This window comes from Callithrix jacchus, chromosome 5 (assembly GCF_049354715.1).
Source record: "Callithrix jacchus isolate 240 chromosome 5, calJac240_pri, whole genome shotgun sequence".
Taxonomy (NCBI): Eukaryota; Metazoa; Chordata; class Mammalia; order Primates; family Cebidae; genus Callithrix; species Callithrix jacchus.
In genome coordinates, this window is record NC_133506.1 from 117,335,260 (window position 1) to 117,405,013 (window position 69,754).

General features: G+C 46.6%; 3 protein-coding genes and 2 non-coding genes across 7 annotated transcripts in view; 4 read left to right on the forward strand and 1 right to left on the reverse strand.

Moving 5' to 3' along the window:
- The window catches only part of GIP (gastric inhibitory polypeptide), an 8,529-nt gene extending 6,942 nt beyond the window's left edge, over positions 1-1,587 (forward strand). The window contains exon 6 of the mRNA XM_002806854.5: positions 1,466-1,587. Within this exon, the coding sequence (XP_002806900.2) occupies positions 1,466-1,475 (10 nt within the window). The 3' untranslated portion in view covers positions 1,476-1,587. The remainder of the gene's footprint in view (positions 1-1,465) is intronic.
- A 2,593-nt stretch (positions 1,588-4,180) lies between these two features.
- Positions 4,181-4,284, forward strand: LOC118154397 (small nucleolar RNA U13). Its single transcript, XR_004744260.1, has one exon. It is a non-coding gene; the product is annotated as a small nucleolar RNA U13 (small nucleolar RNA).
- Positions 4,285-7,789: 3,505 nt separating this feature from the next.
- LOC118154089 (U1 spliceosomal RNA) lies at positions 7,790-7,947 on the forward strand. The gene has a single exon (XR_004744016.1). It is a non-coding gene; the product is annotated as a U1 spliceosomal RNA (small nuclear RNA).
- Positions 7,948-23,391: 15,444 nt separating this feature from the next.
- SNF8 (SNF8 subunit of ESCRT-II) lies at positions 23,392-37,946 on the forward strand. 3 transcript variants are annotated; one of them, XM_035301310.3, is made up of 8 exons: positions 23,392-23,521; positions 23,907-23,957; positions 27,546-27,684; positions 30,791-30,895; positions 31,652-31,724; positions 34,837-34,978; positions 36,445-36,519; positions 37,712-37,946. In XM_035301310.3, the coding sequence occupies exons 1-8, from the start codon at positions 23,468-23,470 to the stop codon at positions 37,847-37,849; spliced, it is 777 nt and encodes a 258-aa protein (XP_035157201.1). In that variant the 5' UTR covers positions 23,392-23,467; the 3' UTR covers positions 37,850-37,946. The 3 variants fall into 3 exon arrangements, with proteins under 3 accessions (XP_035157201.1, XP_035157202.1, XP_054112273.1); XM_035301311.3 differs by lacking the exon at positions 36,445-36,519; XM_054256298.2 differs by lacking the exons at positions 23,392-23,521; positions 23,907-23,957; positions 27,546-27,684 and adding an exon at positions 30,983-31,061 and having other exon boundaries at positions 30,801-30,895.
- Positions 37,947-37,954: 8 nt separating this feature from the next.
- On the reverse strand, positions 37,955-59,408 carry UBE2Z (ubiquitin conjugating enzyme E2 Z). Its single transcript, XM_035301309.3, has 7 exons — positions 58,995-59,408; positions 56,938-57,010; positions 54,826-55,013; positions 51,697-51,808; positions 48,106-48,218; positions 45,780-45,870; positions 37,955-41,324 (listed from the first exon to the last, which is right to left on the reverse strand). Exons 1-7 carry the CDS (start codon positions 59,309-59,311, stop codon positions 41,154-41,156), a joined length of 1,065 nt encoding a protein of 354 aa, XP_035157200.1. The 5' UTR covers positions 59,312-59,408; the 3' UTR covers positions 37,955-41,153.
- Positions 59,409-69,754: the final 10,346 nt, after the last annotated feature.

Below are 69,754 nucleotides of genomic sequence, written 5' to 3' on the forward strand. Positions count from 1 at the left end.
TCTGATTACTATTTGTTCTTCCTCACTCTTCCAGGCGAGGTGCTGCGCTCTTCTCCCCTGCCTGTCCCTACCCACCGAGCTGAGCCCATTCTGTGTTCTGCCTGTCCCTACCCGCCAAGCTGAGGCCATCCTGTTCTCAGCTCTTTCTCTGTACTCTTGGGCCATGGCACCTTCCTGGTGGTGGGAACCTGCATGGTGGGAGCCATGTTGCCTTTCTCTGTAGCCACTGCTGGCTTCAGTGGTCTCTTGAATCTACCTCACCAGCTAGAAAATTCTTCAGTCCATTCCTTATGTCCCAGAATTGAGGGACTAAATGTTATGAAGAGACCTGTCCACCTAAAGGGTGAGACAGGAATCCCATGGTGCAGACAGGAGGCATGGAAGCCAAAACACTTTAGACTTTGATGCTGAGCAACTGGGGAGAGACTGAGGGAGAAAATCTGGGACAGGAACTTCAGGAAGGGAAGAAGGGACAGGAGTGTGAGCAGATCAATGGAGAAGAGGGTGTGCAAAAATCTCTGTAGGGAGGTGGATAACAGTCTCTGTACTTTTGTGAATTATTTTGATTACTTATCATTAAAATGGTGATTTGAGAGGGCAGAGATGGGAGCATTTGCTTGAGACCAGGAGTTCCAGACTGCAGTGATATATGATTTCACCTGTAAATAGTCACTGCACTCCAGCTTGGGCACCACAGTGAGACTGTCTCAAAACTGAGTAAACTGGCCGGGCGCGGTGGCTCACGCCTATAATCCCAGCACTTTGGGAGGCTGAAGTGGGCAGATCACCTGAGGTCAAGAGTTCAAGACCAGCCTGGCCAACATGGTGAAACCCCGTCTCTACTAAAAATGAAACAAAACAAAACAAAACAAAAAACCCAACAAAACAACAAAAAAAACCCTAAGTAAAATGATTAAAAATATATATATATATATATTTGAGACGGAGTGTCGCTGTTGTTACCCAGACTGGAGTGCAATGGCACGATCTCGGCTCACCGCAACCTCCACCTTCTGGGTTCAAGCAATTCTCCTGCCTCAGCTTCCCGAGTAGCTGGGACTACAAACACGCACCACCGTGCCCAGCTAATTTTTGTATTTTTCTTAGAGACGGGTTTCACCTTGTTGACCAGGATGGTCTCGATCTCTTAACCTCGTGATCCACCCGCCTTGGCCTCCCAAAGTGCTGGGATTATAGGTGTGAGCCACCGCGCCTGGCCTTAAAAAATGGTCAGGCTGGTCTTGAACTCCTGACCTCAGGTGATCCACCAGCCTTGGCCTCCGAAGTGCTTGGATTACAAGTGTGAGCCACCACGCCTGGCCCTTAAAAATAAAAAATTTTTAAAAGGTGATTTAAATGTAGGAGGGATTCAACAATGGCTGAGTCCCAGGAGAAATGTGCTTGGCCTACTGCAAGTCCCTAACAACCTTCCTCTCTACCACTTCTCCTTTTCCCACTGTCCCAGGTCTCGGTGACTCTGACCACACCCAGCTCAGGACTGGATTCAGCCCTTCACTTAGCTCCTGCCTCAGCCCCACTCTGGAGTAGAAAAGAAAAGCCAAACCAATAAAGTCTATGCTGAGATAAGTTGAGTCCATTGTGAAAATGTATTCAAATGACTACTGAGCACTAACAGGGCACGTTTGTCTTTGTGTATCTCTGTATGTGCTGGTACCACCCAATGGAAAAGAAATATGGTCTGGGCATGGTGGCATTTGCCCGTAATCCCAGTACTCTGGGAGACTGAGGCTGGAGGATTGCTTAACACCAGGGGTTTGAGACCAGCTGGGTAACATAGTGAGACCCTCGTCTTCTTTTTTTTTTTTGAAATGGAGTCTCATTCTGTTGTCCAGGCTGGAGTGCAATGGCATGATCTCAGGCATGAGCCATCGCGCTGGCCTGAGACTCTATTTTTAGAATAAAATAAAAAAAAGGAATGGGTTCGGTAGTGCAAGTCTGTCATACCAGTCTTTGGGAGGCCGAGGTGGGCGGATCACCTGAGGTCAGGAGTTTGAGACCAGCCTGGTCAACATGGCAAAATTCCATCTCTACTAAATGTACAGAAATTAGCTGGGCATGATGGCAGGCACTTGTTTGTAGTCCCAGCTACTCCAGAGGCTGAGGCAGAAGAACCACTTTGACCCAGGAGGCGTCACTTTGACCCAGGAAGTGGAGGTCTTAGTGAGCTGAGATTGTGCCACTGCACTCTAGCCTAGGTAACAGAGCAAGACTCTGTCAAAAAAGAAAAGAAAAAAGAAGTCCGGGCGTGGTGGCTCACACCTGTAATCCAAGCACTTTGGAGGCCAAGGCAGGCAGATCACCTGAGGTCAGGAGTTCAAGACCAGCCTGACCAACATGGTGAAACCCTGTCTTTATAAAAAAGAAAGAAAATAAAAGAAAAAATATGGCCGGGTGGGGTGACTCACCACCTGTAATCCCAGCACTTTGGAAAGCTGAGGTGGGTGGCTCATTTGAGGTCAGGAATTCAAGACCATCCTGGCCAATGTGGTGAAACCGTCTCTACTAAAAATACCTAAAAAAAGAAAAGAAAAAAAAAAAAAGAGTCAGGCAAGTTGGCACACACCTGTAGTCCCAGCTACTCAGCAGGCTGAAGCACCAGAATTGCTTGAACCCAGGAGGCAGAGGTTGCAGTGAGCCAGGATTGTGCCACTGTTATCCAGCCTGGTGACAGAGTGAGACTTTGTTTCCAAAAAAAAAGGAAACATGGTTTTTATTTGCATCTGTTAACTCATCTACTTACCCTACAAACAGTTATTGGAAAGTTAATATTGGCGGTGCTATGCTAAACACTGTATATTGAGCAATGAAGAAAATGGACACAATCTGCCAGTTAGAATGGTGATCATTAAAAAATTAGGAGACAATAGATGCTGGAGGGGATGTGGAGAAATAGGAACACTTTGTTGGTGGGAGTGTAAATTAGTTCAATCATTGTGGAAGACAGTGTGGCAATTCCTCAAGGATCTAGAACTAGAAACACCATTGGACCCAGCAACCCATTACTGGATATACACCCAAAGGATCATAAATTATTCTACTATAAAGACAAATGCACACATATGTTTATTGCAGCACTATTTACAACAGCAAAGACTTGGAAGCAACCCAAATGCCCATCAATTATAGACTGGATAAAGAAAATGTAGGCTGGGCGCGATGGCTCATGCCTGTAATCCCAGCACTTTGGGAGGCAGAGGCAGGGAGATCACAAGGTCAGGAGTTCGAGACCAGCCTGACCAACTTGGAGAAACCCCATCTCCACTAAAAATACCAAATTAGCTCGGCATGGTGGCACATGCCTGTAGTCCCAGCTACTAAGAAGGCTGAGGCAGGAGAATGGATTGAACCCGGAAGGTGGAGGTTGCAGTGAACCAAGCTTGTGCCACTGCAGCAGCACTCTAGCCTGGGTGACAGAGCAAGACTCCATCTCAAAAAAATAAAAAAAAGAAAATGTGGCACATATACACCATGGAATACTATACTATGCAGCCATAAAAAAGGATGAGTTCATGTCCTTTGTAGGGACATGAATAAAGCTGGAAACTATCATTCTCAGCAAACTGACACGAGAACAGAAAACCAAACACTGCATGTTCTCACTCATAAGTGGATGTTGAACAATGAGAACACATGACACAGGGAGGGTAACATCGCACATCGGGGCCTGTTAGGGTGGGGGGCTGGGGAGGAATAGCAGGGGGTGGGAGGATAGAGGAGGGATAGCATTAGAAACACCTAATGTAGATGATGGGGTGATGGATGCAGCAAACTACCAATGCACGTGTAAACCTATGTAACAGACTCGCACGTTCTGCACACGTTCCCCAGAACTGAAAGTATAATAAAAAGAAAGAAAGAAAGTAGACACAATCCTTGCCCCCAAAGAGCTTAAAGTCTGACAAAAGAGCTTAAAGTCTGACAAAGAAAGACTTCTAGTTTTTTTGTGATTTTGTTTGTTAGTTTTTCTAGGACAGAGTCTTGCTGTGTTCCCCATGCTGGAGTACAGTGCTGCAGTCATAACTCTGCAGCCCCGAGCTCCTGGGCTCAAGCAGTCTTGCCACTTCACCCTCCTGAGAAGCTGGGAGTAGTTGGGACGACAAGCATGTGCCACCACACCCAGCCAATTAAAAAACAAAATTGTGTGTAGAGAAAAGATCTGATCCTTTTGTAGTGCATGAGTGTGATGACTGGGTGTTCATGGGCATGTGTGAGATGTGCCACCCTTGAACCTTCTTACAATGTTGCTACATTACCATTCTGAGATGAAGAAAAAAAAAAAGAAAGAAAAAAGGTCTCAGCCAGGTGCAGTGGCTCATGCCTGTAATCCCAGCACTTTGGGAGGCCAAGGCAGGTGGATCAAACTCCTGAGGTCAGGAGTTTGAGACCAGCCTGGCCAACATGGTGAAACCCTGTCTCTACAAAAAAAAAAAAAAAAAAAAATTAGCCAGGCATGATGGCGGTTGCCTGTCATCCCAGCTACTCGGGAGGCTGAGGTGGGAGAATTGCTTGAATCTGGAAAGCAGAGGTTGCAGTGAGCTGAGATTGCGCCATTGTACTCCAGCCTGGGTGACAGAGCAAGACTCCCTCTCAAAAAAAAAAAAGAAAAAGAAAAAGAAAAAAAATCAGGGAGTGGGTTTCTTGCCCCCCCATCAGACCACGGTCCTGCTTCTTGTCCTCTGCTCTGGGAGGCCCAGAACTGTGCTGCAGCTTCTGTCACCCTGTGACCTGCATATACTGGGAGATCCATAGCTAAGACAACAGGACACCCCAGAAGCTGGGAAAGTAACACCTTGATGCCTTGTGTACTCTTCTCTAATCCACAGGATGGGCCATCAACCCACTAAAGACACAAGGTCCAGGACCAGCTGTAAAGCTCCTAAAGTCACTTGGCCAGGTTTCATTGTGTGTACTGTTGGTGTGGCCTCTGCTAACAGGTATAAAACAAATCAATGCAACCCGTCCTCCCATGCGGTGGGAATGACTGCAGCACTCCCTTCTCTCTAGGCTGAGGGAACACCGTGGAAGAGGTGCATGCATGAGATTGTATGAGCTGGATTAGATGAGTGGTGTGTGGTCCCAAGAGGGACTTTATTTTAAATCCTAATCTGAGCTGTAATTGCTGATTTACCCAGAAGTGCCTCCAAAATGTCTATCTGATGTACCACGCTTTCTGTAGGAACACTTACTCACTGTAAGTTTCCTCCAAAACAACCCTGGATGCTGTTGCAGAAATCAGGCGGTGAAGCTTGAAAACACCTACACATTCTTTCCAGAGCCGTTAGACTTTCCCCAACATAGAAGCCCTGAGTCCAGGGGGTTGTTGTGTGGAGAGCTACCCATCTTGAGGCCGCCTAAGACCACCCTTCTGTCTGTAAGTTATCCTACTAAATTACCTAAAACCAAAATTAATAAATCAAGTCAAATCAGGGAAAGAGTGGCAACCAGATGTGGAGAGTGTAAGACAATGGAGGGGTGGGACTGTGGCTCAGGGCATTCTACCAACCAAACAAAAGTCCTGTTTTTTGGGGGTGGTTATTTATTTATTTATTTATTTATTTATTTATTTATTATAGAGATGGGGTTTCTCCATGTTGGCCAAGCTGGTCTTGAATTCCTGACTTCAGGTGATCCACCCACCTCGGCCTCTCGAAGTGCTGGAATTACAGGTGTGAGCCACAGTGCCCGGCCTGGGGATTTTTTTTGAGGCAGAGTCTTGCCCTGTCACCCAGCCTATTTTAAATTTTCTTTAAAACAAAAAATTCGCTAGGCACAATGGCTCACGTCTGTAATCCCAGCACTTTGGGAGTCTGAGGCGGGTGGATCACCTGAGGTTGGGAGTTTGAGACCAGCCTGACCAACATGGAGAAACCCTGTCTCTATTAAAAATACAAAATGTTAGCCAGGCGTGATGGCGCATGCCTGTAATCCCAGCTACTTGGGAGGCTGAGACAGGAGAATCACTTGAACATGGGAGGTGGAGGTTGTAGTGAGCCAAGATCATGCCATTACACTCCAGTCTGGGCAACAAGAGCAAAACTCTGTCTCAAAACAAACAAAAAAAAAACAACTCAGTGGGGCGTGGGGGCTCATTCCTGTAATTTCAGCCATTTGGGAGGCCAAGGCAGTCAGATCACAAGGTCAGAAGTTTGAGACCAGCCTTACCAACATGGTGAAGCCCCGTCTCTACTAAAAACACAAAAATGAGCCGGGTGCGGTGGCTCATGCCTGTAATCCCAGCTACCAAAGAGGCTGAGGCAGGAGAATAGTTTGAATGTGGGAGGAGTAGGTTGCAGTGAGCCAAGATCATGCCATTGCACTCCAACCCGGGTGACAGAGTGAGTCTCCATCTAAAAAAAAAATTCAACTTTTATGTTAGATACAGATATTTATGTGCAGATTTGTTACACTGGAACATTGCATGATGCTGGGGTTTGGAGTACAGGTCCTGTCACCCTGATGGTGAGCATAGTACCTGATAGGTAGTTTTTTAGGCTTTTTTAGCCTTTCAATTTTCTACCTCATGAAAACAGTGAAGTGCATGGTTAATAGCAATTATTATATTATCATTATCTTAAAGGTTTATGATAAAGCTTTCAATGAGATCACCATGATGAAAAAAGGAAGATAATGTTTACAAAATGCCTAGCACAATGCCAAGCCCACAGTAAGAACATTGTACAAATGGGAAAAAGCTAATGTCTTTTTTTAGAGTTGGGGTTTCCCTCTGTTGCCTAGGCTACAAGTGCAGTGGTGTGATCATGGCTCAGAGCAGCCTCAAACTCCTGGGCTTGAAATCTTCCTGCCTAAGTACTCCACCCACTTCTGCTCTGTGGCTGGGATTATATTAATAGGTGTGAGTCACCATGTCCAGCTCAAAACTAACTCTTTTTGATTTCCTCCGAAGACATCCAAGACCCCAGAAATGTAGATTCAAATTTTTCCCCAAGACAATCAGTTCTATCATGGAGAATCACTAAAACCCACCCTCTGAACAAAGGCTTGCTCTATATTGTGTGTACAGACTCCAAGAGCTCCAGGAATTTAAAGGAATAGAAACCAAGGATGTCAGAACTGAAAGAAATCTTAGAAGTCAACTGGAGGCTGAGTGCCGAAGCTCACACCTGTAATCCCAGTACTAAGGGAGGCCAAAGTGAGAGGATCGCTTGAGCCCAGGAGATCAAGACCAGCCTGGGAAACAAAGCCAGACCTTGTCTCTATGATAATTAAAACAATCAGCCAGGGCCAGGCAAGGTGGCACACGCCTATAATCCCAGCACTTTGGGAGGCCGAGGCAGGTGGATCACGAGGTCAAGAGATCGAGACCATCCTGGTGAACATGGTGAAACCCCGTCTCTACTAAAAATACAAAAATTAGCTGGGCATGGCGGTGCGCGCCTGTAGTCCCAGCTACTCAGGAGGCCGAGGCAGGAGAATTGCTTGAACCCAGGAGGCGGAGGTTGCGGTGAGCTGAAATCGTGCCATTGCACTCCAGCCTGGGTAACAACAGCGAAACTCCGTCTCAAAAAAAAAAAAAAAAAAGAGGCTGGTCGAGGTGGCTCATGCCTGTAATCCCAGCACTTTGGGAGGCCGACATGGGTGGATCACCTGAGGTCCGGAGTTTGAGACCAGCCTGGCCAACAAGGTGAAACCTCATCTCTATTAAAAAAAAAAAAAAAAGAAATAGATTTGTCTTCAAATAACAGGAAAACAGAAAATAATAGGGGCTTTAATAAGACAGTACATTATTTCTCTTTCTCATAAACTCTCAATACTTTATGGCAGGAGGGATACCATGATCCTGAAGGTGGTTTTCTCAGGGCAAGGCTCATCCATTGCACTCTGGATTTGCTGACTCCTGTGATTTCCCCTAATGTGGGAAACTCAACTGCGTAGATTGTGGTAGTGGGGAACTGTTCGCATTCTATTGAAATAAAAATAATTTTAAAAAAAACAACACTCAGAGACTGGTGGCCTAGGGCTGGTATGACAGCTCTGCTCCATAAAATCCTTAGGGGCCGGGCGCGGTGGCTCAAACCTGTAATCCCAGCACTTTGGGAGGCCGAGGTGGGTGGATCATGAGGTCAAGAGATCGAGACCATCCTGGTCAACATGGTGAAACCCCGTCTCTACTAAAAATACAAAAAATTAGCTGGGCATGGTGGCGCGTGCCTGTAATCCCAGCTACTCAGGAGGCTGAGGCAGGAGAATTGCCTGAACCCAGGAGGTGGAGGTTGCAGTGAGCCGAGATCGCGCCATTGCACTCCAGCCTGGGTAACAAGAGCGAAACTCCGTCTCAAAAAAAAAAAAAATTCCTTAGGGATCCAGGCTCATTGGACTTACGGTTCCACCATTCCTCTATGGTCCAAAATGGCAGCCACATGTCCTGCCATCAATGCTCTCATCCTTTTCTCATCATTTTACTTGAAACCTTTCTAGTAAAATTCACATTCATGATTTCACTGTGTTGATTCCAAATCTGTAACTCAGTCCAGCTCTTTTTATTTTTATTTTTCTTGAAGCAGAGTCTTGCTATATTCTCCAGGTTGGTCTTGAACTCCTGGCCCCAAGAGATCCTCCCAGTCCAGCTCTTTTTTTTTTTTTTTGAGACGGAGTTTTGCACTTGTTGCCCAGGCTGGAGTGCAATGGCCATGGCATGATCTCGGCTCACTGCAACCTCTGCCTCCTGGGTTCAAGCAATTCTCCTGCCTCAGCCTCCTGAGTAGCTGGGACTACAGGTACATGCCACCATGCCCAGCTAATTTTTTTGTATTTTTAATAGAGACAGGTTTCACCATGTTGGCCAGGCTTGTCTCCAACTCCTGGCATCAAGTGACCCACCTGCCTCATCCTCCCAAAGTGCTGGAATTACAGGCAGGAGCCACTAGGCCTGGGCATTTTTTTTTTTTCTTTTTCTTTTTTGTTGTTGTTTGTTTGTTTGAAGACAGAGTTTCTGGCCGGGCGCGGTGGCTCACGCCTATAATCCCAGCACTTTGGGAGGCTGAGGCGGGTGGATCACTAGGTCAAGAGATCGAGACCATCCTGGTCAACATGGTGAAACCCCGTCTCTACTAAAAATACAAAAATTAGCTGGGCGTGGTGGCGCAGCCTATAGTCCCAGCTACTCGGGAGGCTGAGGTAGGAGAATTGCTTGAACCCAGGAGGCGGAGGTTGCGGTGAGCTGAGGTGGCGCCATTGCACTCCAGCCTGGGTAACAAGAGCAAAACTCCGTCTCAAAAAAAAAAAAAAAAAAAAAAAAAAGACAAGAGTTTCCATCTTCTTGCAGATTGGAGCGCAGTGGTGCCATGTCAGCTCACTGCAACCTCCACCTCCAGGTTCAAGTGATTCTTCCGCCTCAGCCTCCAGAGTAGCTGGTACTACAGGCATGCGCCACCGCGCCCTGCTAATGTTCGGATTTTTTAGTAGAGACGGGGTTTCACCATGTTGGTCAGGACGGCATGGCTATTTTTATAAAGTTCATAGTATGCTCTGGAAGTGAAAACCTGCATGTGGCGCCCACCGAAAGTCAGAGACATCTGATACTCTAAGATTGGACCCCACAGGAGGGCGCTCCAGGGGTCCTGCTGACCTCATCCTGCCCAAAGGGGACGCTCTCTGCAGAGGTTCTGAGATCTTAGTACTAAGCCCTTCTTAGAATTTTCTCTTGCTCTTGCAAAACTGTTTGGCCCCGACATTGTTTGGAATCTGGAGTTTGCTGTTGAATGGGAAAATGGAAAGGTCCTGCATGTACCCGGGCTTTTGTGCCGCAGCTATAACGCAGGGGGAGCCTGGCTAACGTGTGACACCCTCCTTTGGTAGTGTTTGGCCCCAGGGCTCTTTGGAGTATGGGGAGGTTTGGCCCTTTTTTCTTTTTCTTTTTGAGACAGTCTTGCTCTGTCGCCCAGGCTGGAGTGCAGTGGCACGATCTTGGCTCACTGCAACCTCTGCCTCCTGGATTCAAGCGATTCTCCTGCCTCAGCCTCCCAAGTAGCTGGGATTACAGGTGCCTGCCACCACCCACACTTGGCTAATTTTGTATTTTAGTAGAGTTGGGGTTTCACCATATTGGTCAGGCTGGTCTCCAACTCCTGACCTCAGGTGATCCACCTGCCTTGGCCTCCCAAAGTTCTGGGATTAAAGGCCTGAGCCACCACGCCTGGTCTGGGGTTTGGCCCTTAAAAAGCAAACTGCTGGCCGGGCCCGGTGTCTCATGCCTGTACTCCCAGCACTTTGGGAGGCCAATGACAAGGTGGGCTGATGACAAGTTCAGGAGTTCGAGACCAGCCTAGCCAACATAGTGAAACCCCCCATCTCTACTAGAAATACAAAAATCAGTCGGGTGTGGTGGCACACGTCTATAGTCCCAGCTACTTGGGAGGCTGAGGCAGGAGAATCTCTTGAACCTGGGGGCAGAGGTTGTAGTGAGCTGAGACTGTGCCATTGCCCGCCAGTGTGGGTGACACATTGAGACTCCGTCTCAAAAAAAAAAAAAAAAATCAAACTGCTGGCCAGCATGGTTGCTCATGCCCGTAATCCAGGTGGGCAGATCACCTGACATCAGGAGTTCAAGACCAGCGTGGGCAGCATGGTGAAACCCCATCTCTACTACAAATACAAAAATTAGCCAGACATGATGGTGCACACCTGTAGTCCCAGCTACTCTCGAGGCTGAGGCAGGAGAATTGATTGACCTGGGAAGCAGAGATTGCAGTGAGATGAGATAGCCTCACTATACTCCAGCCTGGGTGACAGAGTGAGACTTCGTCTAAAAAATAAAAAAGAAATGAAACTGCCATGGAGACTGCTTTACTCAAAATTTTGGTTCACAACCTTCATTGGATTACCTATTGGGCAAAGCAAAACTGGCAGACTTGTACTGCTACCTCATGGCTAAGGTTCCAAGCTGTTAGATCTTCGTTAATGTGTGTATACATGTCTAGATGTGTTTATTTATATGTGCGCTTATTGTTACATGTTGTACCAAAATTGGCTAGTAAGTAAAAGAGTGCTCATAAATTAAGTCTAAGCAATTTTCAAGTTCACGTGACTTAAAGTAAAACTTTACTAAACAAGCTAGCTTAAAAATTATTGGTAGAATAAATGGAAATGCCTTCAGAATTGTCAGATACATTTTGTCTGAATTTTATGTTTGTCTTCACTAGATTTTTTTTTTTTTGAGACTGAGTCTTGCTCTGTCACCCAGGCTGGAGTGCAGTGGCATGATCTCAAACTGCAACCTCCGCCTCCCGGGTTCAAGCGAGTCTCCTGTCTCAGCCAAGCAGCTGGGATTACAGGCATGCACCACACTTAGCTAACTTTTGTATTTTTAGTAGTAGTGGGGTTTCACCATGTTGGCCAAGCCGTTCTCGAACTCCTAACCTCAGGTGATCTGCCCGACCTGGCCTCCCAAAGTACCGGAATTACAGGTGTGAGCCACCTCACCCGCCTGGGCCTGCTAGATATTATTATTATTTGAGACGGAGTTTCGCTCTTGTTGCCCAGGCTGGAGTGCAGTGGTGTGATCTCAGCTCACCACAACCTCTGCCTCCCGGGTTCAAGCGATTCTCCTGCCTCAGCCTCACAAGTAGCTGGGATTACAAGAATGCACCACTATGCCTGGCTGATTTTGTGTTTTTAGTAGTTTTTGGTTTCTCCATGTTGGTCAGGCTAGTCTTGAACTCCAGACCGCAGGTGATCCACCTGCCTTAGCCTCCCAAAGTGCTGGGATTACAGGTGGGAGCTGCTGTGCCCTGCCCTGCTCTGCTAGATATTTTTAGTTGTCAGTGTTAATTCAAGCTGGGAGCTGTTTGAGGTGAGCCTGCCTCCCATTCTATTCAAAGTCTCACTGAGATAAATGCATATCTGATTGCTTCCTTCGGAAAGCCTAATAGGAAACTCAAAAGAATGCTATGGCCAGCCCTGTGGCTCAGGCTTGTAATCCCAGCACTTTTAGAGGCTGAGGTTTTAGTGAGCCAAGATAGCACCATTGCTCTCCAGACTGGAGATAGAGTGAGATTCTGTCCCCCCGCAAAAAAGAATGTAACCTCTTCTCACACCTACCTGTGACCTGGCAGCCCCAACCCCCATCCCTGCTTCCAGTTGGCCTGCCTTTCCTGACTAAGCAATGTTTGTTTTACATATGTTGATTGATATCTCATGTCTCCCCCTACATTTTTTTTTGATGTGGAGTTTAGTTCTGTCGCCAGGCTGGAGTGCAGTGGCACAATGTTGGCTCACTACAGCCTCTACCTCCAGGTTCAAGCAATTCTCCTGCCTCAGCATCCCAAGTAGCTGGGATTATAGGTGCCCACCATCACACCTGGCTAATTTTTGTATTTTTAGTAGAGACATGTTGTCCTGTCTGGTCTCGAACTCCTGACCTTGTGATCTGCCTGCCTCAGCCTCCCAAAGTGTTGGAATTACAGGTGTGAGCCACCGTGTCCAGCATGTCTCCCTTTTTATTTTTATTTATTTATTTTGAGGCGGAGTTTCACTCTTGTTAACCAGGTTGGAGTGCAATGGCGCGATCTCCGCTCACCACAACCTCCGCCTCCTGGGTTCAAGCAATTCTCCTGCCTCAGCCTCCTGAGTATTTGGGATTACAGGCACGCGCCACCATGCCCAGCTAATTTTTTGTATTTTTAGTAGAGATGGGGTTTCACCATGTTGACCGGGATGGTCTTAATCTCTTGACCTCGTGATCCACCTGCCTTGGCCTCCCAAAGTGCTGGGATTACAGGCGTGAGCCACTGCGCCCGGCCATGTCTCCCTTTTTAAAAGTAAAAAATTCAGTACCGTGAATGTAATAAATGTTTTAGGTAAACTTTTTGTGTAAATTAAAAGCTTAAAGTTAAAAAAAATGCTTTTAAATTATTTTACTTTTTTGGGGGGAGATGAATTCTTGCTCTGTCTCCCAAGCTGGAGTGCAGTGGGATGATCTCAGCTCACTGCATCCTCTGCCTTCAGTGTTCAAGCAATTCTGCTGCAGCCTCTTGAGTAGCTGGGATTACAGGCACGTGCCACCACGACCGGCTAATTTTTTAATTTTTAGTAGGGGTGTAGCCATGTTGTCCATTCTGGTCTTGAACTCACCTCAAGTGGCCCGCCCACTTTAGCCTCCCAAAGTGCTGGGATTACAAGCATGAGCCACAGCATCAGGCCTTAAAGTTATTTTTAATGCTCATTTAATATCTGGGTCAGTTCCAATTAAGAAAGGGTCATGGTGGCCGGGTGTGGTGGCTCACGCCTGTAATCCCAGAACTTTGGGAGGCCGAGGCAGGCAGATCACCTGAGGTTGGGAATTCAAGACCAGCCTGACCATGTGGAGAAACCCCATCTCTATATTAAAAAGAAAAGAAAAGAAAAGAAAAGAAAAAAAAAGGTTATGGTCAGGCACAGTGGCTCACACCTCTAATCCCAGCACTTCGGGAGGCCGAGGTGGGAGTATCACCTGAGGTCTGGAGTTCTAAACCACCCTGGCCAATATGTCGAAATCTGATCTCTAGTAAAAATACAAAAAATTAGCCAGGTATGGTGGCACGTGCCTGTAGTCCACCCCGTACTTGGGAGGCTGAGGCAGAAGAATTGCTGGAACCTGGGAGGTGGAGGTTGCAGTGAGCCTAGATTGCGCCACTGCACTCCAGCCTGGAGGACAGAGGAAGATTCCTTATCAAAAGAAAAAAGAAAAAGAAAAAAAAAAAGAACGTGTTGTAATATGGGAAAGTATGTTTCTAAAATTGTGAAGTTGTTCTTATCTATAAGTGCCCATATCTAATGGGCAGGAATTCTTGCTGTTTAGGGTTTCACAATTTAGTAACCTAAATTTTAGGTTACTATGGATAAAACTCTAGTTAACATGTAATTTCATATACAAAATGTGACAGAAGACCAGGCTCGGTGGCTCATGCATGTAATCCCAGCACTTTGGGAGACCGAGATCGGGAGTTCAAGACCAGCCTGACCAACATGGAGAAACCCCGTCTCTACTAAAAATACAAAAAATTAGCTGAGTGTGGTGGCGCATGCCTGTAGTCCCAGCTACTTGTGAGGCTGAGGCAGGAGAATTGCTTGAACTCAGGAGGCAGAGATTGCGGTGAGCTGAGAACATGCCACTGCACTTCAGCCTGGGCAATGAGAGTGAAAATCCCGTCTCAAAAAAAAAAAAAAAGTGACAGAAAGGGTTATGTTATTAGTGGAAAATATAATTTTTTCCTTTTTTCTTTTCTTTTTTTTTTTTTTTTTGAGATGGAGTTTCACTCTTGTTACCCAGGCTGGAGTGCAATGGCGCTATCTCGGCTCACCGCAACCTCCGCCTCCTGGGTTCAAGCAATTCTCCTGCCTCAGCCTCCTGAGTAGCTGGGATTACAGGCGTGCGCCACCATGCCCAGCTAATTTTTTCTGTTTTTAGTAGAGATGGGGTTTCACCATGTTAACCAGGATGCTCTCAATCTCTTGACCTCATGATCCCCCCACCTCGTCCTCCCAAAGTGCTGGGATTACAGGCGTAAGCCACTGCTCTTGGCCCCTAAAAATAATTTTTTTCGAATTCAGAGGTTATCTAAAAGTTCAAATTACAGAATGGAAAAGGTTATTTATGAAACAATTTAATAAGGAGTTATTAAGTAGGGGAGGATGATATGGGAAAAGTTTAAATAATAAAACATTCTTTAAAACCTGATAAAGGCCGTGTGTGGTCGCTTGTGCCTGTAATCCAAGCACTTTGGAGGCCAAGGCGGGCGGATCACTTGAGGTCGGGAGTTCAAGACCAGCCTGACCAACATGGTGAAACCCTGTCTTTTTAAAATTAAAAATAGGCCGGGCGCGGTGGCTCACGCTTGTAATCCCAGTACTTTGGGAGGCCGAGGCAGGTGGATCACCAGGTCAAAAGATCGAGACCATCCTGGTCAACAAGATGAAACCCCGTCTCTACAAAAAATACAAAAATTAGCTGGGCATGGTGGTGCCTGCCTGTAGTCCCAGCTACTCGGGAGGCTGAGGCAGGAGAATTGCTTGAACCCAGAAGGCGGAGGTTTCGGTGAGCCGACATGGGGCCATTGCACACAAGTCTGGGTAACAACAGCGAAACTCCGTTTCAAAAAATAAAATTAAATTAAAAATAAGTATTTAAAATTTTTTAAAAATAAAGGGCCGGCTGCGGTGGCTCACGGCTGTAATCCCAGCAGTTTGGGAGGCCGAGGCGAGTGGATCACGAGGTCAAGAGATCGAGAACATCCAGGTCAACATGGTGAAACCTCGTCTCTACTAAAAATACAAAAAATTAGCTGGGCATGGTGGCGTACGCCTGTAATCCCAGCTACTCAGGAGGCTGAGGCAGGAGACTTGCTTGAACCCAGGAGGCGGAGGTTGCAGTGAGCCGAGTTAGCGCCATTGCACTCCAGCCTGGTTAACAAGAGCGAAACTCCGTCTCAAAACAAAACAAAACAAAAACCATTTTCATAGTTAAAGCTCTTAAAGTAAAAAAAGAAGTATTGTAAAAAATGCATCCGAAGTTTAGCAATTAGCAATTTTTTTTTTTTTTTTTTAAAGGAGTTTTGCTCTTGTTGCCCAGGCTGGAAGGCATTGTCGCGACCTCGGCTCACCGCAACCTCTGCCTCCCGAGTTTAAGCAATTCCCATGCTTTAGCCTCCCAAGTAGCTCGGCTTACAGGCATGCGCCACCACGCCCGGCTAATTTTGTATTTTTTTTATTTTTTAAGAGACTGGGGTCTCAGTATGTTGCCCAGGCTGGAGCGCAGTGGCTATTCACAGTCGTGATCCCACTACTGATCAGCATAGGAGTTTTGATCTGCTCAGTTTCCGACCTGGGCTGGTTTACCCCTCCTTAGGCAACCTGTGGTCCCCCACTCCCGAGAGGCCACCATATTGATGCCGAACTTAGTACGGACACCCAAGCGGCAAGCGATTACTCCAGCCTCAGTCTCCCAGTAGCTGGGACTACAGGAAGGCACCACCTCGCCGGGCTAATTTTGTATTTTTAACAGAGATGGGGTTTCTCCACGTTGATCAGGCCGGTTTGGAACTCCTGACCTCAGGTGATCTGCCTGCCTAGGCCTCCCAGAGTACTAGGATTACATACGTGAGCCACCGCACCTGGCCCAATTATTTTTTTAAATTTAGTTAAGCATTAAGCTGGATTTAGTGTAAAGCCAGATTTCACATACATACATCGATTCACGCTAGGTTTACTGTTTTGCATGGATAGTGCTAGCGTACTTATTGACATGTGCCTAAAGTGAATTCCGTTTTCTTTTTCTTTCTTTCTTTTTTTTTTTTTTTTGAGACGGAGTTTCGCACTTGTTACTCAGGCTGGAGTGCAATGGCGTGATCTCGGCTCACCGCAACCTCCGCCTCCTGGGTTCAGGCAATTCTCCTGCCTCAGCCTCCTGAGTAGCTGGGATTACAGGAACGTGCCACCATGCCCAGCTAATTTTTTGTATTTTTAGTAGAGACAGGATTTCACCATGTTGACCAAGATGGTCTCGATCTCTTGACCTCGTGATCCACCCGCCTCGGCCTCCCAAAGTGCTGGGATTACAGGCTTGAGCCACCGCACCCGGCCAAAGTGAATTTATTAATTTCACAAATATTGGTGATTTAAGAATATTGAATTGTGTATTAGGGATAAAAGCTTTTTTTTTTTTTTTTTCTGAGATGGAATTTTGCTTTGTCACCCAGGCTGGAATGCAGTGGCGCCATCTTGGTTCACTGCAACCTCCACCTCTGGGTTCAAGCAATTCTCCTGCCTCAGCCTCCTGAGTAGCTGGGATTACAGGCATGCACCACCATGTCCGATTAATTGTGTTGTATGTTTAGTAGAGAGGGGATTTCACCATATTGGCCAGGCTGGTCTCAAACTCGTGACCTATGATCTGCCTGCTGTGGCCTCCCAAAGTGCTAGGATTACAGGTGTGAGCCACCGCACCCAGCCTCATTATGTGGGTTTTTTGGGACCTAGGTAAAACTGTTGCCTCTAGGGAAAATTAAGTAGGAAAACTTGGAGTTGATTTTCTGTTTATTTGTTTTTGCTTCTAGTTTTCATTCCTTTGCTGTTTTTTCTCCTCTGGCTTTGCTTGTATATCCATACATATAAAGCAATGGTGCTTTTTAGTTTCTAGTGGAAGGCTTTGCTTCTGTCAATAGTTATTTTGTTTCCTATACAGTTCTAGCAAGTCATCATTTTTCATTTATCTAGAAATCCTAAGTTTCCTTTGTTGGGCAGCAGGAATTAATGGAGCACAGCAACTTTCTATCCTTAAACTTTTCTGGATTTTAAGCTTCCTGATACTTTAAATGTGTTAAGTATACTCTTTTTTTTTTGAGACGGAGTTTTTGCTGTTGTTACCCAAACTGGAGTGCAATGGCGCAATCTCGGCTCACCGCAATCTCCGCCTCCTGGGTTCAGGCAATTCTCCTGCCTCAGCCTCCTGAGTAGCTGGGACTACAGGCGCGCACCACCATGCCCAACTAATTTTTTTGTATTTTTAGTAGAGGGTTTCACCTTGTTGACAAGGATGGTCTTGATCTCTTGATCTCGTGATCCACCCACCTCAGCCTCCTAAAGTGCTGGGATTATAGGCGTGAGCCACCACGCCCAGCCAATTTTTTTTTTTTTTCTGAATTGTACTTTAGGTTCTGGGGTACATGTGCAGATCGTGCAGGATTGTTGCATAGGTACATACATGGCAATGTCATTTGCTGCCTCCATCTCCCTGTCACCTACATCTGGCATTTCTCCCCATGCTATCTCTCCCCAACTCCCCACCCCCCGCTGTCCCTCCCCTATTTCCCCCCAACAGACCCCAGTGTGTGATGCTCCCCTCCCTGTGTCCATGTGTTCTCATTGTTCAACACCCACCAGTGAGTGAGAACATGCAGTGTTTGATTTTCTGTTCTTGTGTCAGTTTGCTGAGAACGATGTTCTCCAGGTTCATCCATGTCCCTACAAAGGACGCAAACTCATCATTTTTTATGGCTGCATAATATTCCATGGTGTTTATGTGTCACATTTTCCCTGTCTAGTCTATCATCGATGGGCATTTGGGTTGGTTCCAGGTCTTTTCTATTGTAAACAGTGCCACAATGATCATACATGTGCATGTGTCTTTATAATAGAACAATTTATAATCCTTTGGATATATACCCAGTAATGGGATTGCTGGGTCAAATGGAATTTCTATTTCCAGGTCCTTGAGGAATCGCCACACTGCCTTCCACAATGGTTGAACTAATTTACACTCCCACCAACAGTGTAAAAGTGTTCCTATTTCTCCACATCCTCTCCAGCATCTGTTGTCTCCAGATATTTTAATGATTGCCATTCTAACTGGTGTGAGATGGTATCTCAATGTAGTTTTGATGGTGTTGATTTTAGTGTAAGGTGTCAGGAAGGGGTCCAGTTTCTGCTTTCTGCACATGGCTACCAGTTTTCCCAACACCATTTATTAAACAGGGAATCCTTTCCCCATCGCTTATCAAAGATCAGATGGTTGTAGATGTGTATGCCTGGCTAATTTTTGTATTTTTGGTAGAGACGGGATTTGACCATATTGGCCAGGCTGGTCTCGACCTCTTGATCTTGTGATTAGACTACCTTGGGCTCCCAAACTGCTGGGATTACAGGTGTGAGCCACCGCACCCAGCCGAGAATCATTTTTTTTTTTTTTTTTGATATGGAGTTTTGCTCTTGTTGCCCAGGCTGGAGTGCAATGGTGTGATCTCAGCTCACTGCAACCTCCACCTTCCAGGTTCAAGCGATTCTCCTACCTCAGCCTCCAGAGTAGCTGGGATTAACCATGCCCGGCTAATTTTTGTATTTTTAGTAGAGATGGGGTTTCACCATGTTGGCCAGGCAGGTCTCAAACTTCTGACCTCAGGTGATCTGTCCACCTCGGCTTCCCAAAGTGCTGGGATTACCGGCATGAGCCACCATGCCCAGCCAGAAAGCTTTTTTAGGGTTTGAATTCTCTGGAAACATTGGAGAAAGACTATCCTCACCATCCACACTACAAGAAAACTTCAGGACCTTGGGCTTTGGGTTCATGGTCTTGCAACTGGGAAGTGTCCCTGTGTACTTTTGGAACTGTGCACCCTTTGGAACCCTTGAGGTAAAGCTAACCAGGGACATTTCTCCCAAGAAGAAGATGGGATCCTTGATATGAACAGCTTTTCTCAAGTTCACAGATGAAGACTTCTACGATCTGCCGGGTGTGGTGGCTCACCCCTGCAATCCCAGCACTTTGGGAGGCTGAGGCAGGTGGATCACCAGCCTGGCCAAATTGTGAAACCTCATCTCCACTAAAAATACAAAATTAGCTGGGCGTGGTGGTGCGTTCCTGTAATCCCAGCTACTCAGGAGGCTGAGGCAGGAGAATCGCTTGAACCCAGGAGTTGGAGGTTGCAGTGCGCCAAGATTGCACCACTGCACTCCAGCCTGGGCTACAGAGTGAGATTCTGTCTAAAAAAAAAAAAAAAGAATTCTACTATCATGAAACTCTTATCTTTGAATATTTTTTTCTTGCTTATGCCTCTATAAAAAAAAACTGAAGTGGAAAAGGGGTCTGTTATGTACACTGCTGGGGTATACTTTCATTTGTGAAGGAGTTTGCAGTCTTATACATGTATAACCTTGTACTGTGATAGATAAAAGATGAAGGCCCAATATAGGTAAGAAACTTTAATGGTACATACGTTGCCTCATAATCGGTCAAAAACAAAACATTGGTTCACTCTTCTTAACCCACATCGTGGGTTAAAGAGAACATTTCCAGGAGGCCTTTGCTTTTCTAAAAGGGCATTATTTGTGAGGTCCTTTTTCTGTGGTTTAAAGTAAAAGAAGCAATGATTAGAAATGCATCCTTCATGATAGGTTCCTCCCCTTCCTGCATTCAAGTGATTCTCCTGCCTCAGCCTCCTGAGTAGCTGAGATTACAGAAGCCCGCTATCATGCTCGGCTAATTTTTGTATATTTCATAGAGACAGGATTTCACCATGTTGACCAAGTTGGTCTTGAACTCCTAACCTCAGGAGATCCACCCACCTGGGCCTTCCAAAGTGCTGGGATTACAGGCGTGAGCCACTGTGCTCGACCTCATGATAGGTTCTATAGCGAATTCTACTGTAAAGGCTACAGTTACACAACAGATTTTAAATTCTCTTGTGAAAGTTATAACTGGAATTGGTTAAACAGAAAAGTATCTGTGCAGCTGCTAACACTTGTGACCTATGGAGAAATGCATCAAATGTAGGTTACGAAAATTCAGTTGTAGGCCGGGCATGGTGGCTCATGCCTATAATCCCAGCACTTTGGGAGGCTGAGGCTGGTGGATCACCTGAGGTTAGCAGTTTGAGACCAGCCTGCCCAACATGGTGAAAACCCATCTCTACTAAAAATAAAAAATTAGCTGGGTGTGGTGGCAGGTGTCTGTAGTCCCAGCTACTCGGGAGGCTGAGGAAGGAGAGTTGCTTGAACCCAGGAGGTGGAGGTTGCAGTGAGCCGAGATCACAGCACTGCACTCCATCCTGGGTAACAGAGTGAGTTTCTGTCTCAAAAAAAAAAAAAAAAAAAGCCAGGCACACTGGCTCTTGCCTGTAATCCTAGCACTTTGGGAGGCTGAGGTGGGTGGAGTCTCACCACGTCATTTTCAGGTTAAGATGTCCTCATGGTGGTTGCATGTTTCTTTCAGCTTCTGTTATTCCAGTTCAAGAGAGACCATTTGCCATTCTAGAGATGGCTGCATGCAAGCACTGAAAACCTTTGAGAGACTATAGCACACCAGGGAGACTATTATTATGAATATTGGGAGGATAATACCAAGAGTTTGGAGCATGCTCCTTACCCAGGGTCCCCATAAACCAAACCACCTAAAATTAAATAAAGAATGAGCTAGATGAAGAGTCTACTCGCTTGACTAAGTGGTCTTTTCGTTAATCCCCTATAACTGTTTGTTTTGTTTTTAGAGATGAAGTCTTGCTCTGTCATCCAGGCTGGAGTGCAGTGGCATAATCTCAGAGCTCACTGCAACCTCCACCTCCTGAGTTCAAGCAATTCTTCTGCCTCAGCCTCCCAAGTAGCTGGGACTACAGGCACATGCCACCATGACCGGCTAACTTTTTTATTTCTTTATTTTTTGAGACAGAGTTTCGCTGTTGTTACCCAGACTGGAGTGCAATGGCACGATCTCGGCTCATCGCAACAGCTGCCTCCTGGGTTCAAGCAATTCTCCTGCCTCAGCCTCCCAAGTAGCTGGGACTACAGGTGCGCACCACCATGCCCAGCTAATTTTTTTATTTTTAGTAGAGATGGGGTTTCACCTTGTTGACCAGGATGGTCTCGATCTCTTGACCTCGTGATCCACCTGCCTCGGCCTCCCAAAGTGCTGGGATTATAGGCGTGAGCCACTGTGCCTGGCCACTTTTTTATTTTTAGTAGACCCAGGGTTTCATCATATTGACCAGGTTGGTCTCAAACCCCTGACCTTGTGATCTGCCTTACTCAGCCTCTCAGTGTTGGGATTACAGGCGTGAGCCACCGCTCCCAGCTCCGGTTTTGTTTTTTCTTCTACAAATCTCTATAACAAACATTTCTGATAGCATAGGTACCCAGCTCCTGAAGTTCCCATTGCATCTTTTAACCAAGTTCATTTCCTCTTGCCTAGAGACAATCAAGAGTCAGATGATCATGCAACAAAGGTTCCAGCCAGTTCCATGTGAAGACACCACCCCTGGACATGAAGAAGCTAGCTACTCCGCCTCCACTAGATAGAACACTGCGAGTTCCATGATCCCCAATAGATAGAGACTATACCCCAAGCCAGCATGAAGCAGTTACAGAAAAAAAGACCATCAGTATTTAAACTCACAAAAAACTCTGTAACAAGGCCTTTGAGCCTCTATGCTAGGGCCCTCTCTCACACTTTCATTTTCAATAAATCCCTTCATAGCTTCCTTGCTTTGTGTGTTTTGTCCAAGTCTTTGTTCAAGACGCCAAGAACCTGGACACCCTCCACTGTCAACACCACTAATTTCTCTAAAACAAAAACCAGATTTTATTACTTCCTCACTTAGGAGTCCTCCATTAGCTCCTTGATAGATTCATTAGTGCTATAAAAATCACCTATGGTACTTTTTATTCTTTTTTTTTGTTTTTTGAGATGGAGTTTTTCTCACGTTGCCTGGGCTGGAGTGTAATGACCTGATCTCGACTCGATGCAACCTCTGCCTCCTGGGTTCAAGAGATTCTCCTGCCTCAGCCTCTGGAGTAGCTGGGATTACAGGCGCTGGCCACCACACCAGCTAATTTTTTGCATTTTTAGTAGAGACGGGGTTTCACCATGTTGGCCAGGCTGGTGTTGAATTCCTGACCTCAGGTGATACACCTAGGCCTCCCAAAGTGCTGGGATTACAGGCATGAACCACCGCACCTGGCCTATTACATATTTTTTAACTACCTCCTCATAACTTCATGAATAGGTATTTTCTTTTTTTTTTTCTTTTGAGACGGAGTTTCGCTCTTGTTACCCAGGCTGGAGTGCAATGGAGCGATCTTGGCTCACCGCAACCTCCGCCTCCTGGGTTCAGGCAATTCTCCTGCCTCAGCCTCCTGAGTAGCTGGGATTACAGGCACGCGCCACCACGCCCAGTTAATTTTTTGTATTTTTAGTAGAGACAAGGTTTCACCATGTTGACCAGGATGATCTCGATCTATTGACCTCGTAATCCACTCGCCTCGGCCTCCCAAAGTGCTGGGATTACAGGCTTGAGCCACCGCGCCCAGCATGAGTAGGTATTTTCTACTTCACAACTGCCGATAGTGAAACATAAAAGATTAAAATAATTTGCCTGAAGTTCCTGGACCATACATAGTGGAACTGAGCTTTAGAGCCAGGCAATCTGACTTAAGAGTTCAACTTAACTCCAAGGCCCTTCCTGGTTAGAATCCTCTGCATGTGATTCTAACAGGTTAACTCCGATAGGGCAACTATTTTATGTTCATTATGGAACCCTCTTTGGCCAACACAGTGCCTGGCACGCAGGAGGTGGTCCTGGGGCATTTGATGACCTCTAGGCAGTGGAGGGGCAGTCGAGGAAGACCAGGGCCCCAGGCGCCTACATGGGCGGGATGCACAAGATCGGGCCTTGGCGGCCGGTGTTCCACGTCCCCGCACTCGCCAACAAGGGGCCCGGCCGCGGGCAAGTCCTGGTGCCTTCCTCGGCTCCAGGCTTTGCGGATCTTGGCAACTAGCAAAAGGCGGGGCCGCCGAGCCAGTAACAACCGTAGACACCCAGCCCCGCGGCAGGAAATACGGCGCGTGGTTTCCGGCGCGCTCAGATGACGCGCGGCTCGGGCTTCCGCCTTGGGGAGCCGGCGGCGGAGCCTGGGACGCCGAGACCTGGGGCCCGGGCAGCTGGGCGGCGGCGGGCCCAAGGCGGGGATGCACCGCCGCGGGGTGGGAGCTGGCGCCATCGCCAAGAAAAAACTTGCAGAGGTGAGCCGGAAGAAGGCCTATCCACAACCTGCCCCTGACCCGTGAGAGATTGGATTCTCCTGGAGCAGAGCCCCACCCGTGAATCACCTTCCAGCAGAATCTAAGAAGGGCTTCTCGGCCCTGGGACACTGAATTTCTCCAGTTGCCGGTGGATTGGCAGCGTTCCCAGATGCCTAGCCTTTTCTCCCACTTCTCCAAGTTTACCTACAAATGGGATTCTACTCCCAAATCTACAGTCGTCGATTCTACTCCTTGAACCTTATCCTTCTCCCTAAGAAAACCATTTAAGAGAGACCCTCCTCTTTTCATCCTAAATCTGTGGCAACACAAGTGGGGGATCCCAGCGCCCACTCTCTTAACTCATGCTGGTCTCTTTGTCTGACAGGCCAAGTATAAGGAGCGAGGGACGGTCTTGGCCGAGGACCAACTAGCCCAGGTGAGTCGGTTGGGGGACTCCAGGCAGAAAGGGAGATGAAACAGGGCTGGACAAGACACCTTTAATATAAACCTGATTGTGTAGATTGAACTAGAAATAGGGTATTTGGCAAATTTGGATTCCTGAGCTGCTGAGATCCTTTAGGTGACTTGCTAATAACAATAATGATTAACATCTTTGATTACGTGCTTGTAACGTCCCAGGCATTTGTCTATTTTCTTTACATAGATTGTCTTGTTCAATCCTCATTACAATCCCATAAGGAAGGAACAGTATTATTCTGAGGTTTATTTTTTATTTTTTATTTGAGAGTGAGTCTCTGACACCCAGGTTGGCGTGCAGTGGCGTGATCTCGGCTCACTGCAGCCCCTCCTCCTCCCTGGTTCAAGCGATTCTCGTGCCTCAGCCTCCTAAATAGCTGGGATTACAGCCAGGCTCAGCCACGTCCAGCTGATTTTTCTTTTTAAGAGACGGGGTCTCGGTGTGTTGCCCAGGCTGGAGTGCAGTGGCTGTTCACAGGGGCGATCCCACTACTGAACAGCACGGGATTTTTGACCTGCTCGCTTAACGACCTCGGCCGGTTCACTCCTAAGGCAACCTGGTGGTGCCCTGCTTCCGGGAGGTCACCATATTGATGCCGAAATCAGTGCAGACACCTGATCGGCATAGCGCACTACAGCCCAGAACTCCTGGGCTCAAGCGATCCTCCCACCTCAGCCTCCCAAGTAGCTGGAACTGCAGGCACGCACCCCGCACCTGGCTCTTTTTTTTTTTTTTTTTTCCTGTGGGGGGAGAGTTTCCGCTTTTGTTGCCCAGGATGGAGTGCAATGGCGCAATCCCAGCTTATTGTAACCTCCGCCTCCCAGGTTCAAGCGATTCTCTAACATTAGCCTCCTGAGTAGATGGGATTACAGGTGTGCACCACCAGGCCCGGCTAATTTTTATATTTTTAGTAGAGATGGGGTTTCACCCTGTTGTCAGGCTGGTCTCGATATCCTGACCTCGTGATCCACCCACCTCGGCCTCCCAAAGTGCTGGAATTACAGGTGTGAGCCACCGTGCCCGGCCCTAATTTTTGTATATTTTTTTTCTTGTAGAGGCAGGGTTTCTCCATCTTGGTCAGGCTGGTCTCGAACTCCTGACCTCAGGTGATCCACCCACCTCGGCCTCCCAAAGTGCTGGGATTACAGGCGTGAGCCATCATGTGCAGCTGTATTCTGAGTTTAAAACTGAGAGCCGGGCTTGGTAGCTTATGCCTGTAATCCCAGCACTTTAGGAAGCTGAGGAGGGTGGATCACTGGAGGTCAGGAGTTCGAGATCAGCCTGGCCAACATAATGAAGCCCCATCTCTACTAAAAATAAAAAATTAGCCGGCGTGGTGGTGGGCACCTGTAGTCCCAGCTACTCGGGAGGCTGAGGCAGGAGAATTGCATGAACCTTGGAGGTGGGGGTTGTAGTGAGCTGGGATCATGCCACTGCACTCCAGCTTGGGAGACAGAGCAAGACTCCATCTCAAAAAAAAAAAAAAAAGGCAGCCAGGTGAGGTGGCTCACACCTGTATTTCCAGTACTTTGGGAGGCCAAGGTGGGCGGATCACCTGAGATCAGGAGTTTGAGACCAGCCTGACCAACATGAAGAAACCCCATCTCACCTAAAAATACATAATTAGCTGGGTATGGTGGCTCATGCCTGTAATCCCAGCTACTTTCGAGGCTGAGGCAGGAGAATTGCTTGAAGTTGGCAGATGGAGGTTTCAGTGAGCTGAGATCATGCCATTAGACAGCCTGGGCAACAAGAGCACAACTCCCATCTCAAAAAAAAAAGGAAAGAAAGAAATTGAGGACACTGGGGTATTCAGTAATATATCTAAGGTTACATGGGTAGTAAATGGTAGAGCTGTTACTGATTTAGGTCCTCTGGGGCTTTTCATTTTAAATACCTCAGAATAAAATGAAAGTATTGCCTAATCTGTGGCACCCACACCACCATGATGGTATCTAGGCACACACCAGGAGAGAGTGTGAGTGATGGGGGGTGCAACTCCTGTGCAGTTTTATTTTCCAACCCTCCCCTTTTCACATGCTCAGAGTTTACCCAGTTACTGAGATTGGGGAAGAAGTGGAGGAGGCCATCAAGCAGGAAAATGGGCCTGTGAGCTGAGAAAAAATAGTAGACCCAGGCTGTGTTCTTCAAAAGCTCACACTTACAGGGAAGATGGCATGCAGGAATTAACTGAAAATGGTGATTAAAAGAATGTGGAAGTTGCTGCCCCCATAGTGGCTCATGCCTGTAATCCCAGCATTTCAGAAGTCCGAGGCAGGAGGATCATGAGGTCAGGAGTTCAGGACCAGCCTGAACAACATAGTGAAACCCTGTCTCTACTAAAAATAGAAAAATCAGCCCGGTGTGGTGTGCGCCTGTTATCCCAGCTACTCAGAAGGCTAAGGCAGGAGAATCGCTTTAACTCAGGAGGCGGAGGTTGCAGTGAGCCGGGATTGCGCCACTGCATTCCAGCCTGGGAGTGAGACCCCATCTCCCAAAAAAAAAGGATGGAGGAGGTTTCTAATAGTTTTATGTGAAATAAATATTGGGCCAGAAGTACTTACTCTTGGTGGGATAGAAGATGGGCTTTGTTAATTAGGAAAAAAAAAAGGAGTAATACAAAGAAAATCCCCAAGTATTTTGTATTTAGTATAAAATGCGGTCTGGCAAATTACAGTCCCAGAGCAGTTTTTAATATATGTACTGCCAAAGCAAGCAGTTTTTTTAGAAATTTAGATTGATTGATTGATTGGCCCTGCCTGATGGCTAACATCCGTAATCCCAGCACTTTGAGAGGTCGAGGTAGATAAATTGCTTGAGGTCAGGAATTCGAGACCATCCTGGCCAATATAATGAAACACTGTCTCTACTAAAAAATACAAAAATTAGCCAGGTGTGGTGGTGCCTGCCTGTAGTCCCAGCTACTTGGGAGGCTGAGGCAAGAGAATCACTTGAACTGGGAGGCGAAGGTTGCAGTGAGCTGAGATCAGGCCAGTGCACTCCAGTCTGGGCAACAAAGTGAAACTCTGTCTCAAAAAAATGAAATAAAATAACATATATTGATTGATTGAGGTAGAGTCTTGCTATGTTGCCCAGGCTGATCTGGAACTCCTGGGGTCAAGTGATCCATTGTGGGGATTATAGGCATGAGCCTCCATTCCCGGCCAGACCCAAAAGGTTAAACAGATTCATGCTACACTTCATTTTTTTCCCATCCAGCCTTTTTGTCAGGGGGTAAAGATTTTCTAATGGGTGAACACTGCATTTCCTCATTTCTAAGATAAAATGAATTATTAGGTACACCTTCAAATTAATAATGTATATTTTGAAAGTGAGAAAACAGTACAGCATCCCATTTCTGCTGACAATAGAACTGTGAAGGAGAGGCAGGGATAAAAAGAGAGAGAGATGGTGAACAGCATAATGGTAGGCTGAGGGAGACTGATTATTTCAGCCATTGCCGTGCCACAGGGATAGGGACCTATTTTTGGCATCTGATTATCATCTGGCTGGGCTGCCCTTAACCACTCCCTGTCTATCCAACAGATGTCAAAGCAGTTGGACATGTTCAAGACAAACCTGGAAGAATTTGCTAGCAAGCACAAGCAGGAGATCCGGAAGAATCCTGAGTTCCGCGTGCAGTTCCAGGACATGTGTGCAACCATTGGCGTGGATCCTCTGGCCTGTAAGAAGCTGTCTGTAGGGGTCCAGTGTTCTTACAGAGTACCTGAGGGACAGAAGCTCATAGAGTTGTTGTCACCACTATTTGGCATCCACTAGAAAGGACTGCAGGAAGACCCAGAGGGCAGTGCCTGGCAGAATGGCTACTTCCTAGTCTGATAGGGAAGATAGACTGACTATACACTGAGTTCCCGTTGTCCATGATGTTTCCTTGAATGATCTACAGTAGAATTTTTTATGGCATTTTCTCTCTTTTTTAAAAAATGTTTAATTTTGGCCAGGTGCAGTGATTCATGCCTATAATCCCAGCACTTTGGGAGGCTGAGGCAGGTGGATCACGAGGTCAAGAGATCGAGACCATCCTGGTCAACGAGGTGAAACCCCGTCTCTACTAAAAATACAAAAATTAGCTGGGCATGGTGGTGCACACCTGTAGTCCCAGCTACTTGGGAGGCTGAGGCAGGAGAATTGCTTGAACCCAGAAGGCGGAGGTTGTGGTGAGCCGAGATCGTGCCATTGCACTCCAGCCTGAGTAACAAGAGCGAAACTCCATCTCAAAAAAAAAAAAAAAAAATTTCCAGGTGTGGTGGCATGTGTCTATGATCCAGCTACTTAGGAGCCTGAGGTCAGAGGATTGCTTGAGCCTGGGAAGTCAAGGCTGCAGCAAGACTCTCGCCCAGGCTGGAGTGCAGCAGCGCCATCTTGGCTCATTGCAACCTCCGTCTCCTGGGTTTAAGCAATTCTCGTCTCTCAGCCTTTCAAGTAGCTGGGATTACAGGCCTGTACCACCACACCTGGCTAATTTTTATATTTTTTGTAGAGAGGCGGTTTCACCGCGTTGCCCAGTTTGGTCTCGAACTTTTGGGTTCAAGTGATTGGCCTTTCTTGTCCTCCCAAAGTGCTGGGATTATAGGCGTGAGCCACTGCACTGAGCCCTCATAATTATAAACTTTGAAAAATATTATTGGCCAGGTACAGTGGCTCACACCTGTAATCCCAGCGCTTTGGGAGGCCAAGGTGGGTGGATCATGAGGTCAGGAGATCAGGACCATCCTGGCTGACACAGTGAACCCCCCCCCCGTCTCTACTAAAAATACAAAAACTTACATGCCCATGGTGGCATGGGCATGTAATCCCAGCCACTAGGGAGGCTTGGGCAGGAGAATTGCTTGAACCCAGGAGGCGGAGGTTGCAGTGAACCAAGATCGTGCCATTGCACTCCAGCCTGGGTGACAGAGCGAGAGTTCATCTCAAAAAAAAAAATTACTAATTTATTATCTTTTAGTGTTGAGATGTCTGTCATCCAGGCTGGGGTGCATTGGTGCAATCAGCCCACTGCAGCCCTCAACTCTGGGGTTCAAGTTATTTTCCTGTCTCAACCTCCCAAGTGGTGCTGGAAGTAGAGGCATGAACCACTGTGCCTGTCCCCAACTTTTTAAACATATATGGGATTATAATATAATTACCACTAATCTACAACTTGCATTTTTCCTATCTTTTTTTGGTGGGGGGGATGGAGTATAGCTTTTGGTGCCCAGGCTAGAGTGCAGTGGCAAGATCTCAGCTCACTACAAGCTTCACTACCCGGGTTCAAGTGATTCTCCTCCCTCGGACTCTTGAGTAGCTAGGATTACAGGTGCCTGCCACCATGCCCGGCTAATTTTGTATTTTTAGTAAATATGGGTTTCTCCATGTTGGTCAGGCTGGTCTTGAGCTCCTGCGTGAGCCACTGCGCCCTGCCTGCATTTTTTCACTGAATAGAATATTGTCTTTAGTGGGTTATTTATTTCTACACTCCTGGTAGCTTGCAGACCATTCAGTGGATTTTTAAATGCCAAATCTGCATATTCTTTCTCTTAGTCTTGTCTAGACCATATTTTCCATTGTATTTCACTAGATGCTTTGATTTTTTCAGTTTCCTGAGCCAGAACTAGCCAAGTAGGAATGACTTTTGTTTTACTTTGTTTATTTTTTTTGAGACAGTGTTGCGTTCTTGTTGCCCAGGCTGGAGTATGGTAGCATGATCTTGGCTCACTGCAACCTCTGCCTCTTGGGTTCCAGTGATTCTCCTGCCTCACCCTCCTGAGTAGCTGGGATTACAGGCATGCACCACCAGTCCTGGCTGATTTTTTGTATTTTTAGTAGAGATGGGGTTTTGTCATGTTGGCCAGGCTAGTCTTGAACTCTTGGTCTCAAGTGACCTGGCCGCTTCGGCCTCCCAAAGTCCTGGGGATTACAGGTGTGAGCCATCACGCCCGGCCAGAAATGACTTTTAGATTGCCCACCCTCTGTAATTGTCTGACCCTGTTCTTCAGCAAGAGTTAACCATGAGTCTGATTGTTTTTTGTTTTTTGTTTTTTTTTTTTGATATGGAGTCTCATTCTGTCACTCAGGCTGGAGTAGAGTGGCACAATCTCCGCTCACTGCAACCTCCACCTTCCGGGTTCAAGCAATTCTCCTGCCTCAGCCTCCTGAGTAGCTGGGACCATAGGCGTGCACCAACATGCCCAAATAATTTTTGTATTTTCAGTAGAAACGGGATTTCACCATGTTGGATGGTCTCGATCTCTTGACCTCATGATCCGCTTGCCTTGGCCTCCCAAAGTGCTGGGATTGGCTGGGCACGGTGGCTCATGCCTGTAATCCCAGCACTTTGGGAGGCCAAGGCGGGTGGATCACGAGGTCAAGAGATTGAGACCATCCTGGTCAACATGGTGAAACCCCGTCTCCATTTAAAATACAAAAAATTAGCTGGGCATGGTGACGCTTGCCTGTAATCCCAGCTACTCAGGAGGCTGAGGCAGGAGAATTGCCTGAACCCAGGAAGCGGAGGTTGGGGTGAGCCAAGATCACGCCATTGCACTCCAGCCTGGGTAACAAGAGCGAAACTCCCGTCTCAAAAAAAAAAAAAAAAAAAAAGTGCTGGGATTACAGGCGTGAGCCACTGCACCCAGCCGAGTCTGATTGTTTTCTGAGTAGCAGATGGAGCAGAAGAACTTCAGGGCATGCAGGGAAGACTTCCCATATGATAGATGTTTTAAACTAGCTTTGAAAGAAGAGAAGGGATGTAAATTAATCAATAACCAAGAGTTTGTTTTTCTGTCTTGTAGCTGGAAAAGGATTTTGGTCTGAGATGCTGGGCGTGGGGGACTTCTATTATGAACTAGGTGTCCAAATTATCGAAGTGTGCCTGGCGCTGAAGCATCGGAATGGAGGTGAGGGTGGCTAGGTCCTGTGAACTGGACTCTGGGACTTCTCTGAGAGGGAGAAAACCATAAAAGATTATCGTTTCCATCCTGCAGTCTACAGGCCTCTAAGGACTTGAGAAACATCTTAGCTGTTTCATGCAGTTGAATCCATGGCAAGTCTCCATGGCCAAGGGTAAATAGAATTACCTGAATGATTGTGTGTGTTTTCCAAAGATCTTTGGCCAGGAAGGTCTAGTCTCTAGTCTGTACAGAAAATAGTAGGGAGGTAGGAAATAGGCCTTTCCCCCTGATGTCTGATGTGTCTGGAGTGATTTTCTCATTAGTAACTATAGGCCTGCACTGCCTCTCTGACATATGGGAATGCAGCTGAGTCTCTGTGTTCCCTAAAATTAAAAATGGTCATCTGGTGATACCATCTTTCTTATAAGCACATTAAATGGTGTGGATTGAAGTTACAGAAAGAAAACTTAAAACCACTTATAAGTCATTGACTATAAATAGACACGGCCTTGCTGTCAAGAGGACATTTATAGTTTTTCAAAGATCATACTGCTTTTGCTTTTAGATTTCTATAACTCTCACTCTTGACAGGCCTAGCAAGGTCTCAGAATCCATTTATTATATTATGGCCAGTTATAAGGAAAGAGTTAAAAAAAATTAGGAACTACAATGTTATTTGCTAGTCGTAGGCCACTAGAATGTAATGACTGTCCACTTATTTAAAGTGGGTAATCTCTGATTTCTGTTCCCCATCTCCAATAGGTCTGATAACTCTGGAGGAACTACATCAACAGGTGTTGAAGGGAAGGGGCAAGTTCGCCCAGGATGTCAGTCAGTAGGTCTTGTCTTCCCATCCCTTGGAGTATAGAAAGAGGTCTTTATAATTCAGATGTAACTCTTTTCTCCCTATTCCTCATGTCTAACCTAGCTTAGAAATCTGTATGGTCTCCGTATCATACAGAAAAAGAAAAAAACAGCCTGGGTGCGGTGGTTTACGCCTGTAATCCCAGCACTTAGGGAGGCTGAGGCAGATGGATCACGAGGTCAAGAAATCAAGACCATCCTGGCCAACATGGTGAAACCCCATCTCTACTAAAAACTAAAAAAAAAAAAATCAATTGGGCATGGTGGCGCATGCCTGTAGTCACAGCTACTGGGGAGGCTGAGGCAGGAGAATTGCTTGAACCTGGGAGATGGAGGTTGCAGTGAGTTGAGATTGTGCCACTACACTCCAGCCTGGTGACAGAGTGAGACTCCGTCTCAAAGAAAAAAAAAAAAAAAAAAACCAAACAAAAAAATATATATATGTTTAAGAGGCAGGGTCTCACTGTTGACCAGGCTAGAGTACAGTGGCCCGATCATAGCTTACTGCTACCGTGATTGTAGCTTACTGCAGCTTCAAACTCTTGGGCTCAAGTAATCCTCCCATCTCAGCCTCCCAAGTATCTGGGATTATAGGCATGGACTAGCTAGTATGCCTGGCTGTTTTTAGAAGACAGAAAATATAGAGCTATAAAAAAGAAAAACCATCCATTATTTTTTTACTAAGAGACTGCAACTGCTGTACATTTTAATATAGTTCCTTCTAAGCATTTTTTCTTTTTTTTTTCTTCTTCTTTTCTTTTGGTGCAGTGACTTGGATCCGAACTGACTAAGCATTTTTTTAATGTATTATTTTTTAACGAACTTGGGGCTATATATAGTCTTTTTTTTTTTTTTTGAGACAGTCTCTCGCTGTTGCCCAGGCTGGAGTGCAGTGACCTGCTCTCAGCTCACTGCAAACTCTGCCTTTCAGGTTCGAGCCATTCTCGTGCGTCAGCCTCTGCAGTAACTGTGATTACAGGCATGCGCCACCACGCCCAGCTAATTTTTGTTTCTTTAGTAGAGATGGGGTTTCACCATGTTGGCCAGGCTGTTTTGAACTGGCCTTAAGTGATCTGCCCGCCTTGGCCTCCCAAAGTGTGGGATTACAGGTGTGAGTTACCATGCCTGGCTACAGCTGCATGTAGTCTTGAGATTTGAGGCCAAGGAGACTAGAGTAGGTGCCTAGAAAGGTTGGGGAAGGAGGAGGTGGTGAGATGATGGAATATAAATTGATCTAGTTCGCCAGCCTCTGTATGTCAGTCCAGTTTGAGAAAAGATAAAAAGCTGTTTTTGATGTAACTTCGAAGGAGTCAGCCTTCTATGAGATCATAAAGACTAGAATATTCAAAGAAAAATAATGAAGCTGGGTACAGCAGCTTACACCTGTAGTTCCAGCCCTTTGGGAGGCTGAGGTGGGAGGATCTGTTGAGGCGTGCACTCATAGTTCTAGGCTGTGGTGAACTATGATTGCACCACTGCACTCCAGCCTGGGATACAGCAAGATCTCTACTTCTTTTTTTTTTTTTTTTGAGACTGAGTCTTGCTCTGTCGCCCAGGCTGGAGTGCAGTGGCATGATTTTGGCTCACTACAACCTCTGTCTCCTGGGTTCAAGTGATTCTCCTGCCTCAGCCTCCCAAGTAGCTGGGATTACAAGTACCTGCCACCATGCCCTGCTAGTTCTTGTATTTTTAGTAGAGATGGGGTTTCACCATGTTGGCCAGGCTGGTCTCGAACTCTTGGCCTCCCAAAGTGCTGGGATTACAGGTGTGAGCCACCTTGCCCAGCCGAGACCTCATCTCTTAAAAAAAGAAAAGTGATAACAAAAGATTACTAGCCATACTCATTGCAAATTATTCTCAGGAAGAGGGTAAGCATTTGAAGCATTTCAGTTTGCTATTTTTGGAGGCTGGAGAATGCATTCCAATCTACCTAAAAGTGCCCTTTTCCTTGTTGTTTGGGTGATATATTTTTGAGCTTTGGCAGAGGTTTTAAACTCTGTGTGTGGGCTGGATTTGTGATCTACACACTGTTTTGTAGGTTTTCTTTTTCTCTGATTTCAGTTAGAATCAGAAAACTTGGCAGTATTGGGCCTGAATTTCCAGATGGTGATAATCAGCTGCGTTGCCCCCTTTAAAAAAGATAAGCATTCTCTAGTTTGCCACAGGTCACACTACCCCATTGCCTCTTTAGCTCACTCACTCACATTTCCTGATGGGCTTCTGCAGGTATCTTTGACCTCTGTCTGGGTGTTGGAATGAGTGGTTTGTTGAGTGGAAAACCTGACTCCTGTATATCTCCCTTAATTGCCCAAGCATCACTTATTGCTCCTTGACCCTGTCTTTTTTTTTTTTTTTTTTTTGAGACGGAGTTTCGCTCTTGTTACCCAGGCTGGAGTGCAATGGCGCGATCTCGGCTCACCGCAACCTCTGCCTCCTGGGTTCAGGCAATTCTCCTGCCTCAGCCTCCTGAGTAGCTGGGATTACAGGCATGCGCCACCATGCCCAGCTAATTTTTTGTATTTTTTAGTAGAGATGGGGTTTCATCATGTCGACCAGGATGGTCTCGATCTGTTGACCTCGTGATCCACCCACCTCGGCCTCCCAAAGTGCTGGGATTACAGGCTTGAGCCACCGCGCCCAGCCCCGACCCTGTCTTTTTACTGATGTAGTTGAGTGTGGTGCAGCCTTTCATTATTTTAGAGGCAGGGTCTTGCTCTGTCACCCAGGCTGGAATACAGTGGTGCACAATCATAGCTTACTGCAGCCTTGAACTCCTGAGCTCAAGTGATCCTCCCACCTCAGCCTCCCAAGGACTATAGGCGATTGCCACCATGCCCTGATTTTTTTTTTTTTCTAGTAAAGACAAGGTCTTGCTGTGTTGCCCAGGCTGGTGTCTAACCCCTGGGCTTAAGCAGTCCTCTCACGTGGGCATCCCGAAGTGTTGGGATTATGGGTATGAGCCACAGTATGTCAGTTGTGCAGTCTTTTAAATCTTCTGTCAGTATCCTGCCCAGGGCAGAGCTGAAACTGTGTAATTAGATCTGATCTGTCAAGGGTCTTTAAGCAACTCTTCCTCACCTCAGAGACGACCTGATCAGGGCCATCAAGAAACTAAAGGCACTTGGGACTGGCTTCTGCATCATCCCTGTGGGCGGCACTTACCTCATTCAGTCTGTTCCAGCTGAGCTCAATATGGATCACACAGTGGTGCTGCAGCTGGCAGAGGTACTGGTGCACCTTCTGAGTGTGTGTGTGCAAGGGACTGTCTGGGATGCGAGTCTGGAGCAGTTCTGAGCTCCTGCTCCCTGTTAATGCAGGTCTTTTGCTGAGGCTATCTAATGGATGAACTACTCAGGCCTGTGCTTGTTCAACAGACATTTATTGAGCAGCTACAGTGCAAAGCACTGGGCCAGGCTGTGGGGCATATAAAGATGGGTATGATGTAATTCCTGCCCTCAAGGAGCTTACAGTCTAGTCAGGCAGACAGACATGAAGACAACTAACTAGATTTCTTTGGGTAGCCAGACTTGAATGTCTTCTGAAACTACTTTACAGATTCTTCAAAAACAGATTTTAAAAAATCTTGTTTGACATGCCCCCATCTGTCAGCATGCCTTAAGCATATGCTGTCTTCCCCCAAATCCCCATCAGGTATTTAGGGTAGACATATTCAGGTTTATTTATTTATTTATTTGAGACTGAATTTCACTCTCGTTGCCCAGGCTGGAGTGCAGTGGCGCGATCTCGGCTCACTGCAAACTCTGCCTCCCACGGTCAAGTGATTCTCCTGCCTTAGCCTCCTGAGTAGCTAGGATTACAAGAGCATGCCACATGCCCAGCTAATTTTGTGTTTTTAGTAGAGACGGGACTTTTCCATGTTGGTCAGGCTGGTCTTGAACTCCTGACCTCAGGTGATCCACCTGCTTCAGCCTCCCAAAGTGCTGGGATTATAGGCATGAGCCACTGTACCCTGCCCAGTTTTCTTAATATAAAACAAAACTAAATAAGGAAGGGGCTTTTCTGTCTGTATTGGGGGATGGGTAGTATAAGGCAGGGCAAGGGCTGAATATTCAAATAATAGAGATTATTAGCAGTTTATGACTATCACCATTTCTTCCTATCAGCCATTTGTTCAGAATCTTCCCTTTTCATGATCTAGACTTCTTTGCAGAAGCCTGACTTAATATGTTACTACAAGTGATTCTACTTTTTTTTTTCTGAGATGGAGTCTCGCTCTGTTGCCCAGCGGGGAGTGCAGTGGCGTCATCTCCGGGTCACCGCAGCCTCCACCTCCCATGTTCCAGCGATTCTCTTGCCTCAGCCTCCCGGGGAGCTGTGATTACAGGCATTTGTATTTTTAGTAGAGATGGGGTTTCACCATGTTGGCCAGGCTGGTCTCGAACTCCTGACCTCAGATGATCCACCCACCTCGGTCTCCCAAAGTGCTAGGATTACAGGCATGAGCCATCATGCCCGGCCAGGACCCCACTTTTAAGATTGAACCCACCAACCTACCTTTGTTATGCTGAAAGTCACCTCTCTCTTCACTGGAATCTTTAAACATTTTCTTTGTTCTCTCAGGCTTGACAGCTTTTCCTCCTGTCTGCATAAGTATTGTTCCTGGGCAGATGCTGGGTTCTAAGGGAAGGTGTACTCTTAACTGATTGAATCCCCATTCCTCCTTTCTTCAGAAAAATGGCTACGTGACTGTCAGTGAGATCAAAGCCAGTCTTAAATGGGAGACCGAGCGAGCGCGCCAAGTGCTGGTATGCGACTTTGGAATCGCCCAGAAAAAGACAGGCCCAAGTTGGGAGGATGTGCGTTCCACAAAGGCAGGCCCCAGTTAGGAGGATGTGGGTTTCACAAAGGCAGGAGCTTCAGCCTTGCTTTGCTGGCCTTCTGCCTTGAAGGCTACTGCTGCCATGCTGGAAGGAAGTCCAGCTTTTCTGAAGATGGCACCAAGAAGGCAGAACTCAGGAAGGCAGGTTCCTTACTCTGGCCTGCACACAATACCGGGCTACCCCTGCTAATTGGGGAACCGACACCCACTCTCTCCCCTGAACATGCTGAGCCTGGAGCTGCTGGTCAGATTAATGTAGTTTGTACTGGAAGTAACACTGTTAATACAGTGATGGGAATTATTAACTACTTATGTTAATTATGTAATTATCCACTTAGCATTATATTGCATAGAATATACTCTATAGCTTTATATATACAAATTTCATGGTACTGAAGAATGAATGACGTGAAGAGGGAGTAACATAAGAACTCCAGCTTCAGTACCCTTTTTCCTTTTTTTAAAGATGGGGTTTCACCATGATGGCCAGGCTGGTCTTGAACTCCTGACCTCAGGTGATCCACCCACCTCGGCCTCCCAAAGTGCTAGGATTACAGGCGTGAGCCACCACGTCCAGCCCTACCTTTTCCTTATCCAAGCAATTCCACTGTCTAAACCTTTCATCTGTAAAATGGGGATAATGTAATTATCTACCTACCTATACTGGAGAGAACCAACCCATTTTGAGCACATTTCCAGCTCTAGAAACTGAATCTATTCTTGCATAAGTATGGTCAATCAATCATGTCTGCTACACAGTATAAGTTAACTGAAAGGTAGCTAAACAGTGATCTCTGTATTGTTTCTGGGAAAATGGAGGCAGTGATTTGCTCAAGGCCATACAGCAAATATTTCTGTAGCCATGTGTTCTTTCCACTATATCCCACTATGCTAGGCTTTACCCCTCTTCCTCAGCAGCACGTTAGATGACTTAGTAGCATTTTTCACATTCAGGTAAAGGACAGGGCCAAACAGCTCATTTAGTTGGTGTGTAAATGTTTGAAGGCACTTAGATTTAGTTTGAAAACCTCACTGAAGCCAAAATAGGTTTGGGGTTGCTTACTTACCCTTCATCTATGGGACCTCACTGTTCTCAAACTGTTCCTTTTTCTCTTCAGGAACACCTGCTGAAGGAAGGGCTGGCGTGGCTGGACTTGCAGGCACCAGGAGAGGCCCACTACTGGCTGCCAGCTCTCTTCACTGACCTCTACTCCCAGGAGATTACAGCTGAGGAGGCCAGAGAAGCCCTTCCCTGACTGTGTGGAAGGGCACACAGCAACAGGCCGGGAGAAGGAAGGAGGGCCTACTGGCGAATAAACCTGGGCAGTTTTGTTTATAAAAAAAATAGAAAAAGTTCCAAGTTTTTCTTACTTCTCCCATTTTTTTATTTTTGAAAAGTGCCTTCACATTGCATCTTTATTGGAAAAAAACCTCGCACATCCAGTAAGGGTAATCTGATTAACAGAGAACAGCTAGCACATATAAAATGATTTGTGCAGGTCATCTGCAAGTTCATGGAAGAGCTGGCCCTAGAATGCAGGCGTTTCTTGGCCTTTCTAGGTGTAGCTGTGAGACATAAATTATAGCCTCTGCTAATTTAAACCTTTTTAATAAAATATTCCTTATCTCAAACTAGCTGATCCTAATGGACGAGTAAGTAATTCACTCTGTCTCTTCTGGCTTCCTCTGTAGAGGCTCTAGGTTATGACAAACTCAGGTGTGTGTGAGTGTGAAGGAACTAGAAGTCAATGTTCAATTGTGGCTAATTTGGAGGAAAGAAAACAATGGAATCTGAGGGGAATCAAACGAGTTAAGGAATGTTCTATTTTCTCAAATTCTCTACTAGCCTTCTCACCTTCCTATACTGATTACCAGGTCTAGCCTCAGTGATGGGAAAGGGAATCATTTATCGAATGCCTACCCTGTGCCATTTTATATACAGCTCACTTAAATTTTACCAAGTAGGCAGACTTCAACATCACAGGTGATTGAATCGAAAGTAATTTGCTAGGCGCTGCCAGCTTCAGCTGAGCCAAAGCTGGAGCCTAGGCCTATTAACCCAAGCCCACGCCTTCATGTACCACTGCACAGTACAGAATGGCAGCACATACTGTGCAGACATTTCTTTCTACACACATGGTCAGCCAAGAGGAAAAGCCTCTACCCCAGAAAGCAAGAATCTCCTATAGCAAGTGGAAGTGTTGATGAGGGAAGAGGCCAGAGTAGCTTAAGGCTTCTAAACCCCTTATGGTCTAAAAGCGAAGATCCTAAATGCTAGTTTAGTACTGGAACTCTAAAAACCCAGTGGTTTCTCCATACTGACACCCTTCCTTTAGCAGGATATATCTGGACCCAGCTCTACCTCTGCCTGTCCTTATAGGACATTCCCTCTCTCCCAAGCTCTGGAATAGTTCTTTGGATGCTACTGAAACTTAAGATGTCACTGACTGCCAGAGCCTTAAAAAATGGACCCACCTCCAATGAGATTTGTCCTGCTCTCCCCACCCAGCCCTGCCCTTCCATCATGTTATGCAAGTCCTTGGCCTCAGACAATTCACAGCACTTTCCTTCTCCCTAACAGTTCCAGACCTAGGTGAGGTGTGGCTGACAAGATGATACCATTCCTCCTTTACACAAACCCACCCACACCCACAGGCACTTCCTCTTCTGCCAAAACAAATTTTATTGCACCAAAAAGAAAAAAAAAAAAAACTTCATTTATGTACAGTCAGATATAAAGACATCTCTTTGACTCCTGTGCATATATTTCCTCAACTCAAGATTAGGGCATAAAAGTCAGGCTGCTATGCCAGACATGCTCTGCCCTACGGCAGGGCCAAGGAGAGGATTGTCACTTGAAAGTGGGAACACACAAATGGATGACAGACAACACTGGACCCACAGACCAAGGGCATTCTTCTAAGCCCTGGAGTCACTCGAGGAATGGAAGAGGGAAATTGGAAGCAGGGTCCCTTTTGAATCTTCATGTGAGACCCAGCCTCTCAAATGAAGGGTTTCCAAGGTAAACTTCCGTTCCCCAAGCCCATCAATCCCTGTCCAGTTCCTTTTCTTCCTGCCCTCCCAAGGACATTCTCCTTTCTGCCCAACCCAGATCCTCCAAGAGGAGTCCCATGATCCACAAGGCAGAGACTTTATAGCAGTGGGCAGGGCAGGTACATACAATCCTCTCCCTTATGCATGGCTGGACCCTGACCGAGGCCCTGCATCATAAGAACTGCCAATACCCCACTGGGATCCGTAACAATAAATCTGGAAGTATGGGGAGAACATATCAAAAAGGGGAAGGATGATTCCCTTGATGCCCAGGATTACAGGGCACCTAAAGCACATTTTTTCTGAGCCAACCAGCTAAAGGATCACTGCAGCTAAATACAGATAGAGAAGCAACACAGCCAGGCAAACACCCATCAGAGCCAGTGACAAGAGCAGCTGGGGGAATGGGCTGGGGGTGGTGGAGGAGAAAGAAGGGGAGGAGCCTCCAGAGTCCAGCCCCAATCCCCTCTGCATTGGCTACCCTTGCTCCCCACAAATCCCTGGGGTTGAGGAGGACAACTACAGGCTGGGGTGAAAATACACAAGGACAGCCCAACAAAATACGATAAGGACTAGCATCCGTCTCTCTCTGTACTCCACCCCCAAGAGAAATACCCTTATTGTGACTAGTATTTATGAAAATCTGTAAGAGACTATTCTATGTAGTGGCTCTAATCCCATATACACAGCAGCTGCCTGTGCCGGGAACTTTTCAAATCAGTGATTGTGGGAACAAACAGTATTTTCAGCTTCTTACGGTGCCTGTGCAGGCTTTACCAAGACCTTGGTTCAGTCCCAGTCACATTTACCTCTTGTCTTACATCTAGAAAGGGTGAGGAAAGGGGCCAGGGGAGAAAGGTGCTCAGGTGCCAGGTAAAGCTTACTGATCAGCAGCCTAGACTCCACCACTGTTCCTTCTCTTTGGTCTGTCTAGAACAGTGACTATAAATTAGGAAAAACAAAATTATGCTGGCCTGTGGGAAATAATGGGGGAAGGGAAGCAAGGAGGAAAAGGGCATTGGGAAGCCCTGCTTCAAGACTGAAGACAGACAAACAGACAACCACCCAGACTGCTTAAGTGTCACAGACAGTCCCCCACCCCAAGTTCCCTTCCAGGTATCCCCATAAATCATTTGGGCACACTCCCTCTTGGAACTGCAATTTCCGTCTTCCACCTATACCTAAGGAGCTGGTCCTGTGGAGAGGTGTGTTGGTTGTTTCGTTTTTGCCAGAGGCCCTTCCACTAGGTGCTCCTGTAAAGGTACCTTGGCCCCGATATGGGATGAACGGATGAACCAAGCCCCAGATGCTCCAGTGCCAAGGAGGTCAGACCAGGAACAGGCCCCCACTCCCACACCCTGGGATCCGAGCTTGTTTGGTTCTTGCCATCTTGCAGGATGACTTCGAGTCTGGAGGGAGATACACAGTGCCTCTCCATCCCTGGGGTTGGGGGAAGGGATTCTGCTGGGACTCTCGAGTGGGGGAAAGGGAAGAGGGGAACAGGGTTTAAACCCTCAGGCTCCCATGAAGGTCTGTCTCTGTCCCAGATGAGCTGCTATCAGAGTCCATTTCTGCGTTCTCATTATGGAGCCTTTCTAGCACTTTCTGACGAATCAGTCCCAGGCGCATCAAGAGGGACTGGTAGTCAAAGTGGCCCCGCTTCTCTCCAAAAGGGTCCTGTAGGGGCGAAAGGAGACAAGGGGGATGGAAGATTCAAGTCTGGGTGGCTAATCCTTGAGAAAGCAGCTTCAGGCCCATGTAAAATGCAAGCTCAACTTCTGAGCCACGGGAGCAGGAAGGCCCAACAGCACAGGCAGTCCTGAACAGCAGGTAAAAATAACCTTTGCTTAAAAATATGATACCTGGGCCAGGCGCAGTGGCTCACACCTGTAATCCAAGCACTTTGGGAGGCTGAGGTGGGCAGATAACCTGAGGTCAGGAGTTCGAGACCAGCCTAGCCAACATGGAGAAACCCCGTCTCTACTAAAAATACAAAAATTAGCTGGGCACGGTGTCACATGTCTGTAATCTCAGCTACTTGGAAGGCTGAGGCAGGAGAATCGCTTGAATCCCGGAGGTGGAAGTTGCAGTGAGCCAAGATCGCACCATTGCACTCCAGCCTGGGCAACAAGAGCAAAACTCCATCTCAAAATAAACAAACAAAATAAATGACACCCTTACCACCCTGAATAGGTCTAGCTTTAGCTAGAGTGAAAATGTATTTGTATTTCTCAAAAGCAAGCCAATATCCAGAAGAAGGAGAGTCAGGGTGAGATAGATAGAGAAGAGAAATTCAACATCAGAACCGTAATTATTAAGCATGCCTGTATTTTTCATTAACCTCATAAAAACCACAGAAGGTAAAAGCTGTCCTTCATTCTCTGTACTCAAAAATGGCAATGTGCTTTTCTAAGGTCACTTCGAGGCAGGTCTGGAACTCGAGTTCTGACTTTCAGATAAGCACCTGCACTCCTCCCCAGGGACTCGTCACTACGTTCCTGTTCAGGTTTCTGGGCACTGCTCCAGGGCCACCAAGCCTTGATCTTAGTCCTTGTCGTTCTACATCAAAGATCCCTAAACATTTTATAGAAAGGTTTAATTGTCCCCAGAGGCTCAAAAACAACTAGTTGAGTGGATGGTATTTTAAAAAGAGCTTAAAATACTACACAGGGACTTAGGCTGCAAAGTAGTGTGACAGTCCCCAAAAGGTACACAACTTTCCCTCTCACATTCTGTTTGCTTCTCTCACAAAAACTCCTTCCACACTTCTGCCCACACATTACCCTAATCAGTGGGTGCTAGTCACAGTCACTGGGACTACAGCCTGCACTTCTCATTCACGAGAGTTATACCCCCTCAAGACAGCTCCACACTTACTACAGAGCTGTCAATTCTACATATCTTTCTTTCATCCATGGTTCCATTGCCTCTCATCCTCCTCCTGCCCAGATGCTGCCTTCCTTCCCATCCCTCATCACCACTTGTTTTTCCTTTTCAGACTGATATTGCTAATGCTGTTGGATACCAAGAAGAGAATTCCTGATGGGGAACAAACTAGGACATATGTTATCTACATACTCTCAGAAAGAGTTTAGGAGACAACTTAGCCCTGAGCCAGCCTTGCCCTTTGTGCTTAAATTAGACAGGTGGGTAGAAAGTCCTTGAAGGAAGGAAGAGGAAACTACCATTTCTAAGTAGCACTGGAGAAAATAAGTCATCTCCTCCCACTGCTGTTGGTGTTGGATGGGTGAACAGACATAGTACGAGAGCTGGAGAGAGCCTTAAAAAACTTAGTCAATTATCCAAGTCACCCATTTCTTTTCTTGAGGTGGAGTCCGGCTCTGTTGCCCAGGCTGGTGTGCCGCAATATGATCTCAGCTCACTGCAACCTCCGCCTCCAGGGTTCAAGCAATTCTCCTACCTCAGCCTCCCAAGTAGCTGGGACTACAGGCACGTGCCACCGTGACCAGCTAACTTTGGTATTTTTAGTAGAGGCAGGATTTTACCATGTTGGCCAGGCTAGTCTTGAACACCTGACCTCAAGTAATCCTCCTGCCTTGGCCTCTCAAAGTGCTGGGATTATAGGCATGAGCCACTGCATGTGGCCCCACAAGTCACCCATTTCTTCCCCACTTCCAGCTTTTTGTTTTTTGGAGATGGAGTCTCGTTCTGTTGCCGGCTGGAGTGCAGTGGTGCCATCTCGGCTCACTGCAACCTCCAACTCCCTGGTTCAAGCAATTCTCCTGCCTCAGCCTCCCAAAAAACTGGGATTATAGCCACATGCCACCACGCCCAGCTAATTTTCTTCTATTTTTAGTAGAGATGGGGTTTCATCATGTTGGCCAGAATGGTGTCGATCTCCTGAACTCATGATCCACCCGCCTCTGCCTCCCAAAGTGCTGGGATTACAGGTGTGAGCCACCAAGCGTGGCCCAAGTCACTCATTTCTAAGCAAGACCACTAGTAAGATGATCCACACACACAAGAACTGGATTCTCCAGGAGAATTCTCATCCTCTTACCAACCAGATGGTTTACATTAGTCTAGCCAAAATTTGTTTTTGTCTTTTTTTTTGAGATCGACTCTTGCTCTATTGCCCAGGTTGGAATGTATAGTTCAATTTCAGTTTACTGCAACCTCTGCCTCCTAGGTTCAAGTGTTTCTCATGCCTCAGCTTCCTAAGTAGCTGGGATTACAGGCACGAGTCACCATGCCTGGCTAATTTTTGTATTTTTAGTAGAGACGGGTTTTGCCATGTTGGCTGGGCTGGTCTTGAACTCCTGGCCTCAAGTGATCTGCCCACCTCTGCTTCCTAAAGTGCTGGGATTATAGGCATGAGCCACCGCACCTGGCTGTCTAGCTACAATTTGGGTCAATGAGAACCTCTTTCCTTAAAACAAACCTAAATTCCGCATTGTTATTGGAAGCAAAAGCATACTTTTCCCAATAGAGGCAAAAAATGAACAAATGAACAATGGTTATCATCTTTGAACAGGAATCATTCAACATGTGACACTGCACATATATGTTGTTTCTCTAAGCTACAGTTTCTGTGAGCACCCCTCAGGGATAGGAACAGAATTCCAACAGGATTCTTATAATCACTAAGCTTCTGGAAGGACTGAACACATCTCAGCTTGAATACACTATTGGCTGGGTGCAGTGGCTCACACCTGTAATCTCAGCCTCCCAGTTTGGAGGCCAAGGGAGGAAGATCACCTGATCCCAGGAGTTGCCTGGGCAACGAGTGGGACCCTATATCTACAACAAAACCAAACAAGGCCAGGCACAGTGGCTCATGCCTGTAATCTCAGCACTTTGGGAAGCCGAGGCAGGTGGATCACTTGAGGAGTTCGAGACCAGCCTGGCCAACATGGTAAAAACCCCGTGTGTAATAAAAATACAAAAAAATTAGTTGGGTGTGTGCGTGTAATCCCAACCACCTGGCAGGCTGAAGTTGCAGTGAGCTGAGATGGCACCACTGCCCTCCAGTCTGGCCAAGAGAGCAAGACTCTGTCTAAAAAAAACAAACAAAAGGGCTGGGCACGGTGGCTCACACCTGTAATTCCAGCACTTTGGGAGGCTGAGGCAGGCAAATCATGAGGTCAGGAGTTTGAGACCAGCCTGACCAACATGATGAAACCCCCATCTCTACCAAAAATATTTAAAATAACTGGGCATGGTGGCACACGCCTGTAATCCCAGCTACTCAGGAGGCTAAGGCAGGAGAATTGCTTGAACCCGGGAGGCAGAGTTGCAATGATTGTGCCACTGCACTCCAGCCTGGGTGACACAGTGAGACTCCATCTCAAAAACAAACAAAAATATTTACATCTGTAAGTCCTTGGGAGGCTAAGGTGGAAGAGCTGCTTTGGCCTGGGAGTTTGGGGCTGCAGTGAATTGTGACTGAGCTACTGCACATCAGCCTGAGTGACAGAGTGAGACTCTGTCTTAAAAAAAAAGAAAAAAAAGCCAGGCGCGGTGGCTCAAGCCTGTAATCCCAGAACTTTGGGAGGCCAAGGCAGGTGGATCACGAGGTCAAGAGATCGAGACTATCCTGGTCAACATGGTGAAACCCCATCTCTACTAAAAATACAAAAAATTAGCTGGGCATGGTGGTGTGTGCCTGTAATCCCAGCTACTCAGGAGGCTGAGGCAGGAGAATTGCCTGAACCCAGGAGGCGGAGGTTGCCGTGAGCGGAGATCGCGCCATTGCACTCCAGCCTGGGTAACAAGAGCGAAACTCCGTCTCGAAAATAAAAAAAAAAGAAAAAAAGAAAAAAAAAAACAGGCTGGGCATGGTGGCTCACACCTGTAATCCCAGCACTTTGGGAGGCAGAGGCAGGTGGATCACCTGAGGTCAGAAGTGAGCAGCCTAACCAACATGGTGATACCCTGCCTCTTGAAAAATAAACAAAACAAAACAAAAACCTACTGACCAAGAAGAGAAAGGGAAAGAATTCCCTATGACTTTATGCAAATCAGTCTCCTCTCTGGCTCTAGTCCCTCAAATGATACAGGTTCCTTTTAGCTGTGACATTCTATGAGAGCTGTGCATGCCTTGCTTATGGTGGGATTTTACACGGCCAGCTGTAGGGTTTCTGAATTACCGGCAGGAGCTGTATGCATTACCTGCATAGTTTGGCCTTGAAGGTGCAGGCGATCTTTGCAGGCCACCTCATAGAAGTCATAATACTCCAGAAAAGACTTTTCCATCACTCCTCTGGAAAACAAGCAGAAAAGTTTAAGTCAGAAACCTAGAGGTACAGGTCACCCCTTCCCTAACCTTCTTTTTTTTTTGAGATGGAGTCTCGCTCTGTCACCCAGGCTGAAGTGCAGTGGTATGATCTCAGCTCACTGCAACCTCTCTGCCTCCAGCATTCCAACGATTCTCCTGCCTCAGCCTCCAGAATAGCTGCGATTGCAGGTGTGTGCCACCACGCACCTGGCTAATTTTTGTGTTTTTAATAGAGATGTGGTTTCACCATGTTGATCAGGCTGGTCACAAACTCCTGACCTCAAGTTATCCGCCTGTGTCAGCCTCCCAAAGTGCTGTGATTACAGGTGTGAGCCACCATGCCTAGCCTTCTCACCTAACCTTAATATCAAGTTAAACACCTAGCATTCCCAAGTCCAGATTTGGTTTTCTACAAAGATCTTTTTTTTTTTTTTTGAGACAGAGTTTTGCCCTTGTTACCCAGGCTGGAGTGCAATGGTGTAATCTCGGCTCACCACAACCTCCACCTCCTGGGTTCAAGCAACTCTCCTGCCTCAGCCTACCGAGTAGCTGGGATTACAGGCGCGCGCCACTATGCCCAGCTAATTTTTGTATTTTTAGTAGAGACAGGGTTTCTTCACCATGTTGACCAGGATGGTCTCAATCTCTTGACCTTGTGATCCACCCACCTTGGCCTCTCAAAGTGCTGGGATTATAGGCGTGAGCCACCGCGCCTGGCCCAGATTTGGTTTTCTACAAAGATCTTTTTTTTTTTTTTGAGACGGAGTCTCACTCTGTTGCCCAGGCTGGAGTGCAGTGGCAGGATCCTGGCTCTCTGCAACCTCTGCCTCCCGGGTTCAAGTGATTCTCATGCCTCAGTCTCCTGAATAGCTGGGATTATAGGCACACACCACCATGCCTGGCTAATTTTTGTATTTTTTTTCCTTCTGCGATGTAGTCTCACTCTGTCGCCCAGGCTGGAGTGCAATGGCGCGATCTCAGCTCACCGCAACCTCCGCCTCCTGGGTTCAAGCAATTCTCCTGCCTCAGCCTTGAGTAGTAGCTGGGACTACAGGCGTGCGCCACCACGCCCAGGTAATTTCTGTATTTTTAGTAGAGACAGGGTTTTACCATGTTGGCCAGGCTGGTCTCAAACTCCTGACCTCATGATCTGCCTGCCTTGGCCTCCCAAAGTGCTGGGATTACAGGCATGAGCCACCATGCTCAGCCTAATTTTTGTATTTTTTAGCAGAGACGGGGTTTCACCATGTTGGCCAAGCTGGTCTCAAACTTCTAACCTTGCGATCTGCCCTTCCTGGCCTCCGAAAGTGTTGGGATTACAGTCATGAGCCACTGTTCCTGGCCTCTACAAAAATCTTTAAATGGAAAAAGGAACACCTAACTGCCTGTGGTTGACTTACCCTACACCTTGGGAATTATGACAGTAACTGTAATACTCACCATTTGTTTTTCTTTTGAGGCAGGGTCTTGCTCAGTTACCCAGGCTGGAGTGTGGTGGTATGATCACACCTCACTGCAGCCTCAAACCTCTTAGGCTCAAGCAATCCTCCCACCTAGCCTCCTGAGGGTTTGCGACTACAGGAGTGTGCCACCACATCTGGCTAATTAAAAAATTTTTGTAGAGATGTGGTCTCCCTTTATTGACTGGGCTGTTTTCAAACTCCTGGGCTCAAGTGATCCTCCCATCTCAGCTTCCCAAAGTGCTAGGATTATAGGACATGAGCCGCCATCTGGCCAATACTCACCATTTGAATTCCAACTTCAACTCATGACTTGCTCCACCTCAGTTGTTTTCAATAGGCCATCCCTAATCCCAAACCTGACTCAAAATTCTCTTATAACTTTAACCCTGACATTGTTCATCCAGTTTTGGAACTTAAAAATAAACTTCAGCACTAAGAAAAGAGTTTATTATTATGAAGTGCTCTACACATTTGGCCGTAAAATATCACATTTAAGACTTCATCAAACTGGGAGCTCCCTGAGGATGTGGAGTGCCTCTCCCAAAAGTGTGATATTCTCCAACAACAGAGTAGCTCTCTGAACTTCCTCTTGGGTAATCTTCAGTCACCTGTTCTTTAAAAGCAGGAACCACATTTTCCTTCTTCTCTACCTCCCTCTGGCGCCCATCACTGGATTCTCCCCTAAAGGTCCTCAAAACTGCCAACTACTCAAATGCCCAAAAGGAATGACTACTACATAAGCCCTCTTGACACATACCGTAGGGGTTCCGGACAGGGACACTTTCCTTCCATCATGTCACAGACTGCAACTCTGATGGTCTCGTGCCGGATACATTCATTATAGTTTTTGCTGTCTCCTGGATGTCTCTCCTGTAATATAACAGATGCCAGAATACCCCAAAATTTAAGCAAAAAGAAAGCCAATGGGAAGAGACTTCAGGATCAGTATGGGGTATGTGAGCCAGTCACACAAACTAAAAAGACACCTTTCTCACTATATGGCAGATCCATGAAGAGCAACTACACCTTTATTTTTGAGACCATTCACCCCTATCACCCTCCAAATGTACCATCAGGTTGAAGGTCATTTGGCCTATAACCAGCAAACTAGATCCATCATATTTCCTGAATGTGAAGTGAAAGGCCTATCAGATAAAGATTATGTGAGAAATAACCAAACATAAGAATGACGGTAGGGTTGCTAAGCCTGGTGGTATGCAGCAGTAGTCCCGGCTACTCAGGTAGCCAAGCTGTGAGGATCACTTGAGCCCAGAAGTTTGGGTCCAGCTTAGACAATAAAGTAAGATCCTGGTTTTTTTTAGCTTTTCTTTTCTCTCTCTCTCTTTTTTTTTTTTTTGAAACAGGGTCTTTGCAATCGCCCAGGCTGGAGTGCAGTGGCACAATCACAACTAACTGCAGCCTTGACTTCCTGGGCTCCAGAATAGCTGGGACTGAAGGCATCAGTTGCGATAGCGGGACCCAACTTTTTTTTTTTTGAGATGGAGTCCTGCTCTGCCTCCTAGGCTAAAGTGTGGTGGCATGATCTCGGCTCACTGCAACCTCTGCCTCCCGGGTTCAAGCCATTTTTCTGCCTGTCTCTCGAGTAGCTGGGATTACAGGCTCACACCACCATGCCTGCCTAATTTTTGTATTTTTAGTAGAGATGGGGTTACACCATATTGGCCAGGCTGGTCTCGAACCTCTGACCTCATGATCTGCCTGCCTGCCTCAGCTTCCCAAAGTACTGGGATTCTAGGCATGGGCCACAGCGCCCAACCTCCACTTTTTGTTTTTTGTTTGAGTTTTATTCTTGTCGCCCATGCTGGAGTGCAACAGCGTAATCTTGGCTCACTGCAACCTCCGCCTCCCGGACTCAAGCAATTCTCCTGTCTCAGCCTCCTGAGTAGCTAGGATTATAGGCGCCCGCCACCACACCCGGCTAATTTTTATATTTTTTAGTAGATACATGGTTTCACCATGTTAGCCAGGTTGGTTGTGAACTCCTGACCTCAGGTAATCCACCTGCCTCAGCCTGGCAGAGTGCTGGGATTACAGGCATGAGCCACTGTGCCCGGCTTTTTATTTAAAAAATTTTTCTTTTAAGAGGTGGGCTCTTGCTTTGTCATCCAGGCTGGAGAGTGGTGGCACAAGCATAGGTTACTGCTGCTTCAAATTCCTGGGGTCAAGCAATGCTCCTGTCTCAGTCCCCTGAGTAGCTGGGACTCCAGGCGCATGTCACAATGCCCAGCTAATGTTTTTGATTTTTTGGTAGAGACAAGGTCTTATTACGTTGCCCAGGCAGGGAAGGACTGTCTCTTTAGGGGGAGAAAACAAAAAAGAATGATGGTAGGACAAAAAGGTATAAATGAAGTGAAGAGTCTCAGTGTAGAAAACCTTTAGAAATCAACAAGTAAAGGAGGCTTCCTGGTTAACTCCTTTACCTGTTATATGTCTCTTGGGTCCCACCATCAGTGAACCAATTATTATAAATCAGAAGAAGGGCTGGGCCTGATGACTCATGCTTGTACTCCTGACACCTTGGGAAGCTGGTGCAGGGGATTGCTTGAGTTCAGGAGTTCGGGATCAGCCTTGGCAAAATGGTGAGATCCTGTCTCTACAAAAAATACAAAAATTAGCTGAGCCTTGGTGGCGTACACCTGTCGTCCCAGCTACTGAGGAGGCTGAGGAGAGAGGATGGCTAGAGCCCAGGAGTTCAAGGCTTCAGTGAACTATGACTGCGCCACTGTACTCCAGCCTAGGTGACAGAGCAACACTTTGTCTCAAAGAAATAGTAAAATTAGAAATAAACCATAAGCAAAAGTTAAAATTTTCAGAAGATAAAACTTCAACTTTGGTTTAGAAAGCCTGTATAAACAGAGGCACAAGAAACCACTTGAACCTGGGAGGCAGAGGTTGTAGTGAACTGAGATTATACCACTTTACTCCAGCCTGGGTGACAGAGCAAGACTCTCTTAAAAAACAACAACAACAACAAAAAAAAACAAGACCTAAAAATCTTATGAGGTCTATTTCAATTACAATCTCTTCCTGAAATCACTGTTTGGAGAAAGGATAGCTTAGGGAATAATTTTTGTTCATTTCTGAGGCCGGACTTGGTGGCTCAGGCCTGTCCCAGCACTTTGTAAGGCCGAGGCAGGCAGATCACCTGAGGTCAGGAGTTTGAGACCAGCCTGCCCAACATAGTGAAACCCTTTCTCTACTAAAAATACAGAATTAATTTCTAGCTCACATCTGTAAGCCCAGAATTTGGGAGCCCGAGGTGGGAGGATCACGAGGTCAAGAGAACAAGACCGTCCTGGCCAACATGGTGAAACCCCATCTCTATTAAAAATACAAAAATTAGCCAGGCCTGGTGGTGTGTGCCTGTAGTCTCAGCTACTCAGGAGGCTGAGGCAGCAGAATCAGTTGAACCTGGGAGGCAGAGGTTGTAGTGAGCCAAGATCGTGCTGCTGCACTCCAGCCTGGTAAGAGTGAGACTCATCTCAAAAAAAAAAAAAAAAAGTTAATTTCCAAATGAGTCCATTGACTTTCATACCATAAAGGAATCCAAGTAACATACTTATTGTAACTCTCATAAATTTAAAAAAAAATTATTATTATTTTTTTGGGCAAGGGGAATAGAGTTTCGTTCTTATCGCTCAGGGTGGAGTACAATGCGTGATCTCAGCTCACTGCAACCTCTGCATCCCGGGTTCAAGTGACTACACCCAGCTAAATTTGCTGTATTTTTAGTAGTGATAGGTTTTCACCATGTTGGTCAGGCTTGTCTCAAATTCCTTACAAGCTAATTTTCTGTATTTTCAGTAGAGACAAGGTTTTACCATGTTGGCCAGGCTGGTCTAGAACTCCTGACCTCAGGTGATCCACCTGCCTCTGCCTCCTGAAGGCCTGGGATTACAAGTGTGAGCCACTGTGGCTGGTGAAAAATTTCTTTACTAAGAAACACAAGTTAGTTCCCTTTTTTTCCTATAGCAACAACTGCAGTACATGGGGCTGTGCTAGGTATATTTAAAAAAAAAAGACTCCTATGCAGATCTCGGCTCACTGCAACCTCCACCTTCTGGGTTCAAGCAATTCTCCTGCCTCAGCCTTCCAAGTAGCTGGGATTACAGGCACACACCACCATGCCCAGCTAATTTTTGTATTTTTAGTAGAGATGGGGTTTCACCTTGTTGACCAGGATGGTCTCGATCTCTTGACCTCGTGATCCACCCGCCTTGGCCTCCCAAAGTGCTGGGATTATAGGCATGAGCCACCGTGCCTGGCCCACTTGCAGATCTCTTAAAACACTATTCTACACCCCAGAGCCAGGCCCATCTGGCCTTACCTGTTCAAAGCCGGGCTCATTGTGATAGGGGTTCTCAGTCATCAGGGATTGGATAGAGATGAGCACGGAGGAGATGCTCTGGGCCGGGCTCCAGGCAGGTCCAGTCCATGTACTGTAAACACATCAGAAGGAAGGGAGGAGGGTAAGGCAGAGAAAGACCAGGGAGGGAATAAGTACTCTGGGACCTGGCATCACCACCATAAGTGACTCACCATAAGTTTCTCTTTCACTATTAACACTCTGGAATTTCCCAGCCTCTGTCTCATACTCATGTTCTGATTTCACCAGAAATCAGTCAATTGCCTAATCCTCATATCAAGGGGGGGGGCAAAACAACATGTAAAAGTAAGCTATATAACTTTGAAGGGACTTTCTTTGTACTACAAACAGTTACAACAATCAAAACAAAAGAAATTAAGTAAGCAATTAGCTCTAAAAGTTATATAAATGTTAACCTCTGTGGATCTCAAAGAGTTCATTTATGAGTGTCTATGGAGTTACGGGAGAGAGAAGTTGAGCATAGAGGCACATGGGTGACTGAAGCCATCTGGCTAGAGGCCATGTGGTGGGGCTGACGATCAGAGATCTAGTTCTGTATCAAACCCCCAAGCAGTGTCAAATTCTCTTAAGACTCCACAACTCTGCCAAAGGATAGGAAGAGAATAAGGAGTGCTTCCAGACAGTAGAAGATCTGAAAATATTATTATTGAAAACATAAAAATACCAAAATTGCTTCTTTCATAAACCTAACTAAATATTAGTGGGAGGGGGCAGCTTAGATATTAATACATTTATTTTTAGTTCAATTAATTGAAGAGATGGCACCAGAGCTGGAAGCCAAACACAACCTGAGCCAGGACTGGCTTGTTCAAGTTGATTGCCCACTTCCCTTTCCCTGCTGTACTGAAGGAAAGCCCAAGTCAGTAATGCCTAATAGTAACTTCACTGGGGGCTGCTCTTAAGTGCTTCTCAATCTGTTCTTTTTTCAGCTTTGCTCCCCCAGGAACTTTAGACCTCCTGCTCTCTGAACCTTTACAAGAGTCAACTCTCATTAAATTTCTTTTGCCACTGAGTCAGCCCAACGTTGTTTTTTAGGTAGAGAGGGAAAAAAATGAGGCTGATAAAACTAACATAGTCAACTATCAACACCTGAGAATTTTTTTTTTGAGACAAGAGTTTCTCTCTGTCACCCAGGCTGGCAGGCAGTGGCGTGATCCTGGCTCACTGCAACCTCCGCCTCCCAGATTCAAGCGATTCTCGTGTATCAGCCTCCCGAGTAGCTGGGACTACAGGCGTGCACTACCATGCCCAGCTAATTTTTGAATTTTTAATAGAGACGGGGTTTTGCCACACCTAGGTTAGGTCTCAAACTCCTAACCTCAAGTGATCCACCCACCTCGGCCTCCCAAAGTGCTGGGATTACAGGTGTGAGCCACTGCACCCAGCCAAGAATTTTCCACTCTGTGATTCTTTACGACAAATTTTCAATTTCAGGGTAGCTTCTCCTTTTCTACCCAACACATTTCTACTACTTTTACCCCACTGTCTTATTTCCCTGTTCCTGTGATTGGTATCTCAAGAGAGTTTTATACCGACCCAATGAGGGAGAACCTACTTGAGAAACACTATGATGAACAAATTTTACACAGAAGCAATGACTAAATTTCTTTACCATCATGGGTTTCAGCCTATCAGCAAAGACAACTAATTAAGTACCCTAATGAGATGAAGTACTTCTTTAAGGACATCCTTTAAAGGACTTATTCACGGCCAAAATCACAGCAGAACATATCCCAGGGTCTAAGTAAGTTCTAGAAAAATGAATCCTGTCTCTAGCTTATTTTCAGCTACTCTTCCCTCACATAAACCTGGAAACATGTTGGACAGCAGAAAAACAGAATCATCAGTTTGGGGGTACTTTCTCAGCTTCAACCTGCACGTCTTCTCTGCCCCAGAGAAGTTCAGACCACAATAAAAAGACCAGTCTAAAATATGCTAGCAGACATGTCCACACTGAGTTTTCAGCCCCAAAAGGCAACTAAAATGGGAACTCTATGAAGCAAAATCTCAGGAGCATCCAAAAAGAAGATGCATTAAAAACTAATTTCGTATCTGATGTGATTTCTAATCTCAGCCATTTGTCATTGTTAAAGTATTATAATCAGGCCAGGCGTGGAGGCTCATGCCTGTAACCCCAGTGCTTTAGAGCCATGACAGGAAGACTGCTTGAGGCCAAGAATTCAAGACCAGCCTGGGCAACACAGTGAGACACCTGCCTCTGCCAAAAAACAAAAAACAAAACCATAATCACCACCACCACCACCACCTTCAAAGCAACTTATTGTGAGACTCAAGACACCCAAAATCATGAATGGCACAGACCTGCGGCCTTTCTCAACCTGTTCAGGAGAGAAAACAAGACCTCAACACCCCAAGAGAGTGGTTCTCAAACTGCAGTATGCACCACAATCATCTGGAGAGCTTGTAAAATACCGATTTCTGGGTGAGGCGCTGTGGCTCATGCCTGTGATCCCAGCACTTTGGGAGTCCAAGGCGGGTGGATCACAAGGTCAAGAGATTGAGATCATCTTGGCCAACATGGTAAAACCTTGTCTCTGCTAAAAATACAAAAATTAGCTGGGTGTGGTGGTGTGTGCCTGTAGTTCCAGCTACTAGGGAGGCTGGGGCAGGAGAATCACTTGAACCTGGGAGGCGGAGGTAGCAATGAGCCAAGATCATGCCATTGCACTCCAGCCTGGCGACAGAGAGAGACCCCGTCTCAAACAAAACAACACAAAACAAAACAAAACAAAACAGATTTCTGGCCCCAACCCAGAGTTTCTGATGTAGGTCTAAGGTAGGGCCCCAGAAAGTGCTCAGCTACAAGTTCCCAGATGCTCAGGGCCACACTCTGAGAACCACTTCACAAAGGTTTCCTCTGTCATAAATGAACTTCTCCCCTCTGCATCTACAATGATACTGTCACATACGTTCCTGGGGAGATTTTAGAAGAGCCAATCAATTACTTTCTGTGTTCCGTGGTTCAGATGAGGAACTGGTTTATAAAGGCTTGCCTAGAGTAAATTTTCTGCTAACAACCAACTTGGCTACTTAAAAATCTCCTCTTACCCTAGAATACTCAAGCAGACTTTCCCATTGCGGTAGAAGTTGGGGTTAAACCTCACTGTGTTATTGCCCGTTGTCATCAGTTTGACCCGAGGTGGGTGGATGGGATAGTCGGGCGGACACCGAAACACGAACAGGAAGAAACCCCCTTCATAAGGAGTGTCAAATGGGCCTGTGATCAATGCATGAATCTGCAAAATAAAACCCCATCTCAAAATTGTGAGGTGATGACCCACCCCAACCCCTCCTGGCTACCCTCCACCTGCTACCCACACCAGAAGCAGGGCCCATAATCTGGTACACATGTTCTATATCCTCACCATGCAGAATGAACATCCTGTACTCACTTGTACTAATACGTAGGTTTGGAATTTTAAGAAATCTCATTAGAGTGGAATGACATCTTACTCAGAGGTTACTTCCAAAGTTAGAGCCCAAGGTGAAAACTGAAACTAGTCAAAATCACCCTTGAATAGCCCCTAAAACTCTCTTAAAGCATGTTTTTTTTTTTTTTTGCTGCAGACCTCCCAGATCAGTGTTACATACAAAAGATAAAACACCACCGTGCAAAAATATAACACACAACTATAAAATATAATCTTAGCATTTTTAATTTTAAGACATTAACACATATTTTGGCTGAATATATGTGTTTGGATTTGCCCAAGCCAAACATGCATATGATGCAACCCCACCCTGTATTTATGTGGCATGAAGGGAAAGTATGATGAAAGGAAATGAGGAAAGGGATTGGAGGCCACAGCCCCAGTGCCTGTAACAGAGCAGAGTGAGAGGTTGTGATAGATGCCTAGGATATTTGCTTGCTTCCTCTGAAGAGGATAGAACCTACTGTGTTGGATGTGGCTCAGGAAGCACATCATGACTGAAAATGTGGAAGACTCAAGGTCCACTCAGAGCCATTAGATCAACCCAGAACTTTCCCCAATATCGTTGGCTTTAAAAAAAAAACATCAGCAACTCTGAAAAATGACACTAAATTCTCTTCCCCCACAAGCCATAATTCTTGAACAGGATTTCCCTTTCTGAAGGGAGGAAAAACCTAAACTGACTCGAAAGCTCCTAAGCATTTAGGTCTGCTAAGAATTTGAACAGCAAGAGGAAAAGGACATGGCAATCTAATGCCTAGGTTTACAGTTCCCACCTTGCCCTCCTGGCAAGACCCTAGGTCATATTCTGGCTCTTAGTCATTTGGAAGAGTAAACTCAACTGGTCTCAACATGGCATCAACTCTGGAACCTCAGGTCCTAGGCTATTAACACTGGTACTAGACTGATGTCCTAAGAAAAACATTTCCAACCACATAAAAAGAAAAAAATAAATATTAAATCTATTCCAAACAACAACAACAAAAAAACATACAGCAACAATACAAAATCTGAATTTTTACCGTAAGAAATTTACTGTAAGAAAACTATGTGTTTCACTTAAGCAACATTAGGTTTAAGAAATCTGATTTCTTAATAACATCAGTTTAATTGCAACTGCATTTCTGTGCATAGAGCACTCAGTGACAGAAAAGCCTAGGTATCTATGCCAGAGAAAAGTAGCATTATGTACTAAGCTTCCTCTCTGTGTGGAAGACAAGAAAGCTATAGTTTTTGGGGTGGAAGGGATATTTAAACGCAACTAATAAGGACAGGATCTGAGTAAAGTCCTTTAACCACAAACCCTTCAGTCAAGCTTGTCCTAGCCCCATGCTTTCCTACATCTGATTTATAGGACCACAGTTTAGGTCAAGAGTAATGGGATGGAGGAAGAGCTGGGAAGTACAATGGACAGGGACCATATAATTTATCATCCAAACAGGAGCACTTTTGAGAGTTAAAGAGTGCCCCATAGTCAAGCTGTGACAACAAACGTGAATTGGGATTTTCCAAGCCAATCAGTTCCTATGGGGTACGCTAATAACAGACACCTCTTCAAAGCACTGCTCCACCTCACTATGTGACCTTGGACAAGCCACTTACTGTCCCGGGGTCTTGATTTCTTCATCTGTGTAATCAGAGAGGTGAGCTGAATAATCTCTTTTAGGCTCTTCCAACTTTATGGCCCCCAATTTCCCAAAAACCCCCAAGCCCCCATCAAATTACATACCTTAGTCATGTCAACAGTATCAGGTACAACGAACATTCCTGGAGGAGGCTCCTTATAAATGGACATGATATCCCTGTATAACACCAAGAGGAGGTGGGGGAAGGAGTGAGGAAGATGGGGGAAAGGGGGAATCCCTTGAGCAGGACAGTTTGGCCTCAATGAGGCCAGGGTTTGAGAAAGTGGTGCTTGGTACCACAAGTGTTTGTACTGTCTTGTTGGCTGAGAAATCCCAGCTGAGTACTTGTCAGGCAGGCAGAGAGCAAATTATTATCAAAAGGGCATTGTTTCCTCAGGGGGAGGGGAGGGGAGGGGAAAAAAAAAGAGCTCCCAATGGCATCAAATGTCACCCTAGAAAAGCCACTTTCCACTTACTCTCACTTCCTCCCACATGGCAATTCATTCACTCCCCACCTCCATGATTCCCAGGTACTACGCTGAATGCTAAATGAAGACTTTTTAGTAACTGGAAAGGCATAGTCAACTCCACTAAAAAATTAATTCTGTCAACTATACAGTGGACCCTTGCTGGTAAGGGCATTGTATGAAGCAAACCAGCCAGCACAGGGAGTATCATGGTGGTCTTCTTGCCCAGGGGACTAAGGGTAGCAATCTCTTCAGGTTGGGGAGGAACCCTCAGAAATTGCAGAGAATCTCCCATCTGGAAGATGACACGTGGATTTCTATAGGAGATGACAGGATTTCTGAGTCATATCTCACCAACTGGAATGGATCAGTTGAGAGCAAGGGGCTAAGAACATTCTAGGTGGGGAAAAGTCTAGGGACTTGCTTGGGTGGGTAGGGACATAAAGAGGGCAAATAGGGGACAGAGCAGAGAAAAGAAGTATTGGCCAAACTCAAAAGGTATGTCAGAACTTGGTGAGAGAAATGGTTGAAGGAGGAAGAGTTGAATGTGGACTTTCAGTGAGAGATGGCAATCCCTCCAGAGCTGACCTCCTGTGTCAGGCCCTGTGCCAGGTACTTTACATACATTGTGTTAATTTTTATTACAACCTTGAAAAGTAGAGAGACATCTGAAGGTACGTGGAACATGGGGGATAAGAACTAAATGAAGATGCTTATGATGCGGGCATGGAGAGAAGTCTGTTAATCAGAGAACAGGTTTCAAAATTAAAAGCAACTAAAGAACACTGCCCTTTTCTTATGCCATAGGTACTATTCGATGTGCTTTTGCAAAACATTATCTACTAAATGATAAGATCTAAGATCAGTCACCCAAGAAATAAGCACAGAAAGGACTTAGGCCTTTGTTCCTATATTTGAATTGAGTACATTTGCTTCAGTAAAAGTAAAACAGATGACCCGGGAGAGGGAGGAAGGGAAAACACAAGAAAGAAGGTCCTGAGTGGGATATTACAATCCAGAGTGGCACTGGGAAAGTGGGTGGAGGTAGCCTGTGTTTCTGGAAGAGGTGTAAAAGTGGACAGCTTTGGGATACTGGAAAAGGGGTTCAAGGAAAGATTTGGGTGAGGGAAACAATCTAGACCTGGCAAAAGAATTATGTGGAGGGAATCTGAGGAAAAGGGAGGATAAAAAGGCTGGCTGGCTCGAGTCAGAGGCAGGCAAAGCAAGCTGAGTGTGTCGGTGTTAGAAACCGGGCTCCAGGGGAAAAGAGAAGGGGGACCGATGGGTGGGGCCTGCGGGCAGCATCTAGCAAGGTTGGGTGGGGAAGGGGAAATAGGGGCGGCGCCGAAGGCGGGAGGGGGTGTTACTGAAGCGCGAAAGGGTCGGGTTTCGACCGGGAGGTGGGAGGTGTGGGGGAGGGTGGCCGGAATGGAGACGGAGGGCTCACGGGAGGTTGTCGAGGGGCGGGGTCGGATCTGGGCACATGAGGCGGGGGTTGGTGCTAGCGGGGCTAGGGGTCGAGGGAGAAGGGGCTTGGATCCCGACGCCCGGAGCTGGCAAGATTTGAGCCGTAGAGGTGGGCCGCCGCGAGGGCAGCGCATCGGGTGGGGGGTGAGTTGTAGTGGGAGAGGGTGGGGGGCGGGGAAGGTCGAGCCCCGGAGCTCGGGGCTGGGGGAGGAAAAACCCCGGCTCACCGCTTGATCCGGAGTAGACACTGCGGCGCGGTGCGCTCGCCGTCCCAGTCGGAGCTGAGCGTGGGGTCCCAGTGGCTAAGCAGCGCGGCCCCGTGGGCAGCGGCCGAGGGCGGGAGCCCGGGCAGCGGAGCCAGGCCGCTCCCCGGGCCCCCAGCCCCTCCCGCTGCCGCCGCCGCCGCCCATACATCCGGCAGGAAAGGCGGCCCGAACCCGCCGCCGCTGCCGCTAACGCCAACAACACCAGCAACGCCGCTTGCCCCGGGGCCCGCCGCCCCGGCGCCCGCCGTCGCCGCCTCCTCAGTCGGACTCTCCGCCATCGCTGCTTCGCTTCCGGGACTACTCGGCAGCACGTCCGCCGACCAGAGCGGCCGCTGCTACCGCCCGCTCCCGCACCACCGAGAGCCGGGCCAGAGTGTCCCCACCCTCCGATTCCACAGCCCAGACGGCGCTGGCTCCGCCCACCCCCGCCCCAACCAGCGAGAGGCGCTCTGCAAGAGCGTCTACTTACGGTCCTCCAGGAGGGGAGGGTGGGAACTAGCAAGACGCGACGGTTCTGGGCCCGCGGGGGTCCTGCGCTGTGCGCGAGGAGCGGAGAGCCCAATTCCATGAAATAGTTTATTTTCAAGTGTTGAAAGAGGAGAAGAAAGGGGGAAGTGCGGGAGGAAGGGCCATATCATTCCCGGTTAACAGCTGCGACCCTCAGACATGCCCATGGTTAGGATAGGGGATCCTGCTTCCTCGTGGGAAGCTCAGTAGAGGAGTTGACTGACTTGCTTCTCTTGGGAAGGCTCTGCGATTGATCCTCCCTGCACCGTTATCCAGCAGGGCAGAATTACCCCCTGCCTGCAACAGGACCAAGAAAGGACTCAATCTGCGAACGAAAAGCTACCTACTAAATGCCAGTGTTGCCAGACGTTGCCATAGGGATCATGAAACTGAACTACAGAAACTTGGTGAAAGGAAGAAAAATCAGGCCTCCTGACTCCAAGCTTAGTACTTTTCCCTCCCACGAATCTTGGAATATACAGGAATCAAGAGACTATGAGTGTAAACCCTGAGGATACTTTAGGTCTTTCCTGAGATGTTTGAAGTGAACAATAACCGGCCAGGTATGGTAGCTCACGCCTGTAATCCCAGCACTTTGGGAGGCCGAGGCAGGCCGATCACGAGGTCAGGAGTTCGAGACCAGCCTGACCAAACCCCCTCACTACTAAAAATAAAAAAAATCAGCCAGGCGTGGTGGCGGGCGCCCGTAGTCCCAGCTACTCAGAACGCTGAGACAGGAGAATTGCTTGAATCCCCGAGGCAGAGGTTGCAGAAGCCGAGATCGTGCCACTGCACTCCAGTCTGGGCGGCAGAACAAGACTCCATCTCAAAAAAAAAAAAAAAAAAAAAAGTCTGGCTTTTAGAACTTTTTTTTTTTTTTTTTTTTTGAGAGGAAGTCTTAACTTTGTCACCCAAGCGCAAGCTGGAGTATCAAGGTATCAACCCTTGATACCTGTTGCCCCTATCCTCTCTCTCTCTCTTTTCTTTCCTTTGAGAGGGAGTCTTGCTCTGTCACCCAAACTAGAGTGCAGTGGTCCGATCTCGGCTCACTGCAACCCTGCCTCCCAGGTTCAAGTGATTCTCGTGCTTCAGCCTCCTGAGTAGTTGGGAGTACAGGCGTGGGCCACCACGCCCAGCTGATTTTTGTATTTTTTTTTAAACTTTATTTTTGCATATTTAAACTTATGGAATACATTTAGGAAATACTGAGTTAAAGGGGTTAAAGTTTTGGTTTTTCTTTCTTTCTTTTGAGACGAAGTTTTTGCTCTTGTTACCCAGGCTGGAGTGCAGTGGCGCGATCTGGGCTCACCGCAACCTCTGCCTCCAGGGCTCAAGCAATTCTCCTGCCTCAGCCTCCCGAGTAGCTGGGACTACAGGCGCGCGCCACCTAATTAGTGCCAGCTAATTTTTGTATTTTTAGTAGAGACTGTGTTTCACCTTGTTGACCAGGATGGTCTCGATCTCTTGACCTCGTGATCCACCCACCTCAGCCTTCCGAAGTGCTGGGATTACAGGCGTGAGCCACCGCGCCCAGCCGATTTTTGTATTTTTAATAGAGACGGGGTTTCACCGTGTTGGCCAGGCTGGTCTCCAACTCCTGGTCTTAAGTAATCCACCCGCCTTAGCCTCCACTGGGATGACAGGCCCACTCTCACACGCTCTTAACACACATAGGCACACACCGGGCACACCCTTGGGGGCTCTAGACCATAGATTATCTGTGACTCCAACACAGGGCTTGGCACAGCTTAGGCACAGCATGAAGTAAAATGAATCAATACAGAATTTTATGCAGATTTTGTGTTTTGTTGGTAGTGTTTTACCAGCATAATAAAGATGCCAAAACATCTATAAAAGGATATAGAAGAACTGGCGTGATGGCTCATGCCTGTAATCTCAGCCCTTTGGGAGACTGAGGTGGGTGGATTACCTGAGGTTAGGAGTTCAAGATCAGCCTAGCCAACGTGATGAAACCTCTACTAAAAATACAAAAATTAGCTGGTCATGGTGGCAGGCACCTGTAATCCCAATTACTCAGGAGGCTGAGGCAGGAGACTTGCTTGAACCCGGAGGGGCAAGACCCCATCTCAAAAAAAAAAAAAAAAAAAAAGATACACAAAAAACCATTGACAGTGGTTGCCTCTGAGTGGTCTGGTTGCTGACAGGGCCGGTCAAGGGAACTATACCTTCCTGTACATTTTGAGTGTTGTGTTATGCATCTGTTGCCTCTTCTAAAACTTTATGTTTTATTCATTGTAAAAGGATTCCAGGCTGGGTGTGGTGGCTCACGCCTATATCCCAGCATTTTGACAGACTGAGGTGGGTGGATCACAAGGTCAGGAGTTGGAGACCAGCCCGACCAACATAGTGAAACCCTGTCTCTACTAAAAATACAAAAATTAGCCAGGCATGGTGGCGGGTGCCTATAGTCCCAGCTACTCAGGAGGCGGAGGCAGGAGAATTGCTTGAACCTGGGAGGTGGAGGTTGCGGTGAGCTGAGATAGTGCCACTGCACTCCAGCCTGGGCAACAGAGCAAGACTCTGCCTCAAAAATAAATAAATAAAATAAACAAAAAACAAAAACTAGCCAGGCATGGTGGCGGGCACCTGTAATCCCAGCTACTCATGGGGCTGAGGCAGGAGAATTGCTTGAGCCCGGGAGGTAGAGGTTGCAAAGATTGAGCCACTGCCCTCCAGCCTGGGCGACAAAGTGAGACTCCAACTCAAAAAAAAAAGGATTCCAGAATTTTGCATGAGTATTATTTATTCAGTAAGGTGGTCAAAGGTCAGTTTGATGGGTAACCTCATACAAAGAAAAAAACAATTCCATTGCCCCTCCATAGCTACAGAATGCAGAGGCCCAGAGATGGCCCACTGGGTGAGGGGTTCCTCAGTGTATCTCACCACTGGACCATTATTTTCAAGAACAAGGTTTGGTAGTGATGGGGCAATGAACAGAAAACCCTTACCTTCGATTCAGATGGAGGTTCAGGTTTTTAATCTGCATCTCTTACCTTCTTTGAAGCCCATTTTTGCCGCCCATATTTTGCAATATAGAATGGTGAAAATTCCTACCTCTCAAGGTTTCCCTGAGGATTAAGTGTGACATATTTCCAGAAGCTTTTGTAAAATGACAAGGACTGTACAGATAATTGCCACCTCACTTGTCAGTGTACCTTCTCCCCTCTAGGCCTTTGCCCATTTTCTCTACTTGGAATACTCTTTATACCTCTACAGTACCATGGGAAATCCTAGTTGTTTAACCTCTATGAACCTCTGCTCTAAAGCAGCAAAACTGAGAAAATAATAGTAGCTACTAAGAGATCATGTGATAATCAATGTACGCAATGCCTGGTCACTGGAAATGTTCAATGATTATTAACTCTTATTATGTTACTCCTTCAAGGCTGGCTGGAATATTACTTCCTCTGCTAAACCTTAAGACTTCCAGGCATATTATTATTATTATTAATTAGTCATTTTTAATTACTCCCCCCTCATTTTTAATCATGGCTGATTATTCATACCTTTATTATAGCACACACTAGTTTTTATTTTAATGGTTTTTTACCCATCCCTCTGGCCACTAGACATGACCTCCTCCTTCTGGGCAAGAAGCATAGGGGCACCTGTCTTTCTATCACTTGGACCTGACATTCAGTGGGTGTTGCATAAGTGGTGAACAGAACATGGTAGCCAGCTGTCCTTCCCCTGGCCATATATTTACAAATATGTGTAGAGGCCAGGCACGGTGGCTTATGCCTGAAATCCCAGCACTTTGGGAGGCCAGGGTGGGCGGATCACTTGAGGTCAGGAGTTTGAGATCAGCCTGGCCAACATGGTGAAACCCTGTCTCTACTAAAAATACAAAAATTAGTCAGGTGTGGTGGCATGTGCCTGTAGTCCCAGCTACTTGGGTGGCTGAGAAAGGAGAATTGCTTGAACCCGGGAGGCAGAGGTTGCAGTGAGCAGAGATCCTGCCATTGCATTTCAGCCTGGGAGACAAAGTGAGACTCAGTCTCAAAAAAAAAGAAAAAGGTCTCACTTTGTTGCCCAGGCTGGTCTTGAACTTCTGGCCTCAAATGACTGTCCCGCCTCAGCCTCCCAAAGTGTTGGGATTACATGCGTGAGCCACCATGCTTGGCAGCCATAGATCTTTAGCATTTACCTCCTCCTCCTCTGCTTTGCCTATTTTTTTCTCCTTTTTTCCCCCAGTGCCCTCATTTTAACAGTACTGTACCTATTATATTTCCAAAAAGGCTTGCACAGAGAACCTGCAAGTCAGGGCCTGAAAGGCTGCAGGGGATGGCAGCTGCTTAAAGGACCAGTTAACTACCTCTGGGAGGCCGCTAAGCTGGGGGAGAGAGGAAGGGCCAGACAGAGGCAGCAGAACATAAGCTGGTGCTGCTTAGTTCAGTGCTCACTTTTCCAAGACCAACACTTAGCTGCTTTCCCCTGGCAGCTTGGGCAGAGGGCAAACATGCGTGTCCTTGGAGCCACTCCCATGCCCTCAGAGGTAGTTGACACAACCGAGTGGGCCTCCTTCAGGAACCTAGATCAAAGCCTCTCTCTACCCTGCATTGGGCTGTCTCTTGCTGCAACAAGGTTTGGTAGCACCTTGCTCATGGCACCTAGGCAAGTGCCCTCCACCTGACAGGCGTTGGCAAATGTCCTGGGGTTCAGGTCACTGCTGTGCCTCAACCTTCTGAGAAGATCCTTGTCCCTCCCTTCCCTAAAATCCTGAGTCTTGTGGTCCTCTGGGGTAGACCTCCAGGGCCCAGCCTTTTTTCTTGGCTAAATGTCAGGAATAAATGAAAAAGAATTCCCACCAGGTCATAAACCTTATGCTAAAGAGAAAAATCAGAACTTGGACTGGATGTTTTGAAGCTGCTTCTTATAACATCTATTTTTTGAGACGGAGTTTTGCTCTTGTTACCCAGGCTGGAGTGCAATGGCGCAATCTTGGCTCACTGCAACCTCCGCCTCTTGGGTTCAGACAATTCTCCTGCCTCAGCCTCCCGAGTAGCTGGGACTACAGGCGTGTGCCACCATACCCAGCTAATTTTTTGTATTTTTAGTAGAGACGGGGTTTCACCATTTTGACCAGGATGGTCTCGATCTCTTGACCTAGTGACCCACCTGCCTCGGCCTCCCAAAGTGCTGGGATTACAGGCTTGAGCCACTGCACCCGGCCTTATTTATTTATTTTTTGAGATGGTGTCTCACATTGTCATCCAGGCCAGAGTGCAGTGGTGCGATCTTGGTTCACTACAAACTTCACATCCCAGATTCAAATGATTCTTCTCCTGCTTCAAACTCCCGAGTAGCTGGGATTCCAGGTGCCCGCCATCATGCCTGGCTAACTTTTTATATTTTTAGTAGAGAGAGAGTTTTACCATTTTGGCCAGGCTGGTCTTGAACTCCTAATCTTGTGATTCACCCACCTCGGCCTCCCAAAGTGCTGGGATTACAGGCGTGAGCCACTGCGCCAGGCCATAACATCTGTTTTTAATAATTTAATAATACCTGTATTATGTGTTATCCTGTTTATACCCTCTTTTTGCCACCATTACTGAACTCTTAAGGTGATGGTTGCTAATTGTTTTCTGCTCACTATTCCTCTGAGAATGTAATGAATACAATGGGCCCTCGCCCAAGAACAATGCATTGCTGTATCCACTCAAAATATTTTACGCTAAAAAAAGAAAAAATATTTTACACTAAACAAAACGGTCTCATCTATGGACCAGTCCATAGACCCTAGATAAAGAACCTTAATGATAAAGTTCTGGGACTAACTAGCCTGGTAGGGCGTAAGGAAGCATTCTCCCCTCACCCTCCAGGGCTACATGGGCCCACCAACCACATTCCCAATCCTGCTGATTTGAGTTTATAAATCCAGTCATTCCAAGGCTGTTTGAAGCCCTTCATGAAGGGAAATTCTTTTTAAATTTTTATTATTTTTTTTTTAAAAAACAGGCCAGGCAGTGGCTGACTCCTGTAATCCCAGCACTTGGGGAGGCCAAGGCAGGGGGATCACAGGGTCAGGAGTTCGAGACCAGCCTGGCCAACATGGTGAAACATACAAAACATACAAAAATTAGCTGGAGGTGGTGTGGGCACCTGTAGTCCTAGCTACTCAGGAAGCTGAGGCAGGAGAATCGTTTGAACCCGGGAGGTAGGGGTTGCAGTGAGCTGAGATTGTTCTACTGCACTCCAGCCTGGACGACAGAGTGAGATTCTGTCTCAAAAAATAATAATAGGCTGGGCGTGGCAGCTCACACTTATAATCCCAGCACTTTGGGAGGCTGAGGCGGGTGGATTACGAGGTCAAGAGATCGAGACCATCCTGGTCAACAAGGTGAAACCCCGTCTCTACTAAAATACAAAAAATCAGCCAGGTGTGGTGGCACGCGCCTGTAGTCCCAGCTACTCAGGAGACTGAGGCAGGGGAATTGCTTGAATCCGGAGATGGAGGTTGCAGTGAGCCAAGATCGTGCCACTGCACTCCAGCCTGGCAAAAGAGCATGACTCCATCTCAAAAAAAAAAAGAAGAATCAAAAACAAAAAAAAACACCCAGAACATTATGGTGTGACTAATGGGTTGAAGATCTTTTTTTTAAACTTTTATTTATTTATTTATCTTTTTTTTTTGAGACGGAGTTTCGCTCGTTACCCAGGCTGGAGTGCAATGGCGCGATCTCGGCTCACCGCAACCTCCGCCCCCTGGGTTCAGGCAATTCTCCTGCCTTAGCCTCCTGAGTAGCTGGGATTACAGGCACACGCCACCGTGCCCAGCTAATTTTTTGTAATTTTTAGTAGAGACGGGGTTTCACCATGTTGACCAGGATGGTCTCGATCTGCCGACCTCATGATCCACCCGCCTCGGCCTCCCAAAGTGCTGGGATTACAGGCTTGAGCCACCGCGCCCGGCCTATTTATTTATTTTTCAAAAGGGCTGGGGTTTCTCTATGTTGGCCAGGCTGATCTCGAACTCCTGACCTCAGGTGATCCGCCCACCTTGGCCTCCCAAAGTGCTGGGATTACAGGCATAAGCCACCGCGCCCGGCCTGGTTGAAATTCTTAAGATGACCTGGGTGCTGCAACAGATACCCTTTGGGTTTAGGTTCACGGAATCCATGCCTGAATCTGCCGTATGCAACTTTTAGGTGCTTTATTCCACCAGTCCCAGTGGCATTTCATCTTTGAGCCTTGGCACTTCAGTTATACTTCCTCCTGCGCTTGGCAGGGTAGACACAGTTGCTACAGTTTGACTTCTGAAGGTGGTAGGCCTTAGAGCCACACTGGCAGTGTAATGTGCGCATCTTATTGCAACACTTGCCAAACAGTGATATTCCCTTTGTCATCTTGCCTCTGTAGCTGAGACCAAAGAGCGGGAAATTCTTACCAGCCTCTTGGCAAAAACTAGATTTCTGGAATTTCACAGGAAAGACAGGGCAAACACCTTCCCTGGGGGCTGCTTCTTGATTACTATTGGAGGGCAGTGACCCGGTAGGAAGCCAGCATGGCATCCCCAGGGAGTGTGCCGTTCTGTTTGTTTAACAGCATGACCAGTTAATCCATTGCTCCCTTGGCGATACATCAGTCACCAGTTCAACCTCAGTTCCATTTCCTCTTTGGCCGTGAGATTCCTTGGCTCTGCTTTTCAGGTTCTGTCACTGCCTTGCTGTGGGCAACCTTGAGGGAGTTACTTAAGGTGAGAAGGCTGAGGACAAGCAGCAGATTTTGGTAGACCAGTAGCTCTCAACTGGGCATGATTTTGTCCCGCAGCCAGGGGGCATTTGTCAATATTCTGACATCTGGCAATTTGCTGTCACGACTTGGGTGGGGATGTCAGTTGGTACTGGCATTGAACAGGTTGAGGTTAGGGATGATAAAGATTCACTACACAAGGAGGCCCCTCCACAACAGTGAATTATCTGGCCCAAAATATTCCAAGGTTAAGAAATCCTGGGGTAGAAAGGCCATGATTATATAAATGTCAGACAGACTGGGATTGGAATCACTGACGTCCTGTGTGACCTTGGGCAAGTGACCGCCTGTGTGCAAACCTGAGATGAGTCAGCATAAAGCTAAGAACACAGGTTCTGGAGTTTGAATCCCAGCTTTACTAACCAGCTGTTTTAACTTTAGGCAGAATAATGCCTCACCTCTCTGAGCCTCTTCATTTGCTTACTTACCTGTAAACTGACTTATTCTGTAGGGATGTTGGAAGTTAATCATGGGAAGTGCTTAGCACTGTGTACGACACACAGGTACTCAAATGTTAGCCCATGTTCTTAGAGCTCACACCAGCCTCCTTTTTTCCTCTTGGAACTTCTATAGCACAGAGCTCATGGATACACATATACAATGATGTAGGGCATGGTGTACTTATTTCTACTCTGTTGGTGCCCCAAACTCCTTGAGAGCAAGGATGTTAGAATTAGATTTCTTTGCTTCCCCTAAGGTCCCTAGGAAGATGGTTAAATACCTATGTGGCTGTCTTTATTTATTTTTGAGACGGAGTTTCGCTCAAAAACCCACTCCAGCCTGGGTTTTGTTACCCAGGCTGGAGTGCAGTGGCACGATCTCGGCTCACTGCAACCTCCGCCTTCTGGGTTCAAGCCTTCTGGGTTCACTGCCTCAGCTTCCTGAGTAGCTGGGACCACAGGCGCACACCACCATGTCCAGCTAATTTTTGTATTTTTAGTAGAGACAGGGTTTCACCATTTTGACCAGGATGGTCTCGATCTCTTGACCTCGTGATCCACCCGCCTCGGCCTCCCAAAGTGCTGGGATTATAGGCATGAGCCACCATGCCAGGCCTATGGCTGTCTTTAAGTTGCATGTGAATAGAATCCAAATTTTCTGTATGTTTTAACCCTCTTTGCTAGTTGCCTTTCTTTAAGAAACACCAATCAGATATGGTCTTGATTTCACTATTTCACATTTTGCAGTTGAGGTATGAGGTTTTCACAGAATGGATCCCACTTTGAAGTTAGTACTCCTTTTGAAGCCATCCAATTTGAGACAGACCATGTTCCCAGCATCCCTGCCCTAGTTCCCTGTCCATGGCTTGCTCCTGCAAGGGCTTAGAGAAGAAGCAACTGTTGATATGTTAACTTAACTATGTTTTACGTGGGTTATCAGTCCCACTTTAGCCAAGAGGGGCAAGACTGGTGGGCACAGACTTTGAGAACCCAAGGAAGATGCTGCACAAGGCTCTTTAAGGAATTCATTAGTTGGTACATGCCCCTAAATACTCTTATTCCTAGCAAAAGTAAGGTTATTACTTCTCCAAGAACCAGGATTGTGTACTTTATCTGCTTTATTTAAGGACATTTAGATACTCAGAGAAAAGCTAATTGATAGTGAAAATGAAACCTATATAACTGGGGCTAAACACAGGCAAATAGAAACTTACCTCTACCTTTAACCCTTTAACCTGCTGTACAAGTTCTTTTGACTGTTTCCCTTTCTGTGCCAACTGAATTGTTGTGTGACCAGAATGAAATTAGATGGGACAAAAAAGAAAAAACAGATGGGACAACACTGCAGTCAAGGTTTAAGCTGGCCTGGGGGGAAAAATCCCCAGTCTGCCACTTACCAGTTCTGTGATACCGGGTAAGTTATTTTGCTTCCCCAAACCCTGGGCTGTCGTTTGCAAAACAGGCTTAAAGTTGTGCTTATAACTCAGGGTGGCTGAGATAACAATGTAAAATCCTTGGTGCAAATTAAGCCCTTCAAAAGTGTAACCTATTAATATACAGTTGTCCTTTGGGATCTGTGGCAGATTGGCTCCAGGACCCCAGTGGATACCAAAATCCACAGATGCTCAAGTTCCTTATATAAAATGGTGTAGTATTTGCATATAACCTATGCACATCCTCCCTTATACTTTAAGTCATCTCTAGATTACTTATAATACCAAATACAAGGTAAATGCTATATAAATAATTGTTAAACTGTATTGTTTAGGGAATAATGAAAAGAAAAAAAGGCTATACATGTCCAGTATACACACAACCATTCACTTTTTTTTCCTGAATATTTTGTTTACTGTTACTTCCACCAATATGGAATCCACAGATACAGAGGGTCAACTGTACTAAATTTGAAGGGGAAAAACCAAAAATCTCATTACTCAGACAAACCCACATTCGTCCTAGGAGAACGTGAGAACGCTCCATATTCTTACAATCATGGGAGTG

Bases quoted from the DNA above. Each gene is read 5' to 3' on its own strand.
- SNF8 (XM_035301310.3), top strand. From the start codon at position 23,468: ATGCACCGCCGCGGGGTGGGAGCTGGCGCCATCGCCAAGAAAAAACTT. The intron at 23,522-23,906 runs GTGAGCCGGAAG...TTTGTCTGACAG, and splicing joins CCAAGAAAAAACTTGCAGAG to GCCAAGTATAAGGAGCGAGG. The intron at 36,520-37,711 runs GTATGCGACTTT...TTTTCTCTTCAG, and splicing joins AGCGAGCGCGCCAAGTGCTG to GAACACCTGCTGAAGGAAGG.
- UBE2Z (XM_035301309.3), bottom strand. From the start codon at position 59,311: ATGGCGGAGAGTCCGACTGAGGAGGCGGCGACGGCGGGCGCCGGGGCG. The intron at 51,809-54,825 runs GTAAGAGGAGAT...ATGTGTTTACAG, and splicing joins GTCTGCTTGAGTATTCTAGG to TACATGGACTGGACCTGCCT. The intron at 45,871-48,105 runs GTATGTGTCAAG...CTTGTTTTCCAG, and splicing joins CCCTGTCCGGAACCCCTACG to AGGAGTGATGGAAAAGTCTT.